Below are 67,571 nucleotides of genomic sequence, written 5' to 3'. Positions count from 1 at the left end.
CACAGAAGCCGCCCCCTCGTGCAGTCACAGTCTTCCTCCAGACAGGGGCCAGTGCCTGGATTTATTTTTCCTTTCTTGATTGTCCGTCCATCCAGGCATGCATCCAGGGCTACCCTATGACTGGACTTAATTACTCCCGCATGTCCTTAGCACCGTCTCATTCTCCCCCTCTCATTCACCGTGTGCAAATTCACCACGACTTTTACTCATGGTTGATTAACTTCCGCCTAACTTCCTAGGAAGCCCTTTACCAGCTGTGTGGCTTTAGGCAAGTTACTAAACCTCTCTGAGCTTTGTTTTCATTATCTATAATGTTGAAAATGCCTACCTTGAAGGGTGGTTTGGAATTAAACTGAATAGTAACAGCAGCAAAGGTTCATTGCGCTATTATGCCAGACACTATGATGAGCATCTAACATGCAATTATCTGATTGTCATCTCAACAGCCCTATCACCTGGGAGCACTGACTGCCGCCTCGGAGACAGGAAACGGGAGCTTCGAGGGCGCGGTGAGTGCCCGGCCCAGTCCTCGCAGCAGTCACAACTGTAGTTACTCACGTGGTGAGAGGCAGGCCCGGGAGTTCAGTGAGCGGTCAGGGGAGGCCCAGCAGAGTCCTGTGGATGGAGGGGCTGTTTCTTTGTTTTCGGCATAAACCTAGCTCTGTGCACATACACGCTCTTTGGAGAAGTTCGAACAGTGCCCACGGTTACAGAGTAAAACGTTGAAAAGCTCAGGCACCAGGGCGAAACCACCGGTGTGACTTTCTCCGTGAATACAGAGGTCAAGCTGTGCGTCTGCGCTGTTTTATCCTTCCTGGGTGTCTTAACGTGTGGTTATTCTTAAATTTTAAGCAAAGCTGTTTAAAGTTATGTTTTTAGCCCCGCCAGCGTGGCTCAGTACTTGAGCGTGGACCTATGAACCAGGAGGTCATAGTTCGATTCCTGGTCAGGGCACATGCCCAGGTTGTGGGCTCAAACCCCAGTGTGGGGCGTGCAGAGGCAGCCGATCAATGATTCTCTCTCATCATTGATGTTTCTCTCTCTCCCTCTCCCTTCCTCTCTGAAATCAATAAAAATATTTTTTAAAAAATAAAATTATATTTTTATTTAACATCAAAGATTAATCAGGCCCAAACGGTGTGACTCAGTGGTTGAGTGTCGACGCAAAAACCAAGAGATCAGGGTTCAATTCCTGGGCTGTGGGCTCGACTCCCAGTAGGGGACATGCAGCTGATTGATGATATGTCTCTCTCATTGATGTTTCTGTCTCTCTATTCCTCTCCCTTCATCTCTCTCTAAAAAAAAAAAAAAAAAAAAATCAATAAAAACATTTAAAAAACATATTACAGTAAACGATTAATCAGTATCTTTAGTCTTTCCCCTAAACCAAACATATTTCCATTTCTTCCTCCTCCTATTCCCCACCTCCCAGGGTTCCCCAGGTTTGTCAGCATCTTCGGGAACTGGAATCTTCAGTAGTTGAATGAACCAAAAAATAGACAGAGAAAGAGGAGGTGGGTGGGCAACAGGGAAAGGCTGAAGCATGGCCAAGGGCTCGAGGGCTCAAGGGCTGGGCACGGGTGGGTGGGTGGGCGGAGGCCCTGGTGCACCCCTACATTCATTCACTGGTTCTGCAAACTTTCTCTGAATTCCACCGAGCAGGACTCAGGGTGAGGGGAGGAGCAGAAGAAACCAGAATTGGGGCGGGGTGCTTGGCCACATGTGAATGACCTTCCGTGCGAGCTCCAGGCTCTTCTACCAGCTTATACGTGAGCAAGGGAATGATCTGATGGGAGCTGAGGTTTTAATTAACATGCGCATGACATAAGATTTACCATCGTAACCATTTTTAAGTGTACAGCTTAGTAATATCCGACTCATTCACGGTGTCCTGCAGCCATGCCACCACCCGAGCCCATCCTTTCCATCTTGTAAATCTGAGACTGCCCCTCCCCCCGCTTGAGCATTAGGAGAGACAGAGCCTGTGGTATGCGGCCAATTAGGAGATTGCTGCACCCACGGAGCCAGGAGCCCACGAGGATCCCCATGTGAGGAAGGTCATAAACAGGAAGCAGATGTCATCATTAAACAAAAGCTCCTCCCTGTGCGCCAGGCCCAGGGGCCAGAGGAGTCATTCCCTCTCTGGCCGGGCTGGAGCCAGCCCCGCAGCCTCCAAATGCCTCGCTGGCTGCCCGTGCACTGCGCCCATTTCCCATGTTATTGAAGCGCTCAAATCATCAGATTCTACCTCTTGCCCGGCCGGTGAGTGTCAATCTATGAAACAGGAAGTCATGGTTCCTGGTTCATAGATCCCTGGCAGGGCACGTGCTTGGGTTTCAGGCTCCATCCCAGGTAGAGGGATTGCAGGAGGCAGCTGATCAATGATTCTCTCTCATCATTGATGTTTCTGTCTCCCTCTCCCTCTCCCTTGCTCTCTCTGAAATCAATAAAAACATATTTTTAAAAATTCTACCTCTTAGCTCATCCACACTCACTCCCCTTCAATTCCTTTTGCACCCAGAGAATTATTTTAATAGTTAGATATGTTACCCTCCCCCCCTCTCAAACTTTGAATTCCCATGGCTTTTCCCATATGGACAAAACCCAACATCTTAGACAGCCTACAGGGTCCCGCAGGACCCGCTCGCACCTCCCCTCCGCCCCTCTCTGCTGCCCTCAGGCCTGACACGCTGTGCCTTCTGCCTGGAAGTGCCCGCCTGCCTCCCCCGCCCCTCACGGGACTCTCACGCCGGCTGCCCTCCTCTCCAGCACATCACCTTGTCTTCTTTGCATGAACATGTGACTGTTTTCCTCTGCCATCAGCCTGAGCTCGGGGAGGCAAGAGGGGGGGCCAAGGGAGCCCTGTTCCTGCTGCAGCCACACAGTAGGTCTGCGAGTCTTAACAGCTAAATGAGTGAATAATGCAACCCGCTCTCAGGAAAGTGTCCTGGAGTCTGCTGCACTTAGTCGCAGGTGACGAGTGGCAAGTCCAGGGACCCTGGAGAGAAGGCGGACAGGCGGCAGGCGAGGGCGTGGGTGGAGGGCTTGTATGAGCTTGCTCTGGCTGCCATAAACAACCACCTATAATTCGGATGTTGGTACTCTTGAAGCTGTCCCAGAGGCTCCTTACACTATCTTCGTATTTTCGGATTCTTTTTTCATTTTGCTTTTCTGGTTGGGTGTTTTTTGCTTCTTCATATTTCAAATCTTTGACTTGATTCTTGCGATCCTCTGGTCTGCTGTTGGGAGTCTGCATAATATCCTTTATTTCAGTCAGTGTATGCTTAATTTCTAGTTGGTCCTTTTTCATAACCTCGAGGGTCTCACTAGATTTCTTGAGGGTCTCACTAAATTTATCAGCAGTTTCTAGAAAGTTCTTGAAAAACCTTAAAAGTGTGGTTGTGAGCTCTATATACAGTCGTTTGCTCTCCTCCATTTCTGTCATTTGTGTCCTGTTTCTTTGTCTCTGCATTTTTTATGCTTTGCTGTGTCGATAGAGTGGCTTTCTGTGCTAAGTGTCCTATAGGGCCCGGTGGCTCAGCCTCCCCAATTACCTGAGGTGGACACTCTTGGTGCACCCTCTTGTGCACAGTCTTGTTGTAGTTAAGCCTTGATTGTTGTAGGTAACACTGGGAGGATTTGACCTCCAGGCCAATTGGCTGTGAGAATCAGCTGTGTCTACGGTGGGAGAACTTCTGTGCTGAACACACCCTTATGGGGCAAGACTTGCTTCAGTGAGGCTTTGGTGCTCACTGAGTCTGCCCTCTGAGTGTGTCCCTTATGGATCTGAGGAGTTGTAATTGGATGGTCCCACTCTGACCACTGGGTACACTGGCTCTTGGATCTAAGGAGGTGCTCATCTAGCCTCTGCCTGAGGCTACCCTTCAGAAGCCAGCTGTAAAACAATGCAAGTTGCCCTGGGGCCTTGGGCAGCTGCAGTTTGTTGAGTAATTTTCAGATTACAAAGAGCCGGGCCTTTCATATGCAAAAGCCTCTGTGCAAGGCTTGGGCGGGGCGGAGCCCCAGGGGATCAACAGGGCAGTCGGAGCTGCAATCACTGCATGTGCCTCTGAGAGAAAGCTGCCCTCAGTCCCGTTTCTCCTGTATGAGTCTGGGTCCCCAGAGACTCGCTCGGAACTGGAGCTCAGAGCCTAAGACTCCCTCACGATTGAAAAAGACAATCGTGACCTCAGCCGCCAGCCCTCTCCGCATGTACCTCTGCACCTTTGTATTTTACTTCCGCACCGCACCTCCTCTGAGTCTCTGTATGCTTTTCTCTTTCCTTCTAGTTGTAGAATTTCCACTCAGCCAGCCTTCCTATGGTTCTGGGTGATGTCCGTTCCATCTTTTAGTTGTATTTTTGAAGTGGTTGTGCGAGGCAGCAATCTCCGTTGTTTACCTATGCTGCCATCTTGGTTTTCTCCTCCAATCTCCCTTCTTGATGTTGGAATCATTCTCTTGCGTGTGACTCCCAGTGGGAGCAGCACAGCACCCTCCCCGGCGGCCTCAGGCAGCGACTGCATGTGGACCAGTTGCTCAGCCGCTGGCTCGGGGCTCCTCAGTCCCTCAGGCACATCTTATCTAGACTTGCTGCCCTCCCTGCAAGCGAGACCACATCTGCCTTCCTCCGTCACCAGGTGAGGAAGCAGGGCCGCTGGGTGGACGGGTCTCCACTGACAAGCCGAGAAGGTGGTGGAGCCTGCAGGGGCCTCCGTCCTCCAGCCCCAGACCAGGAAAGGGGCTGTGGCCCTGCGCAGCGGCCACCACGGTGCCACAGCCACCCTTAACGCTGCAGACACAGCAGCAGCTCCCACTGCAAACCTTAGGGCCTCTGCTATGCACAGATCACTGTCCTGCCAGGGACCTTGGTTTTTAAACAACAGTTGCTCAGCGCCCTCAGCCAGTACCCAGTGCCAGACCCCCTCGGCTCGCTCCCCTGCGGGCCTCAGTGTCTCCACCTGTGCAATGGGCCCAGCGGTGCCTCCCCCGCGGGGTTAGCTGGAAGGGTGTGCGGAAGCCCTGTCCGGGTTGGCACGTGTGGGTCCGCAGTAAAAGCAGATGGGTTCGCTCATCGCACAGTCCTGAGCCCTCCCTGACAGGGATTCCTGGCCCTGACTGCACTCCTGCAGGCCAGCAGTGACCACCAAGCCACACTGCTCTGGGCCCTCCCCCACCCACAGCCAGCCCTGCAGGGTGCCCCAGGTCATTTCTGTCACACATTTCTGCTGGCTCCAGGCTTGACATTTCAACAATAGTCCTAAATTTGGGACCAGCTGGCATGATCCCAGGAGGAGGGATGGGTTACATTGTAAGATAGGGTGAGTTCCTTCGCAGCCAAGCAGAGCGTGTGAGGAGTGGCCTGTGCTTTGGGGAGGGGCTATTTCTATAGGCAAAGGCACAGCCCCTCCTGCCTCCATGACATGAGAAATTTGAACTTCCGGGGCCTCCGGCTCTCTCGGCCTGTCCCCAGGACATCGGCACATGGCGCCCACCACCTTCACTTCCTCTCTCCTCCCACAGAAGCCACCTCCCTTCTCCTCTATGGCTCTACTCCACAGCCCTCACTCCACCTCCAGTTCCTTCTCCACTGTGGTGCTGTGTTCTCTCACCTCCTGCAGCAGAGGCAGCAGGAATGTGGAGTCTAGGGACCCTGCGGGCTCTGTTCTCCACTGGCTGGGACACTGTTGTGCAGGCCTGGGAGGGACCATGCTTACTGCACGCCTGTCATGGTCTCATCCTCACTCTCTTTCACTCCCTCCACCTGGGCTCCTGCACAGTCGCCAGGAGCCTGGTGTGCGTTGTTTTGTCCCAGCCTTCCCAAGGTCCCACTGATGTCCCAGAAACCCAGGAAATCCCTGCCTGGGGCTCCCTGAGGGCCTGGCTTCTAGATGACAAGGCAAACTAATGGTACAGGAGAAGGAGCTTGGGTGGGGAGACAGAATGGGGAGGACCCAGTTCAGTGGAGATTGAGGCAGGAATGGACTTTCTGGAGCAAAGGGAGTGGAGAGATGTGGGACGGGGATCCAGGAGACGATGCAACCTCTGCTGTCAGTGCACCGATGTGCGTTGTGTTCCTCCCCTCGGCAGGAGCGGCAGGTCAGAGCAATACTGGACAGCCGGGTAACGGGCCTCTGGAGGCCTAGGAGCACCACCCTGGTCCTAACAGGACCCGGGACTCCACGAAGGCAAAACGCCAGCCTCTAGTTCACACCGTTTATTGAGACATTTTTCCAGGATCTGGAGAGCAGGGAGCCAGCCGGGCTCGTGGGGTCCCCAGGATGCCCTGCACCTCCCTCAGGCAGGGGCACATCTGATCGTGAGGGACGTGGCCGCCAGGAAGGGGGACTGCGACGCAGACCCTGAGAGGCAGGAGTGTGGGAACCACAGAGGCTGCGGTGAGCTCCATAGCAAAGTGGGAGGGGCTGGAGGGGTGGAAACCATGGGCAGATCCGGTGGTTGACCAGATGGCCAAAAGAGGTAGTGAACAGCGGTCATTATTTTCAGATAATGGATTAGACTGTGTTTTATTGGTCAAAGGGACAGGGGGAGGATGACTTGTCCAAGCATTAGAGTTACTCTGGGACATTTCAGGGGTTTCCCAGTCTGTAATCTGAATGGGCAGGGACTGGCCAGGGTTGGGCAGGGACTGTCGCATCTCAAAGCCACGCGAAGGAAGGTTCAGGGCGTGGCTATGGGGCAGAGCGGGAGGTGCAGGAGGCTGGGCTGCCACGCAGCGGGAGAGAAGCAGTCCGGGGAGATGAAGAAAGCAACATGAGGGGGAGTGTGCCGCCCTGGCAGTGGAGGAAGCAGAGCAGCTCTGGGAGCAGGGGGGACACGGCTGGCCCCACGCCTAGGTGTGTGCTGCACATGCATGGAGCAGAAATGACTATGGTCCGGCATGAGGCTGTCCTTGGGGCAGGAAGGCTTCAGGGTCAGCTAGCTGGGGCCCCAGGGGCTCCACTTGGGCCAGGATGTCCCGGAGGGAGCGGCAAGGTGTCTTCTTGGAGCCGCCGCAGGGCTGGGCACCAGCGGAGGGGTCAGGCTGGGGAGAGCCGTTGTGACCCCCGGTCAGAGTCGAGGAGGAGGCAGGAACGCAGGGGTGACCAGCAGAGCCAGACTTGCTGCCACAGGGCTGGAGGATGATTTTGCCGCTGGATTGGGAGCCAGAGCTCTGGCTGAGCGAGCCCGTGCCTGGCGGGGAGCAGGGCCCCTGGGAGACACTGCCGCAGGGGTGGTATTGCGACCCAGAGCCGCCGGAAGCACTGTGGACCCCAGAACCCGAGAGGGAGCAGGGCCCCCTCGAGCCCGAGGAGCCCGCTGCACAGGGCTGGACGCCACCAGAGCCCACTGGCTGGAACACGACGACCGAGGAGGCTCCCGACGGGTAGATGCTGGCACTGGCGCTGTGGCTGGGAATGATGGGATTGCTGGAGAAGTATTTGCCCTCAGAGATGGGGGGCCCAGCTGCAAAGGAAGGCACCCCTGGAGAGCCTCTGACAGGGTTCTCTTTGGTGAAGTATCCAACGGGGTAGATTTTGCCCCCGCTGTAGGTCATGCCCGGGGCCAGATAGCTATTAGAGGAGCCGCCGACCACCTCATAGCTGCCGTAGGACTTGTCTACAGAGGTGATGGGGGGGCAGGGCTTGCCTGGAGAGCCACCATTGCTACAGGGGCCACCGGGGCCACCGGGGCCACCGGAGCCGTGCTGCTCCACCACCACCACCACTGGCCTTTGACCCCCTGACACGGAGTGGGAGCTGGAGATGTAGGAGCCAGAGTGGGAGACGACGGGCCCCCCACTGCAGGGAGAGTCGGGGATGTCCGAGCTACAGGGGCGTAAGTTAGAGTTGACCCTTTGGCCACCACTGCTGGACGTCCAGGAAGTTTGGGAGACAGAAGAGCTCGAGCTTCCTCCAGACTGGGAGGAGCTTATCACGAAGTGGGAAGAGCCACCATTGCTTGGTGCAGCTGGGCCAGATCCCGACTGGGAGGAGCTGGAGGCACTGTGCAGACCGGAGCCAGACCCAGAGGTGTAGCTGCTCTGGGAATAGCCTGTCCCTGGCTGAAATACCAAAGACCCCGAATGACCACCCTGGGCCGTACTGGATCCACTGGAGCCACTGCTAGAGCCACTGCTGGGGCCACCACTAGGGCCACCGCTGGAGCCACTGCTGGAACCACTGGAACCGCTGGATCCACTGGAGCCACTGCTGGAGCCACTGGAGCCACTGGAACCACCACTGGAGCCACTGGAGCCAATGGATCCGCCAGAACTACCACTGAAGCCACTGCTGGAACCACCACTGGAGCCACTGGAACCACTGGAACCACTGGAGACACTGGAGACACTGGAGCCACCACCAGAGCCACCAGAACTGGAAACAGAGCTGCTGGAGCCACCCTTCCCGAAGAGACAGGGGTCATTGGGGGAGGTGATGCGTGTAGGGTCCTTACAGGGGTCTGAGAAGGTCCCAATGCTCTTAGCCAAGGTCCCTGGGGAGGAGAATCATGGTTAGTAGGGCCTGAGAGGCTTGGCTTCCTCCCTCACCTTTCAGACCCATCCCCGTCCCCTGCCACTGTGATTTCTCCTGCGAGGAGCCCAGGGAGAGTTTGGGGCAGAAAAGAAAGGAAGAGGCTGTAATCTAAAGGAAAGGGAGCCGGCAGGATAAGGGCGGTTCTGTTGTTCTGGGAGGGGGCGGGGACAGCCATCTGCCAGAAGAGGAAAGGAGAGGCACAGTGGGAGGCCTGGGAGAAAGACTCAAGGAGGGTGGAGCAGGACCAGCAGCCTGCAGGACCAGCCCCAGAGAGACAGCAGGTGCAGACAGAGCAGAGAGGTGGAGCAGAGAGGTGGGCGTAGATTCCCAGGGACCAGCTGGGAGAAGACACCGAGGAAACAATAGAGCAATGGAGGACCAAGGGAGGAAGGACAGACAGCAAAAGAGACACTGAGAAGAGAGAAAGCCGGCGGCAGAGGGCTACCTAGAGGGCAGGGCCCGCAGGACCCTGTCTGCTCAGCGGCTCCCTCCAGCGAGGGGCTTAGGGGAGGGGGGATTCTGCTCCCAACTCAGCGCTGCCCAGGCGGGAAAGCTGGGTGGGAGCCAGGAGTGGGGGCCCCCGCTGTTGCTTCAGAACCTGCTGGTACCGCCCGACGGGACACCGCACCCTGAGCCACCCGCTCTCCTGGCCCAGCCCAGGGACACGGGATGGAGCGCTGCCTGCCCAGGTGCCCCTGCCTTGCCTCCCTTGAGATGCAGCACAACCTCTTTCCCCCAGGGCTCACCTGCCCCACCCTCCCGCATCCCTTCCAGTCCCGGCAAGGACAGCCACGCACTGCGAGCCACCAGACCGCACTGGGCTTCGGTCTGTACACTCGGAGGCCGGAGGCCAGGCCTGCCCTCCCTCGGGGTGTGACTGTGAGCAGAGTGTGGGTGTGGGTGTGGGTGTGGGTGTGCGTGTGGAAGGGGCTTGAAGACATAAAGCAAGTCACACTGTGTGTGTGGCTGCCACCACTCCCCCAGCCCCCACACCCGGCCACACCTGTGCCGGCCATTCCCTCAAGGAGAGACCCTCTGTGCCCTCCGCTCGAACCCAGCTGTCCCTGCTGTGCCCCCGAGGCACGCAGCCTGCCCCTCCCAAAGGCACGCGAGGCACCACGCCGAGTGCCCAGCCTGGGGGTCGCCTCCACTGTTACTGTCTACTGTGCTCCGGGCCAGTTTCCTCCCCTCCGAGCCTCCAGTGGCCCCAGAGGCCGAGAGTGCCCGGGGGCCCTCTGTGGGCGTCGGTGTGCCGACTGAATATCCAGCCTTCACCTTCTACACTCAAACAGCAAACAGCTTCCATAGAACCCTCCAGAGCAGTGATGGCGAACCTATGGCACGCGTGTCAGAGGTGACACGCAAACTCATTTTTTTGGTTGATTTTTCTGTGTTAATTGGCATTTAAATATATAAAGTAAATATCAAAAATATAAGTCTTTGTTTTACTATGGTTGCAAATATCAAAGAATTTCTATATGTGACACGGCACCAGAGTTAAGTTCGGGTTTTTCAAAATGCTGACACGCCGAGCTCAAAAGGTTCGCCATCACTGCTCTAGAATTCCCAAAGCACCAAACAGACTGAAGCTGGGTGTTATCAGTGCCCACATTTTTAAGTCTCAGAAACTTTCAGAGGCTCAGAAAGTTTAAGTAACTTGCCTGGGTGACAGGCCAGCAAGGAGCAGTCCCAGGCCCCAGCATCAGACTGCGGAGCCCACATCCCCTTGCTGGGCTCCCCCAGGCTCCAGGCACAGTGTCCCCCGGCCTCCAGGCACCCTGTCCCCCAGCCTCCAGGCACCCTGTCCCCCAGCCTTCAGGCACCCTGTCCCCCAGCCTCCAGGCACACTGTTCCCCAGGCTCCAGGCACCCTGTCCCCCAGGCTCCAGGCACAGTGTCCCCCAGCCTCCAGGCACCCTGCCCCCAGGCTCCAGGCACAGTGTCCCCAAGCCTCCAGGCACCCTGTCCCCCAAGCTCCAGGCACAGTGTCCCCCAGGCTCCAGGCACCCTGTCCCCCAGGCTCCAGGCACAGTGTCCCCCAGCCTCCAGGAACCCTGTCCCCCAGGCTCCAGGCACAGTGTCCCCCAGCCTCCAGGCACCCTGTCCCCCAGGCTCCAGGCACAGTGTCCCCCAGCCTTCCCTCACCTGTTGTCTGCACCCTTATCTCCCACCCCTCCCACCCAGGCCCCCCTCCCTGCCTCCTACCTGGCAGGAGGAGGCCAGCCAGCAGCAGGGCCATCGCCCCTCGCCCTCCCACACGCCCCATCCGGGGTGCCCGCGAGGAGCCCATGCTGGACTTCATGGCCTCTGAGTGTGGGCGCTGTGGACGCCTGGCCTTTATGCAGGGCTGGACATTCTCTGGGCAGGAGTCACTGTGGGGAGGGAGGGGCAGGGAGGGCAGTGCCCAGGGGGTGTTGGTGTGGCAGGAGCTGAAGCAATCAGCTGGGATCTGCCTACTCAGCCACCAGTGCACAGCGCAGGTGCCGTGGCCACTGGTTGCCCAACCTGGAACTGGGCGCTCCCTGCACAGTGGCCGCCTACTCGGTGGCTACTCTCCTTCCCGTGGTGCCTGCCCAGCCCCCAGCCCCCCACCTTGCAGACAGCCATGGGCATTTCCCCTTCCCCTCTGTGCCAGGGCCCTGCTCCACCCCTGCCCCATTGCCTGACTAACCAGGTTTTCACCTCAGCGCCTGGGGTCCCCCACTTCCTCCCGATGTAAGGGTCTGACCCCACCCTGAGCCTTGGTCACTGCCCAGGCGCCTGCCTGCCATACACTTAGCAGCAAGCAAGACTTTCAAGTCAGGAAGGGGAATCTGCCTTCTGAAGCCAGCTCCTTGGCCTCTCCCTGGGGGGCCTCTCCCCGGGGGGCCTCTCCCTGGGGGGCCTCTCCCTCAGGGCCTCTCCGTTGGGGAGCCTCGGGCTGCATGAGGGGTGCTGGGTGCAGGGCCTCAGCTTGGGGAAGGCCTGGGTGGGACCCTGTCTGGGCCCTGGTCACTCACAGGCCACACAGCCCCTCCCCGCAGCCGCGACCCTGATGCCACGGTGAGCCAGAGCCCAGTAAGGCCAATTGGGGAGGCGGTGCCCTGCTGCCCATTAGCCGCTCGCTGGTGAGCAAACAGGAAGGTGCGGGAGGGCTGCCCGGGGCCTGCAGGAGCCTCCCCGCAGCCCGCCCTCCGGCGCTGGCCCCACCCCGGCCACTTGGACACTTAATTGCTCCCGGTGCTGGTGTTGCGAGAGCCTCAGTATCGAGGGAGGCGCCTGGGAGGCCGCCCCCTGCTCTCGGCCGCGCCCTGCTCCCCTCACCCAGACAGGGCCCGCACTCAGCTCTGTGGGCCCGGCCTCCCCCGCCTCCCCCTCCAGCCCCAGCCGGGACCTGTCATGCTGGCGAGGTTCCCAGTCTCAGTCTCCGTGGCTACAGCACTGGGGGGGGGGGGGGGGGGGAGCAGTGTTCCCAACCAGAGGAACGGAATTTTTATTTTTACCTCATTTCCATTAATTAGGCTGTAAATAGCCACATGCTGCTAGTGGCTTCCATGGGGCCTGGCCAGAGGTCAGGGGCAGCCTCCCCAGGCCGGAGGTCAGGGCCAGCCTCCCCAGGCCGGAGGTCAGGGCCAGCCTCCCCAGGCCGGAGGTCAGGGGCAGCCTCCCCAGGCCGGAGGTCAGGGCCAGCCTCCCCAGGCCGGAGGTCAGGGCCAGCCTCCCCAGGCCGGAGGTCAGGGCCAGCCTCCCCAGGCCGGAGGTCAGGGCCAGCCTCCCCAGGCCGGAGGTCAGGGGCAGCCTCCCCAGGCCGGAGGTCAGGGCCAGCCTCCCCAGGCCGGAGGTCAGGGCCAGCCTCCCCAGGTGGAGGTCAGGGGCAGCCTGCCCTGGAGAGAGTTGATAAGGGGTGGGGCCCTTCACCTCCCAGCTGTGGGCCTTGCACCAAACTTTTCAGACCCGCAATGTCCCCACCTGTCAAATGGGGCATTTCGGACGGTGTCTGCATTACAGGTTCAGGGGCCGTCCATGGGAGATCTCAGAAAGACCACACGGAGCAGAGGGGCAGGCGTTCCGCCATGGAGCCACAGCGTCCTGCCTGCGTCCCCCACGGGAGCTCACCCTCAGCCTCCCTCAGCCAGGCTCTGCACCCCCGTCTCCTCTGCCCCCACCCCCACACCGCGCCCTCCTGGGACTCTCCGGCCCTGGTCTCCAGGCGGGAGGAGTAGCTGGGAGCAGGGAGCAGCCTGGGGTTTGGGGTGAGGAGGAACTGGGCCCCGCGAGGTGTTCCTTTCTAGCACAAACAGGCGTCAACGTTTGTCTTGTTTTCTTCCTCCCGGTCCTCCCGGCTTGTCAGACCTGGCCGCACCGCCCGCTGCAGGAGGCAGTCTCTGTGGGCCTCCCGCCAGGTCTCCGGCTGCCCACACACTGGTGTGCGGCCACATTCCCACTCCCACGGTCCTCCCGTCCCGGCGGCTCTGCTCCCCGCTGTCCACCCACCTCCTCCAGGAGCTGCGCTCTGCTGTCCCTGGGGCTCACCACCAGCCCCTCTCAGCTCAGGCAGCAAAGATCTGGAGCTAGGGGGGCCCAGGGCAGGGGAGGGACACTGGCTGAGTGCCACAGGGCCAGGCCCCTCCTGGCCACCCACCAGTTAGCTGACAACCACAGTTTGCTCGTTCCCCGAACCTGCTCTGATTTAAGTAGAAAGAAGGTCTCATCACTCCAGCCCCTCTTCACCCCCCCCCACCCCCTGCCTTCCCCCACCCCCACCCCCCACCCCCGCTACTGTGCTCAGCACCAGCACTGGCCACGCTGGGCCTGCTTTGGAGGTTGAAGGAGAAGCGGATTGGCCGTCCTCAAGGAGCTGCAGCCCAGCTGGTCGCGGCGTGGAGAAAGGGGGCAGGCACCGGGCTGCCTGGAGCCTGGAGGAGTGAAGAGAGGGCAGGGAGCCTGCGGGCTGAAGGCGCATTTAGAAGAAGCTGGTTTGAGAGGGGAGGAGCAGTGGGTGGCTGGGAGGGAAGGCTGCGCCCAGCCCGCAGGTGGCCTGTGACCACAGGGCAGGGGGAGGGGAGGCTCGGAGCAGGGGAGGCCTGGCCCCAAGCGCTGTGGGCCAGGCCACGGGGAGCCCTCGGGCCTGTGAGAATGCGCAGGCGCCTGGGAGGTTAAGAGTGAGAAGCCCGTGGAGGTGCTTCTCTCCTCTGCACTATGTCCAGGCCTGAACGCAGGACAGGCACGCAGCCGTGGCAGACCGACGGCTTAGGCCGGAGACGGGAGGGAAGGAGCAACAGGGACAGGAAGAGGAGGGGCCAGAAGAGGGGCTCTTTGTAACGGGGAGAAGTGGAGACCGAGGGCCGCCCCCTCCTGCTCCGCACCAGCCAGCGCCTTCCCTCTCCGGCCTCTCCCTCTCCCGCTCTCTGTCCCTCCCGCGGAGCTGCAGCCTGGCTCTCCACCTGCCCCTCTCCGACCAGAACACGGGGCGGAGCCTTCGGGCGGCGTCCTGCTGGTCTGTGCGGTGGGCTCTGTAGCCCAGGCGTGCCACGATGGCCGAGGTCACCCCGCGGCCTCTCCCTCTACCAGCTCGGTGGTTTCCCGCGGAGAGGACACGGGCGGCGTCCATGTCTTCCTGGCCTGACCCCTCTGCCCTCTCTTCACAAGTAGGCTTATCTGTCAGCCCCCACGGGTCCTCAAGGTGGGACCAAAACCATTGGCCTGGCCTGCAGGGTCCATGGCAGTGGGCAAAGCACGCGGCTGTCCACGGGACTCCCAGCACTGAGCCACAGCGGCCCTTGGTGACATGTCCAGGCCGCCCTTCCCCCACCTCCTCGGGCAGAGCCCACCGTAGGCCCAGGTGGCACTCGCCTGGCCGGTGGGCAGCAGGCTCTGACCGGCCCTGACCCAGAGCCACTCCCGCGCCCGCGGACCCTCTGCCCCGCCTCTGCTCCTGGCGACATCCCTGAGCAGCGCTTCTCCCCACTGCACTCTGGTCCCCAAGAGGCAGCGCCCTCCCCGGCGCTGGGAGGGGGCGGGCAGTGCCGTGCGCCTCCGTTCAGAGGGTCCGGGTGATGCTGTAGGGAATCCCACTCGACACAACGCGTGGCCCCAGCTGAGAGCCACGGCTCTGGTGTGGTCTCTGCTCAGCGCTACCCTCCTCCTCCTCCATGCAACCCCTCCATCACTCTGTCCTCTAGGGCTGCCCTCCTGGGATATGGCCTGCTCAGCCTCCACCGTGTGCTCCCTGTGCCCTGTCCACACCCTCTCACAGCCCCGCGGGCACCCTGCAAGGGGCCTGGGCACTGCAGCTGGGACCTGGGAGTGGGGCCTGGGGTCAGAGCGGGCGTCTTCAGGCTCTGAATCCCTAAAAAGGAGAATTCCAGAGGTGGTGCTCTGACCACACCTCCCACTCTCCCGCCCCTTCCTGCAAACCTCCGGGAGGCAGCTGAGTGGGAGCATCCCCCGGGCCCAAGACTTCATGCTCTAAGTCACACCTGATGTGGCCACCAGCTCTCTTGTCTTGTGAGGCCGTGAGTATGGAGGCTGTGATTAGCTCTCAGGGTAACAATAATATTTTTCCTCTTCCTGCCCGTGGCCTGTGCGCCAGGGAACCCACGCCCAGCATGTGCTCAGTATGCTCACCGCTTAGTCACTCTTCCCGCTGCGGCCAGTAATGCTTTTTATTGTAATTCGTCACCCAGAATTAGGGACCCACTCTTTCCCCAATGCCGAGGGCTGAGCAGGAAAGGGTGAGAAGGACGCCAGGGAGACATCTGGACAGACCCACAGGGCGGGCAGACCCATAGGGAGGGAAGAGCCACAGGGAGGACAGACCAACAGGGAGGACAGACCCGCAGGGAGGGCAGACCCGTAGGGAGGACAGACCCACATGAGGACAGACCCACAGGGAGGACAGACCCGTAGGGAGGACAGACCCACATGAGGACAGACCCACAGGGAGGACAGACCCGTAGGGAGGACAGACCCGCAGGGAGGACAGACCCACAGGGAGGACAGACCCACAGGGAGGGCAGACCCGCAGGGAGGACAGACCCACAGGGAGGACAGACCCGCAGGGAGGGCAGACCCGCAGGGAGGACAGACCCACAGGGAGGACAGACCCGCAGGGAGGACAGACCCACAGGGAGGACAGACCCACATGAGGACAGACCCACAGGGAGGACAGACCCGTAGGGAGGACAGACCCGCAGGGAGGACAGACCCACAGGGAGGACAGACCCACAGGGAGGGCAGACCCACAGGGAGGACAGACCCGTAGGGAGGACAGACCCACATGAGGACAGACCCACAGGGAGGACAGACCCGTAGGGAGGACAGACCCACAGGGAGGACAGACCCACAGGGAGGACAGACCCGTAGGGAGGACAGACCCACATGAGGACAGACCCACAGGGAGGACAGACCCGTAGGGAGGACAGACCCGCAGAGAGGACAGACCCACAGGGAGGACAGACCCACAGGGAGGGCAGACCCGCAGGGAGGACAGACCCACAGGGAGGGCAGACCCGCAGGGAGGACAGACCCACAGGGAGGACAGACCCACAGGGAGGGCATACCCGCAGGGAGGACAGACCCACAGGGAGGACAGACCCACAGGGAGGACAGACCCGTAGGGAGGACAGACCCACATGAGGACAGACCCACAGGGAGGACAGACCCGCAGGGAGGACAGACCCACAGGGAGGACAGACCCATAGGGAGGACAGACCCGCAAGGAGGACAGACCCACAGGGAGGACAGACCCGCAGGGAGGACAGACCCGCAAGGAGGACAGACCCACAGGGAGGACAGACCCACAGGGAGGGCAGACCCGCAGGGAGGACAGACCCACAGGGAGGGCAGACCCGCAGGGAGGACAGACCCACAGGGAGGACAGACCCGCAGGGAGGACAGACCCACAGGGAGGGCAGACCCGCAGGGAGGACAGACCCACAGGGAGGACAGACCCGCAGGGAGGACAGACCCACAGGGAGGACAGACCCACAGGGAGGGCAGACCCACAGGGAGGACAGACCCACAGGGAGGGAAGAGCCGCAAGGAGGGCAGCAAGGCCCTGTTCTATCATCCACCTCCCTGACCGCAGGCTGACATAGAGGCACAGCATCCGCACCGCCATCCGGGCGCCGTCAACCACAGCGGATGGAGCGCCGCGCAGTCTAACCGGGTGGAGAATTGCAGTGGGTCCGCGGCTCATCCTCCCATCCAGTCCCCCGTCTCCTCCCAGCTAAGAAACGGCAGTGGGTGCCGATCCGTGGCCTACGGATAGGTATTAAAATCGCCAGTTACCTCATCCTCTTGCACATCCATCCTTCTCTTTCCCCCTCACCCACCTGCTGTGCGACCCTGGGGAGAACTGTTTGGAGCCCAGCAGCCAGGCCCGCTGACGCGGCGTGAGCCTGTGCAGGGCAGCTTGATGGACACTTCTGGCCGGGCCAGGAGAGAGTGAGGCACACGCCGCAGACAAGCTTGCCTGCCTCAAGAAGCGCACACTGTACAAGAAGAGGGGGCATGGAAACCCACATCATATTGTGGAAATTCAAGAAAAGAGCGAGCTCCCTGAACCCTTCCTGGGCCCTCGGGGTCAGCCCCTTTCTCTCTCCTTAGGAATTGTTTCCTTCCCGTTCCCAGTGAGCTCCTTGCCCCGCCTGGAGGTCAGTGAGGGTCAGCCAGGGCTCCAGGCTTCCTTCTTCCCTTCGCGGACGGAAGGGTGCTGCAAGGGCTCCTAGACTCCTGACTGGGCGGGGCGTGGGGGGGCTCGCGGCCCAGGGCCCCTGAGCATCTAGGCCAGCGCACTGCGATGCAGCAGTGATGCCCTCGAAGTAGTAAGAGAGCAACATCCCAACTCTCCTGGCTCGGGCGCCGCCCCGCCAGCCCTCCCGGAGTCCTCCTCAACCTCAAGTGCAGAAAAGAAACTGTCACTCATTCTCCGGGCCGTTTGGGGTCCCGCTTCCTGGCATATGTCATCCGTCTGGCTCAAAAAAAACTCATATAAATTCACAGAGCGTCAGGGTTGACCCCTCCCAGGAATAGGGCATTTGAGGAGATAAATACTTATTGGGCCATCCACTTGTCAGTAGGAGGAGGTCTAATTAACATAGAGAGATAAAAATAATAACAATGGCCTGGCCGGTGGTGCTCAGTGGTTAAGTGTCGACCCATGAGCCAAAAGGTTCTGGTTCCGTTCCCAGTCAGGGCACATGCCGGTTGCGGGCTCCGTCCCCAGTGTGGGGTGTGCAGGAGGCAGCGACTGATGTTTCTCTCTCATTGATGTTTCTAACTCTCCATCCCTCTCCCTTCCCCTCTTCCTATTTTCTTTTAAATGCAAGCTTCTTGTTTAATTTTTTTTTTTAATTTCAAGGAGAAAGGGAGAGGAAGAGAGAGATACAAACATCAATGACAAGAGAGAATCACTGGTTGGCTGCCGCCTGCACGCCCACAACCCGGGCATGTGCCCTTGACTGGAGTCGAACCTGGGACCCTTCAGTCTGCAGGCCCGCCCTCTAGCCACTGAGCCAAACCAGCCAGGGCTCCTCTCTTTCTAAAATCCATAAAATAAAATATTTTTTTAAGAAGACTGAGATACTAAGTGCTGTCCTCATATAAAAACTTTATTGTAATAATAATTACAGTGCCCCAGCCACGTTGGCTGAGTGTTGTCCATACACCAAAAGGTTTCGGGTTCGATTCCCGGTCAAGGCACACACCTAGGCTGTGGGCTTGATCCCTGGTTGGGGCATGAATGGGAAGCAACCAGTGGATGTTTCACTCTCTCTCTCTCTCTCCCTTCCTCTCTAAAATCAATAAAAATATATCCTCGGGCGAGGATTAAATAAAGAGAAAAAAAGAAAAATAGTGACTGTGATCAGTAAAACAGTGCCCCCTAGGACCCCGACACGCAGCGGGTCGCAGCTTGAGAAGATCTCCCTCTCCCGGGAGGCCCTCCGGCCGCAGCTCCACCGAGCAGCCCTGCCCAATACGCCAGCACCCTGTGGAGGAGTCATCCCCTCCAGGCTCAGGGAGCCCCCCACCCGCTCTGAGCCCCACCGGGCCCTCCCAGGGAGAAGGGACCCAGGGATGTGCCCCGTTCCCTCCCCCTCCACCTCTCTCCTCTGGGCTCTCCTCTTCTCATCGGCCCCCTGCATGGCTTTCCAACACTGTCACCTCCTCCTCCGCTTCCTCCCTCCCACTTGTCTCTCTCACCTCCCTCACCTGCATCCCTGCCCTGCTGCTCCGGTCCTTTCCTCCGGATCAGAGCCTGCCTTCCCACCTGACCCCGACGCTGACCCCGACCGCGACCCCGACCTTGACCCCGACCCCGACCCTGACCCCGACCCCGACCCCGACCCTGACCCCGACCCCGACCCCAACGCTGACCCCAATCATGACCCCGACCCCGACCCTGACCCCAACACTGACCCCGACGCTGACCCCAACGCTGACCCAGACCCCAACCCCGACCCGACACTGACCCCAACCCCGACGCTGACCCCAACCCCGACGCTGACCCCAACGCTGACCCCGACCCCGACCCCGACCCTGAGCAGAGACTGGGATGTGCCCCAACTTGGCCTCACTGGGGTTAGACAGTGGGTAGCCAAGACCCAGGCTGCCCCGGAACCTGGCCTTGGACACAGGACAGAGAGTCCCCAGGCAGAAGGGGGCAACCACTCCCAGGGCTCATGCAGGTTGGACGTGGGGGGGGGGGGCGGGGGGGAGGAGGACAGTGGGATGGCTGGGCTCCCCAGCCCCCCAGGCCCCACCCCCCCAGCTCCCCTGATCCTGGGTTCCCAAGGCCCCGAGGGGGACAGGTGCGGGTGGCCTTCCTCAGGCTCTTTGCTGCTCACTCCCTGGGCCCTGGGCCTCGGGGGGGGGGGGGGCGGGGGGGGCTGCGAGGCTGGCTGGCAGGGGAGGGTCTGGTTCCGGGCTGGGAGCCTCTGGTCGGTCCTGGGAGACCCGGACCAGGGAGGCTGCCCGAGGCGCCTGGGGCAGAGATGTCCACACTCCTCTTCATGGATGTTGCACGCACGCGCAGAGCCCTCGGACAAGGGACAAGCGGTGGGGCCCTTCTCCTCAGGAGCCTCTGGGGACAGTGCGGCCGCGCTAGGACCTGGCGGCCCCAGAAATGCCGCCAGCCTGGGCGCACGGACAGCGGGCACCCAGAAAACAGAGGAAAAAGTCATGTTTCCTGCGCCCACGCCCTTCATCTCGCTTCCTGCAGTGCCCCTGAGCCTTCGCCCCTCCTGGCTGGGCACGCTTCCTGCTCCTTCCGCGCCCAGCACCTGCAACTCCCTGATCTCCCCAACCTACCTGTCCCACAACATCTCCGTCTTTTCCAGGTTATAAACCCTTCACTCTAACCATTCCTACCACTCCCTGCTGCCCAGCCTCACTATGCATTCAGCAATGATCGCAGCCATCCAGCGCCACGCGGCTAACTCCCTGCCCACTAGGCTGGGCTGTGGGACACCCAGAGAGCTGCTAAAACGGTGAGGAAGTGGGTGGGAGAGATTAGCATCGGAGTTGGGGGACTGAGCTCAGAAGAGTAGCCCTGGACAACTTGGGTGGGCGTTGTCCCATCTCTGAGGGGCGGAGAGAACTGGAGGTCCCCCTGTAGCTGGGACGCCCACCCCCCCTACCCTGCCTCAGGCACCCTGGCCTCTCCTCCCTCCGCGACTGGTCTTACACCACCCACTCCCCAGCTCCCACTCCACTGCATCAGGGCACTGGCTGTGCTGGTGTGCAGCTTGCCCATGGCAAATAATGGCTCCATAGTCTCCAGCCAGTTCCTACGATGAATCTCCATTGTTATATGCTACTAGTGACCTGGTGCACGGATTCGTGCACATTAAGAGGAAATTAATTAGAAGGTGGCTGTCGGAGCAGGACTGGGGGAGAAGGGCCAGACATGCCCTGGAGCCAACCTCCCAAGGTCCCTCCCCAGCCCGCCGCACCTGGGTGGCTCCGTGGCTTGAAAGGCATCTGCAGAGTGAGTGGGGTTCCTCCAGCAGGTGGGGTCCCTTGGCCTGGCCTGTGGGGATCAGGCTGAAACTGGCTCTCCGACATCCCCTGGGGGGTCCCGGAGTGCGAGAGGGCACTCTGTAAAGTTGCTGTGGTACAGGGTGTGGAAGGCAAACACAAGTGAGCAGTAAACCAGATTCGGGGCCGACAGTGTCCCAGCAACAACATGACCCACGGCCGAAGGTGGAATCGCGCAGCCCTGCAAGGAATCAGGCTCCCTCCTCCTGACTCAGCAGCTCCTGTGTTGAGCATCTGCCCCCTGGTGGTCAGTGTGCATCATAGCGAACTATCAGGAGGAAGGAAGGACACAGCATATTAGCCTTTTATATAGAGAGACTAGAGGCCTGGTGCACAAAAATTTGTGCACTCAGGGGGAAGAGGGGGTCCCTCAGCCCGGCCTGTGCCCTCTTGCAGTCTGGGACCCCTCGGGAGATAACGACCTGCTGGCTTAGGCCTGTTCCCGGGTGGCAGAGGGCAGGTCCAATCCCCAGGTGCAGCCTCTGGTCGGGCTCAGAGCAGGGCTGATTGGGGAGTTGGGGCACCGCCCCCTGTCATACACAGAGCAGGGTGGATTGGGAGGTTGTGATGCCACCCTCAGTCACGTTCAGGGTAGGGCCGATTGGGGGGTTGGAGCACCGCCCCCTGTCACACTCAAGGAAGGGTCGATAGGGAGGTTGCGGCACCACCCCCTGTCACGCACAGAGCAGGGCCGATCAGGGGGGTTGGGGCTCCATACCCTGTCACACACAGAGCAGGGCCGATCAGTGGGTTGAGGAGCTCCCCCCTGTCATGCACAGAGCAGGGCCCATCAGTGGGTTGAGGAGCTCCCCCGTGTCACTCACAGAGCAGGGCCGATAAGGGAGTTGGGGCACCGCCCCCTGTCACACACAGAGCAGGGCAGATCAGGGGGTTGGGGTGCCGCCACTGTCACACTCAGGGCAGGGCCTTTGGGGTGGGGGGTTGGGGTGCCGCACCCTGTCACACACAGAACCGCAGGGCGATCAGGGGGTTGAGGAGCTCCCCCCTGTCATGAACAGAGCAGGGCAGATAGGGAGGTTGTGGCCCCGCCCCCTGTCACACACAGAGCCGCAGGGCGATCAGGGGGTTTGGTCGCTGCCCCCTGTCATGCTGATCCCGGTGCTGGGAGGCCTCGCAGCTCCACTGATCCCAGTGCTGGGAGGCATATTACCCTTTTACTATATAGGATAGAAGCCTGGTGCACGGGTGGGGACTGGCTGGTTTGCCCTGAAGGGTGTCCTGGATCAGGGTGGTGGTCCCACTTGGGTGCCTGGCCAGCCTGGGTGAGGGGATGATGGCTGTTTGCAGCTGGTCACACACCCTTCAAGGTGGGGGTCCCGCTTGGGTGCCTGGCCAGCCTGGGTGAGGGGATGATGGCTGTTTGCAGCTGGTCACACACCTTTCAGGGTGGGGGTCCCCACTGGGGTGCCTGGTGAGGGGCTGAGGGCCGTTTTCAGGCTGGCGGGTGACTGAAGCTCCCTTTTTTCCTTTTTTTTTTTTTTATTCTGGGCCAGCTTTAGCTCTGAGGCTCAGCTCCAGCTATGAGACCTCCGCTGCTGAAAGCAGGTTTCTGGCCTTTGTTTACCCTTCTGTATTTGAAACAATGTTGTGGTCCTGCTGGCTGAAGCCCAGGGTTTTGTTTAGCTTCTATATTTGTTACAATGTTGCTTAGAGTGCAGCTGAGAGGCTGGCAAGGCAGGCAGGGAAGCTTGGCTTCCTCCGTCACTGAAGCAAGCAAGCCTCCCTGTTCGCATCAGCTGCCTGGCTGCCGGCCGCCATCTTGGCTGGCAGTTAATTTGCATATCGCCCTGATTAGCCAATGGGAAGGGTAGCGGTCATACGCTAATTACCATGTTTCTCTTTTATTAGATAGGATGGGTTCTGTTTCTCTGGAGAGCTGTGACTAATACAATGTATTAGAAGTCCTTGAAAGCCCAGCACTGTTTGTTGTTGTTTTTAATCCTGACCCAAGGATATTTTTCCATTGATTTTTAGAGAGAGTGGAAGAGGGAGGGAAAGACAAAATATTAATGTGAGAGAACATATCGTTTAATTGCCTCCCGCATGTGCCCCACCTAGGGCCCAGGCCCAGGAGGAGCCTACACCTGAGGTACATACGTGCCCTTGACCAGAATCAAACCTGGGACCCTTTGGTCTACAGGCCGACGATCTATCCACTGAGCCAAAGCGGCCAGGGCAAGGCACTATATTTTGTGTCAGGGGTACACAGGTGAATAAAGAGATGGGAACATGTAGTAGTTAAAACCAGACACACTGACATAGGACAGATCTGAGTTCAAATCTCAATTTTGCCATTTGTCCCCTGTGTGGCCTCACATGACAGTACCTCTCCATGGCCTGTTTCTCTTCTCCAAAATAGTGAAAATGGTGGAGTTATTGTGCAAATTAAGTGGAAGCTTAATCTGTAGGGCATTGACAATAGTGACCATACAGCACAGGCACAGGAAAAAGTAGCTGTGATGGTCTTCAGCGAACTGTACTTTGTGTCTTAGGTTGATTCACCAGAAGCAGATCCTGGGACAAATATTCAAGTAAAAGGGATTAATAAAAAGCGAGGAGTGTCCTAGCCGGTTTGGCTCAGTGGATAGAGCATCAGCCCAAGGACTGAAGGGGCCTGGGTTCGATTCCGGTCAAGGGTGTGTACCTTGGTTGCAGGCTCGATTGCCCACTTGGTGGGGTACGTGCAGGAGGCAACTAATCCATGTGTCTCTCTTACATCAATGTTTCTGTCTCTCCCTCTCCCTTCTACTCTCTCTAAAAATCAATGCAAAATATATCCTTGAGGACTAACAAAAAAATAATAATAAAATTTAAAAAGTGATGGGGTGGGGAGAAGCGGAAGGGGGTAGGGATGTTACTAGACTGGAAACTGCCCAGAGGGGGCCTGGCACAGGCCAGCTGGTGGTGTGTGAACTCCTGGCTTCCTGCAGGAAAGATGATTTTGAGAGGACGTTTATTAATGCTGGGGACAGTGAAACAAGGAAGGGCCCAGGGCAGAAGCAACAGGAGAGCCCAGGCTGGGCTGCTGGCTCACTGATAAGTGGAAGGAGAGGGGCTTGGAGACAGGCTCAGGGGTTAGCCCCGGGCAGCTGCCACCGCCCATTGCTCCCCTGGTTGCAAACCTCTTGCGGACCCTTAGAGGACCCTTAGCGTTTAGGACAGCCGTGGGCAAACTACGGCCCGCGGGCCGGATCCGGCCAGTTTGAAATGAATAAAACTAAAAAATAAAAAGACCGTACCCTTCTATGTAATGATATTTACTTTGAATTTATATTAGTTCACACAAACACTCCATCCATGCTTTTGTTCCGGCCCTCCGGTCCAGTTTAAGAACCCACTGTGGCCCTCGAGTCAAAAAGTTTGCCCACTCCTGGTTTAGGAGATGCGCGCTGGGGGTAGGGGGCGTGCTCCTGGGGAGGGCAGCCCACATCCTTCCCTGAGGGTTTAAGGCTGGGTGTTAGGGGAGGTCTTAGGGGAGGATCTCAACCAGCTTTATGCTGATTCGCCAATATGACATTTATTCCCTGAACTTCATCTGCCCTTGGGTGAGGGTGGCATAAATATCACTAATTAGATTTCTGCTATCTGTCTCCCAGAGTAGAGTGATTTAAGCTGTTTACCCTCTGATTGAGGAGAAGAATAAACCATTTACTTTTAAGTGTCCTCGGTCAGGGAAGACAGGAGTTTTTGATTTTTGATGGCTGTAAACTGCTTGCTGTTTTTAATAAACGGTTCTGCCTCAGTTTCCCTGCTCCGCTTGTCCTGTCTGTCTGGCCTGTCTCAAGGACATGGACCTGGAAGGGAAAGAGGCCAAGTGAAATCGCACGGAGAGCAGCCTGGGCGAGCACTGGGTGTAGAGAGCCCGTGTCTGTGGCCATTAGGGCGGGGGGGGGGGGGGTGGCCAGTGGAGTCTCATCTCCAGGTGCGCCCAGCACTCCCTGCGCCTGGCACAGGCCCGGCAGCCGCAGGGGGGCAGCACACTGGGGTCAGGAGGCCCCCAAACGGTGCAGGTCGCAGTGGAAGGTGCAGAACGGTCTCTGCTCCCCAGCGGCCGAGGGAGGAGGCCAGGCAAAACTGCACCCCAAGCAGTGGCTGGGAGGGCGGCAGAGGGTGGATGGAGAAATCCCACTGGCTGGGAGAGGAAGGCGGCCTGCAGCCAGGGCCAGCCCCTGAGAGCGGAGCCCTCGAGGCCAGGCACACACGCAGCCGCCCTTCCCAGGCGTGCTCCCCGGGAGAATGCCCTGACTGTTCAGCTCCCTCCCCTCGAGTCTCGTTGGAACTCAGGGCGTTGACGGCCAAGGCTATAATGTGCTATAATGTGTTTCCTCATGTAGTCATGCAGTTACATGCATCCCTGCTGTCTGTGACGGATGTAACTTTGCATGTAAGCCTTGTGCCCCCAGTTTAATGTTAAGCTTCCTGAGACTGGAAACTATACACTTTTATTCTTTATACTCTCCCAGGGCACCCAGCATTGAGGGACGTAGTAAGGGTATAAGATAATGACTGAGCGAGTGAATGAATGAATGAATGAATGAATGGTGAACCCAGACCACTTTGGGGCCCATTAAATTGTCTGTTCCAAAATTATTCTCTAAATCTAGGGCTGTTTTTAAACTGATCACTTACGGGTTTTGTGGGAGTTACCACATAAGCAAACCGGCTCCTCGGCATGAACTCTGAAGTCACCAGCCCTCGATTTCTTCTTGCCCCTCCCGTCCCCACCGGGTCAGCCTCTCAGTGGACAGGTCGTTAGGATCTCTGGACCCTGCCCTTTGAACTTTCCTGCTCAAATACTCCCTAAAAGAATTTTACTTTTTTTAATACTCACCTGAGGATATGTTTTTAAATTGATTTTAGAGAGGGAGAGAAACATAAATGTGCAAGAGAAACACTGGTTGCCTCCCTAACTCGCCCAGACCGGGGATCAAACCCGCAACCCTTTGGTGCCTGGGACGACACTCTAACCAGCTGAGCTACCAGCTTGCTGATACCCCAAAGTTTCAGGTTCGATCCCTGGTCAGGGCACATACAAGAAACAACAGGTGCATCATAAATAAGTGGGACAACAAATCAATGTTTCTCTCTCTCAAATCAATAAATAAAAATTTTTAGGAAAAGAACTTTGAAAAGCAATGTGCCCCTCACATATTCTTAAGTCAACAGCTAACATTTTCCATTAAGAGTTTAAACATTTGCAATTCCTATGCTTTCCAGGGAATTGTCTTCGAGCAGCTGGGCGGATCCGCGCCCTCTCCTGGCCTAAGCCTTTGAGCCGTCTGCAGACTCAATTCATTTCTTTTTCTTTTCTGTTCCACTTTCCCTCTAGAGTTTTATCCTAATGAAATTCTTTCGTTGTATCTTTTTCTGTATATTTTATTGTATTTTTGGAAAGTCCTTATTGTATATCTCTGTAACAAAGATACGTGTATAAATTGAAGTGTATGTCCTGTGACCATGAGACTCTAAGTGTTAAAGTTATTCTGCAGTGAGCTTATAATTACAATTATAACAAGACACAATCGATAGGAACTACAAATATCGTGATGAACAATATTGATTGGTCTTCCTGCACATGGCCCTGGGAACGTCCGTGTCTCGGCAGGGGTCTGCAAAAACCATGAGCTAGTGAAGAGAGGCTTAGCTTGGCTTCCGTTCTCCCAAACCAGGGTCCCCGGATGCGGTATGGGTCTGGACCCTTTTGTCCATTACACTTCCAGCCGCCTGTGACTGAGTCCCACGTCCTGGAGCACATGGAAAGCCAAGAGCTGAGGTTACTTCCAATGTCTGTGGGGTGTAGCTGTGAGGATGGACCTCATCATTGGCAAAGAATCAACCTCAATTCAAAGTTAAGAAAACATGCTTTTTATTTCCATTTCACAGAAGCACCATCATTGCCTCCTGACAGTTCCTAGTGTAGGCCACCAGGTGGCAGCAGAGAGCACAGAGCGGTGAGGGGACCCAGGAAAGGGGCGTTGGGAGTGGGGGGGCGGGCGCAAGTAGACGAGAGGACTGGACTGAGGTAGGGATATATGCTTATGCTGTTAGAGAAAGAGGGGGGATGTGGGCGCTAAATATGGCTCTCAGGAGGGGATAGGAAATGCTGAGAGCGCACCTTCATGACTGAGAATGCGATTGAGGGAGTGAGGGAGGAAGGGTTGGCTAATTCAGGGGAAGCAGTAGAGATGGGCTCGGGCGGCCTCTGGGAGGTCTATCTGTACTCTTCCCGGGGCAGGTCATGGTCTGGCTCCTCCTGAGGCCAGTGGTCCGTCTCAGGGGCAGGAGGCCAGGGGTTTTCTGGAGGCTGGGGTCCTGCTGGCCAGGGGTCGTCAGGCCGGGGAGGTTTAGGGGGATCAGTTCTAGGAGGCTTAGGCGGCCAGACTCCAGATTCTGGCGGGTCTCTCAAGGGACGACTGGGGCCTGGAGGTGGAGGGTCCTCAAAGAGAGGGGGTGCCCCTGGCCAGGGGTCACCGGGGATGGGGGCACCCTGAGGAAATGTTGGGGAGCCCTCCTCCTGTCCAGCCTCTCCCGGTGGGGGAGGGGGGTGGTCTCCACTGCCTGAGATGCCTATAGAGGAGGAAGGAGAAAGGTAAGAAGTGATGCCGGCCAGAGCCAGACCCAGCCAGCTGCAGGCCCGGGGGACACAGCCTGCCTGGGATGGAACACAGCCTGAGCGGACCCCACAGACCTCAGAAATAACTCCCCACACATTTACAAAATACCGAAGTGATCTTAAAATGACATGAAAACCCTGTCCCAAGCCATTAACTTTAAACTGAGAGGACCCCCTCACCCCCAAAAAGCTCCATCCAGCCCTGATTGGGTCATCGCACCGGCACGGCCCCTGTGCTGGTCTGCAGCCCCCAAATGGTCTACACGTTGGCCCCAAGTGGCACCTGTGACCTCCACCCTCCTTCACATAGACCTCAGCTCCGCACACCTGAATTCTGACCTAAATGGCCACATGGAGCTTCCTCCCAACCAGCAAGACATGCGCCCTGAGCTACACGCACCTCTCCCGTCCCTGTAACTCTGCCCCTCAAGCCAATTCCCAGAACCTCCTCATCCCTATGCATCCAGGTCACCCCTCCTTCTTAGTGGCCGCCTTCTTCCCATCTTGGCCATCCCCCTCACCCCAAACGCACCCGCCTCTATTCCCAGCGCACCTCCCGGGTACAGGCAAAGCAGCAGGATCCCCAGCAGCTTCCAGTCGAGCCTCATGGCTGTCTCCTGGCCCCCAATGTCAGGGGTGGGCTGAGCCTGGGTGCCTGGGAACCCCAACAGGCTTTATAGGGGAGGAGGCCCATCTCTGAGGAGGGCCAGCCCAGTGACACAGGAGTCCCATCAGAGCCGAACCAGTCAAACACGCTTGGAAGGCCATGCTGACGTGTAACCCGGAGGCGGGCGTCCCTCCTTTTGTCTCCCGCTGTCATCTCTAAGCACAGGGACTTCCGCCGCTTTCCTCGAAGCCACTGGAAGCCTGGGCGATTACGGGGCCGAGGGCAGGGCGGGAGGGTGGGTCCCTCTGAATGCCTGGGATGCGCCGGGAGGGCGTCAGTGGTGTCAGCCCCACCCTCCACTGTCCGAGCTCCCCCTGGGGCTCCGGCCTCCCCTGGAAGGTCCACTCCCTCGGGACCAAGCAGCTGCTGGGAGCACACGCCTGCTCCAGGGCGAGGGGCCTCGAGGAATTCCCTCCAGGAGCCGAGGGCGGGCCAGGAAGGCGAGGACTTCCTGATTCCTTCTCTCCAGCTCAGGCTGTTCCAGCAGTCACGCCAGAGGCTCTCAGCGCAGTCATCCCAGCCTCCCAGTCATCCCAGCCTCCCGTCCGCCCTCTGGACCTCCTCCTGCCCCTCCAGCCCCTCCTGACCTTGGCTCCAACTCTGCCTGCCTCCCCCCCTCACCCTTTAGGTCTAAGTCTCAGGAGTCCTGCTGGGACTTTCCCTCAGGAAGGGCTCCTCAGCCTGCAGGTGAGAAATAATGCGGCCAAAACAGAACTCACTTCCTCCCCGAGTTCCCCGCCGGGCCTCCCCCAGCAGCACAAGACACCACTGTCCCTCCGCGCTGCCCCACGAGCCCACGCCATTGCCACACTCTAATCTGCTCCCTTCATCTGGCCCACACCCTCAGCAGCCACCTCGGCTCTTAAAAACATAAGATGCATTGTGTGCTGCTTCCCTGTTTAAAAAGTACTCAAACCCAGCCCTAGCCGGTTTGACTCAGTGGATAGAGCATCGGCCTGCAGACTTAAGAGTCCCGGGTTCGATTTCCATCAAGGGCACATGCCCAGGTTGCGGGCCAATCAATGATCCTCTCTCATCATTGATGTTTCTATCTCTCTTCCTCTCTAAAATCAGTAAAAAATATTTAAGAAAAAAAAAGTACTCAAGCCCAGACGACTGGCACAGTGGTTGAGCATCAACCTATGAACCAGGAAGTCATGGTTCGATTCCCAGGTTGGGGGCTTGACCCCCAGTCTCCCATCCCTTCCTCTGAAATCAATAAAAATATATTTTTAAAAAATATAAAAGTACTCGAGGGCTTTCTGCAGACTCAGGGTGAGCCCTCCAGCCTGCCCTGCGGGGACTCCTCCAGGTCGGCACAGCCGGGCCCACCCCAGGTCCAGCCACGTCCCCCTCAGAGGCCTTTCCTGCCCCTCAGAGGCCGCCCCGACCGGCCCATCAGTGCCTGTCATATCACCGTCCTTGCTTTTCTCTCACAGCACTTGTTTGAAACGCTCGCTGTTCATCGGGCACTTGTCCATCGTCTCTCCCCGGAACCTGCCTTCCCCTCCCCTCTCTCCCCCTTCCCTCTCCCCGGGGCCCTGAGTCAGGGCCCTGCCTGCCAAGTGGGTGAAGGTTTATCCTCCTCACTCTGGTGCTGATCACCTTCCAAAGGTAAAGAGTTTGAAACTAGAGAATAAAGAAAACCTGGGGCTTCTCAAAAAGCTTCCCAGCAACCTAGGAAAGGGGCTGAGAAAGGCGCCCTCTCTGTGGGACCCTGTTTCCCGGCGGCGGCTGCACAGAGTCCCAGAGACAACACGTCTGTGCAATGGCTCTATTTAGTCATCTTTTTGAAAAAACATATATTTTTATTCATTTCAGAAAGGAAGAAAGAGGGAAAGAAAGATAGAAACATCAATGATGAGAGAAGATCATTGATCAGCTGCCTCCTGCACGCCCCCCACTAGAGATCGAGTCTGCCACCCGGGCATGTGCCCTTGACTGGAATTGAACCCGGGACCCTTCAGTCCGCAGGCAGATGCTCTATCCACTGAGCCAAACCGGCTAGGGCTATTTAGTCATCTTTATTGAGGCACAAAATCCAGACACCTTGGTGGCTGGTATCCCTGAGGGCAGGCCCCCAAACCTCACCCCATTTCACGATCCTCCTGGCCCGCTGGGCCCCCCTGAGCCCCCAGGCACTCCGAGCCCCTGGCCGCAGGAGAGTTCTGGTTGTCTCCTTGAGAAACAGCCTCCTCTTTGGAAATGGCCTCACTCAGACTCTTCAGGTCATCCAGCAGGACAGAGAGGGATTCTGGGAAAGACCAGGGGATGGAGCCAGACAAGAGAAGGCCATGAGGCCCTGTGCAGAGGAGCAGGCTGCCCCTGGGGTGGGGGGTTGGGGGAGGAGGCAGATGTGAATAAAGGGTCACAGAGAACAAGGCTCACGCCCTGGAGTATCTGGGGTAGAGGTTCCAGAAGTGCTCCCCCACCCCACACACCATCCGTCCCTTCCCACTTAGACCACTACCTTTAGTGGCTGCCCTGGGGCCAAGCACTGCTGCTGCTGGAGGTGCTGGTGCCGATGGCCCTGCCGGCCGGGGGCTGGGCCGCGCAGACCCCCCCTTATCCAGGGGGGGAAGGACTGCCAACAGTCGCTGCTGCTTGTAATGGGAGAGGAGACCCTCCTGCTGCAAGGTGGCCTGGGAAGGAGAGGGTTCAACGCCGCCTAGCAGGGCAGAGCCTCCCCCCTTCTCTCCACACCGCTACTCCCCACCAGCCCAGCCTCCGCCTCCCCTACCAGCAGGAGGTTCTTGTCCCTCTGCAGCTCCTGCAGGCGCTGGGTCAGCCGCAGCCCCTCCTCCTTCCGGGCCTCTTCCTGCAGGCGCCGGAGCTCCTGGTTCCGTTCCTTTTCCCGGGTGGCTTTGCGCTGCATCTGGCCCAGGGAGACCACTGTGGGGAAGCAGGGGCAGGTGTGGGGCTGCCCAGAGGTCACGAGGCACCATGAAAACAAGACTGGGATGATGGGCAGGAGCGTTGGGTCCTAGCTTGGTGACCACCCCTTCTGTACAGGGAGAGGGGTTGCCGCTCTAGGACCCTGTCAATCTGCTCCCCACCCGAACCTTCCCGGAGCCCTGAGGGGAAATCTGGATATGAACCGAGTATTAGATTTTGTCCAACAAAGGTACATTTTCGTCAATGTGGCAATGGCGTTGAGGCTTATGGGACACTTTCCTCTCTGTAGGAGATGCCGGTCAACAGCCATGATGCTTGTAATTCACTGACTCCCCAGAAATGTGTCTGGTGGTGTGTGCACAGAGGAGCCAGTGTGGCAGGTGAGCGAGGGCGTGAGCGAGGGCTGGGTCGAGGCGCAGAAGGACGGTGCAGGCGCTCATCACAGGACTGTCCTCCCTTGCGAGGGGTTAGACATTTTTCCTACTAAAGAGCTGGGGGTCCTCGGTGGGGAGGCGTGGAGGGGCGTCGCCTCTGTGGAGGGTGCTGGCTACCTGGGTGCTTGCCCTGAGAACTCAGCTGGCCGTTCCCTGGTAACTCCAGCACCTTCCAAGGAAGCTTCCCAGAAAGCTTCTAAAATAACCTGTGTCTACACACGTCCACGTCCTGGACGCCCACGTCCACCCGCGAGCCTCACCAGCCTTGGCGTGCTCCCTCCGGGCCTCGTTCAGTCTCCTTTCTGCTTCCAAGAGCTGTTCCCGCAGCCGGGATTCCACTTCCGCCACTTTCTCTTGCAGAGCTGGGGGGAAGGTGCACATGGGGTGTCGGGGAGCCGTGGCTCGTGGACCCCACCCAACACCCCCATCTCCCTGCTGCACACCTTGCCCGTAGACCTCCTGCTGCTGGGTCAGTTCCTGCCGCAGGCTGGCAGCCTCCTCCATGCTCTCCTGCTGGCCCTGGCGAGCCGCTTCCAGCTGCAGCCCCACACTGGCCAGGGACTCCTGGGTCCGCCGCAGTTCCTGCTCCAGCTGCTGGGCCACCTCACTCAGCTGCTGCCTCTCCGCCTCCCCTGGGAACGGGTGGGCTCAGGCTCCCTTGGTCCCCTCCATGTCCTCGGCCCCAGCCGCAGCCCCCAGCCCCCGGCGTGCCGACTCTGTCCCGGCTTTAAGACAGGGACCCCGGCCAGGCGACCAAGCGTACCTTGCTCCCGGGCCCGGCCCACCTCCTGCCGGATGATGTGGGCACTGAGCTGCACCTCTGCATCCAGGCGGTTCCGCTCTTCCCGCAGCTGCTCCAACTCAAGGCTCACCTCCTTGGTTGGTGGGGCTGGGGGGTGGCTGAGACAGAGTGGGGGAGGGGTCACCCAGCTGCCTGACTCCTTCACCCCATCCCTCCTCATTCCTATTGTTTTGGGTCCCAACAACCAACACCTGAAAGCCCCACCACCATCCTCCAATCCACTTCCAAGTGCCCCAAACTTCACCTCTCCTGGCGCAGCTGAGCAAGGACCAGTTTTCGAGCCATTAGACCTGGAGGAAGGCAGACAGCAGCAGCGTTCGGAGAGGAAAGGGAGGTGGGGAGGAAGGGGAAAAGGCTCTGACTGATGAGAAGGTAGGAGGATGGACACGGGCAACAGAGAGCTGGTGGGGCGGGGCGGGGCGGGGCAGATCTGGTCTGGCAGCTGCCTACCCACCCTGAATAGTGTGGACCTTGCGGACGGCATAGCTGACTCGGCTACTGAGGCTGGGCAGCCGGGCTGCAGCCTGCTCCACCTCGGCCATGGTGTTCTGGATCCAGGTCTGAAAGCTGGACAAGATACAAGGCCACTCACCTTCCGCCCCACCTCATCCCCAGGACTTGACCTGCTGTAGAACACCTCCCTCCAGCCTGTTCAGCGGCGGACCTGCGGGCAGCAGGGAAGGAAATCGAAGCTGGGAAAAGAAAAGCTGAAGCCAAGTTGTGCCCGGGCTCCTTGGCTGATAGAACAGGAAAACCTGGGGCCTGAGCCCAGAGTGACTGCCACATCAAAGGGCCCAGCTGCTCATGAGCTCCTGGTCCCCCAGCTTCTCCTCTGGTGCCAGCAGTAAAGCCGCCACGAGGTTCATGGGCACACCTCCTCTGGGCCCAGATGCCTCTGCAGCCAGGGGCCAGCAGACACGGCTCTGCGGGGCCAAGGCGAGTGCCACAGGCTGGCTCATCTCCAGCGGATTTAGACTTCCACCCCAGGCCCCTGGTGCCTCTGCAGGTCAGGGCCTCCCCCAGCACGTGTGCCGCACTCAGGGGGTGTGCACTTAGGTGCCTCTTCCTAAGGAACAGAGCCATGGCCTCCGTTGGTTTTCTAAGGGACCCATTCCCAAGAAGCATTAAGCGACATCAGAGATCACCGTCATCCCTCCCAGTGAAGGCCAGGGGCATCCCTTTGTTGGCTGGCTGTGCCCCCACCAGAACCAAAGTGGCTCAAAAGGCCCAGAAGCCTAAACAGGCCCAGTGGGGGGGGGAGGGAGCCGGGGGGCATGGCAGCATCCAGGGGCAGGGCTGGAACTCAGGAGCAGTCAAGTCTCCGCCAACAGAAAAACAGGCAGACACAAAGGCTGCCTGTTGTATCCCTCGGCACAGCAGAGACCACCCCCCCCCCCGTGCCCAAATTTCATGCACCGGGCCCCATCCAAGAACAGCTGTGAAGGGGGACCCTCCCAGTGCTCCGCTAGCTCAAGCTGTTACTGGACCAAATGCAGGAGGAAGCTTCTTCACCTCGAGTCACACAGGCAATGGCAGTCAGAGTGACCCTCGTGTGAATGCAGAGGCGCTGCCCAGAAAATGAACACAGGAGCTTTAACATGGCTAAGTTCTCCAGCCCTGCACGACCACCACCTGCAGTAAAGTCCCTCGAACCCTGCACCCCAGCAGCTAAGTCCCTCAGCCCACATCCTCCAGAGGCTAAGTCCCTCCAGCCCACACCCCCCAGTAGCTAAGTCCCTCCAGCCCACACCCCCCAGTAGCTAAGTCCCTCAGCCCACACCCCCCAGCAGCTAAGTCCCTCCAGCCCACACCCCCCAGTAGCTAAGTCCCTCAGCCCACATCCTCCAGTAGCTAAGTCCCTCCAGCCCACACCCCCCAGTAGCTAAGTCCCTCAGCCCACATCCTCCAGTAGCTAAGTCCCTCCAGCCCACACCCCCCAGTAGCTAAGTCCCTCAGCCCACACCCCCCAGTAGCTAAGTCCCTCCAGCCCACACCCCCCAGCAGCTAAGTCCCTCCAGCCCACACCCCCCAGTAGCTAAGTCCCTCAGCCCACATCCTCCAGAGGCTAAGTCCCTCCAGCCCACACCCCCCAGTAGCTAAGTCCCTCAGCCCACATCCTCCAGAGGCTAAGTCCCTCCAGCCCACACCCCCCAGTAGCTAAGTCCCTCCAGTCTGCACCTTCCAGTGGCCATCTTTCTAGCTGTGCTTGCCTAAGGCTCTTAAACTCCAAGGTGTCTCGGAAGCTGGAGAAGCAGAAATCCTACCCCACCCACAGCACCCCCACCTCTACCCAGACACCTGTTGATAGCTCTGGCCACACGCTTCAGCTGCTCCTCAGCCGAGGCTGTCTGCTGCTGCCCCCGGCGACAGGCTTCCTGGGCACGGCTCAGCTCCATCTGCAGGGACTGTGAAGGAGACAATACAGGAAAGGGTCCTTTCTCTGGGGCCTTGGCCCACTGACCAGGGCTCCCAGGCCTCCCTTAGCCCCTGACGGTGGCCGATTCTGACCTTGGCGCCCATCCGCTCCACCTCCACCTGCGCAGCTTTGTCCTCCAGGGAGTGCTGCAGGATGGCTTGCTCCTGGCTCTGGGCAGCCACTCTTGCCTGGAACTCTGCCACCTGGGGGAGAAGAGGCAGGCGGGCACTGGGATCGAAGGGGCAGGACAAAGGTCTCAGAATGAACTCCACCCGGGGAGACAAGAAGCTTGGCCTCCTGAGTCCAGGTCTCCACGCAAAGCCTGTGCCCTGCGCCAGGAGGAGGGCCGTTCCTCACCATCCCACCTAAGGCTGCCCCCTGGTCTGTCGTGTGGTGGGTCACCCCACTCTTCACAGCACGCAGGATTTCTTGACGTTACCTAACTGTCTGCTTTGCCTGTTGTGTCTGCTCCAGGACCTAAGCTCTGTCTTTGTTCAGGGCTGCTCCCAGCTCGTGGCAGCCACTCGGTAACGCTGGTTCACTAAATGCCACCCCTTATGTAAAGGAAACAGGGATAACCATGGGGAGGAAGAACGCCAAGTGACCTGTCCCTTCAGCTGCTGCACGCACGCTCCGTGCTCCAGTTCCTGGGCCTTTAGCTGCACCATGAGGGCAAACACCTTCTCCCGCCAGTGCTTCAGCAGGGCCTGGCTCTTCCTGGAGAACTCGGGCTCCAGGGAATCTGACGGTTGCACCTGTGGGCGGGGGAAGCGGTCGTGTGGCTCCTGGGGAGCAGAGGAGGAAGCTGCATCTTGGTTTCTCTCTGGGCTGCCCAGGTGACAGGAGCCACAGAGAGCAGAGGTGCGTGTGCAGGGAGGGGAGCTCTCAGCAGGGCCCGCCCACAGGGAGGCGAGGGTCCTACCTTCCTGGCCAGCTCCTCTTCCTGCATGGACAGGATGTACGTGAGGCTCTGCACGCGCACCTGCAGCAGCTCCGCCGTTGTGTGCAGGCCATCCCGGTCCTCCTGCAAGTGCTGCCAGGGAGCAGGGCGGAGAGCACCGGTCTGCACCCTTCCCTCCTGGGGCAGGTCCTCCCAGGTCCTGGGCCACCCACCTGCACAGATGTGCCCTGCACCCTCACCTGCATGGTCTCTAGAAGTTTCATTCGCTCTGACTCCCATGCCTGGCCGTGAATCTCAGGGGGAACTTGTTCCCCCACATATCTCCTTAGCTTCTCAACCAAGGTCACCTGAGCCTCCAAGTCTTCTTGGGTCTTGCTAGGATGAGTGTGGGAATAGGACAGCCATCAGGGGGCACCACCTGCTGGGCCCCCCTTGGCCACCCACCAACTTACCTCAGCTGCTCCCGCAGCAGCTCAGCCTCCCTCTGGGCCATGGCCAGCTCCTTGGCCTCCCCGGCCCTGCTGGTTTCCAGACCGGTCAGAGACTTCTCCAAGCCCTCGGCTTTGCTGGTCAAACTGGAAAGAGCCTCCTGGTGAGCCCGTGTCAAGGACGACAGCTGCAGAGAGAGGGGTCTCAGCAGGGGCTGGCTCACCCCCACACCTGGGCTTTCCAAATCTCCCCTGGCTCTGGCCCTGTCTCCCACTTCCTGTGACCTTAGACAACAGCCCAGCACGGCGCCCACAGGCCTCAGAGGCCTGGCAAATGGGGCCGACCCTAGAGCCTTTAGGTCCCCATCACACTCCAACTCATCAGCAGTTCCTGTCTGGTCTTCCCCCAAATCATATCTTCACTTCTCTCCACCTCCAGCCACCAGCCTGAGGTAGGCCATCCTCACCTCTGGTCTAGACGACAGCAACCATCCCCTGACCAGCCCTGAGGAAACTCCTGCGGCTGGCATTCTGAGCAAAACCCGGCTCCTTCCCTCGGCTGCAACGTCCCGGCGCCTGGGCCCCTGCCCACTGCTCTGAGCCTATTCCTATGGCTCTTCTCAGATCCACGTCACCTCGCTCCCTCCTCGGGAGGCCTCCCAGGGCCCTCCAATCCCCACCCACCACCACCCTGTGCTGCTGCCTGGCCCTGGCCTCCAGCACTTGCTGTCATCTGAGAGGACCTGGCAGTCCCACAGCCCACACAAAGGAAGCTCTGGGAGGCAGGCGGCTCGCCCTTTCCTCACTGCACCTCTCAGTGGTGCCGGGGACACTGAGGGAGTCGTGGGACCGACAAGGAAGCGGGAACACGGCTGTCCTCATCTCCAGTTGGTCTCCCTTCGCCCAATTTCCACGCCACATTTAGAGTGAACTTTTTGGACATAAATCACAAATATGATCATGTCATTTCCCTGTTTTAAACCTTTCACTGGTTGCTCATTGTTCTTTTTTGAAAAAATATTTTTTTATTGATTTCAGAGAGGAGAGAAATATCAATGATGAGAGAGACATCGATAGGCTGCCTCCTGCACACCCCCTACTGGGGGCTGAGCTCAAAATCCAGGCGTATGCCCTGACCCAGGATCGAACTGTGACTTCCTGGTTCATGGGTTGACGCCCAACCATTGAGCCATGCCACTAAGCCGGGCGCTCATTGTTCTTAAGATAAAGTTCTGGATGGGCCTGAGGCCTCACAGTCCCAGGACCACCCAGAGCCCCTCAGCTCCTGCCCTCAAACCCCTCTGGCCGCCTCCTGTCCCACGTGCTGCCCCATGTCACAGCAGCTCCCATCTCCACCGCCCAGGCCTGACAAGCCAACTTCTACTCAGAACAAAAGTCACCTCTTGCCCTGGCCGGTTTGGCTCAGTGGATAGAGTGTCAGCCTGCAGACTGAAAGGTCCCAGGTTCGAATCTGGTCAAGGGCACATGCCCGGGTTGCGGGCTCGATCCCCAGTAGGGGGCATGCAGGAGGCAGCCAATCAATGATTCTCTCTCATCATTGATGTTTCTATCTCTCTCTCCCTCTCCCTTCCTCTCTGAAATTAATAAAAATGTTTTTTTTTAAAAGTCACCTCTTATCATTATGCATCTTTCGCAAATCTAAAGGCATTTATATTTTTCTTTGCACTATCTCTGGCTGGGTTACTGTTTTCCTTGTATCAATTTCTACACACACATTATATAGTAGAGATATTTGCTTCTTTCTGTGATATGAGCTGTAAATATTGTTCCTAATTTACCAGTTGTCCTTTTTTTTAATTTTTTTATTGATTTCAGAGAGGAAGGGAGAGGGGGAAAAGAGAAACATCAATGATGAGAATCATTAACTGGCTGCCTCCTGCACACCCTCCTGGCCGAGCTTGCAACCCCGGGCATGTGCCCTTGACTGGAAGCGAACCCAGGACCCCTCAGTCTACAGGCCGACGCTCTACCCACTGAGCCAAGCCAGCTAGGGCTACCAGTTGTCCTTTAATTTTACTTTTATTGCCATTCCTAAGTTTACCAGTAGTGTTATATAGTTAACATTCCAATCTTTTCTTTAGTGGCTCAGCATCTTGATTCATATGTAAAGACCTTCCCCACTCAAGGTTACCAGGAATTCACCCAGATTTTCTTCCGGTATCATTATGGTTTCATTTCTTAACATGCTGACTTATTAAAATGACCTTTCTAACTCCCCTACCAGCGTAAGGCTCTCCCTTGTCCTTCTTCGTGGCACTTCTCCCAGTGGCAGGCAACTACTTAGGATTAAATCAAGTGTTGAATGTGTGTCCCCCTTTAGGCCGCCAGCTGCACCCAGGCGGCCAGGGACTCGCTGGTGTGTTCACCAGAGGCCCAGCTCCTGTCTCAGGGACGGAAGAGTAAGCACTGATAAATGCTCACCAACTGAACAGTCTCCTTCCCAGTTCACCTCGGGGCCTGCCCGCCGGAGCTCCCAGATTAACGGTACCCAGAGTGAGGTAGGAAGACAAACTACTTCCTACTGAGGGGAAGGAGGGCTTCAGGTGGTGGGTGGTCAGCTGAGTCCTGGGAACAAGAGCGATCTGAGTAATGCCCAACACCAAGGCCCCCCTCTTCCCAGGGCACACTTTTCAGCCCTCCACGGCTCGTGGGCGTCTTTTCCCGTAGCTGCTTTCTGCAGGGAAGCCCCTGGCCAGATCCCCACTGTGAAGGCGAGGCCCTCCCACCCCCATTCACCTGCTCCTGGTGCAGCCTCTGAACCTCCTCCAGCTCCCGCTGGCTCCCCTCCTCCAGGTTCTTCCGGACGACCTCCGCCCCAGCCAGGGCGGCACGCAGGCCCTCGGCCTCAGCTCGGCCAGCCTTCTCTGCCCGTGCCAGAGCCTCCAGCTCCATGGCCTGGGTCTCCAGCTTCATCTTTTGCTGTAGCGAGTTTTCCTGCAGGACCCGGACCTCCTCCTCAAGCCGTCGCACCTCCTGCAGCTGCCGAGAGATCAGCTCTGCCTGCTGGCGCAAGGCCTGCGACCCCTGCAGCTCCACGGACCTTGAAAGACAGGGTAGCACGGGTGAGACCTGTCTCTGGGGCTGCGAAGGTGGCCCCAGGAGAAGAGCTCCCTCTGCTCACATGTGGGAATGAACCTGGACCTTAGGGATCTCTGCATTTCTATCACCATCACCCTTCAGCAAGGCCCTACTAAGCACATCAGGTCTAGTCCCTGGGCTCATGGCCCTCTAGAGCAGTGACTATCAACTGTGTGCCACAGAATTTTTAAAACACGCAATACCTATTTAGTCAGGGGCACTGACCTCTTTCCCTCAGATTGTCAAGTAAAAAAAACGACACCAGCTAACAAAATAGCTGTGGGATGTGAATACTTGGTCTTGGACCATTAATACATAGGTCATATAGAGTTGTATCTTATTGGTCACGTTGAATAAGGTTGCATCTGATTGGTTCATTCTTGGTATCAGAAATCCTTATATAAATTACAAGTATAGGCACCTAACTTTTTATTTACTTAATTTTTAAAAAATATTCTTTCATTGATTTCAGAGAGGGAGGAGAGATAGAACAACAATAGTGAGGGAGAATCATTGATTGGCTGCCTCCTGCATGCCCCTCACTGGGGATAAAGCCTGCAACCCAGGCATGTGCCCTGACTGGGAATCGAACCATGACCTCCTGGTTCATAAGTCAACGCTCAGCCACTGAGCCATGCAAGTTGGGCAGCACCTGATTTTTTAAAAAGTTACTTTGAAGCAGAAAGGGTAAGTAATTATTATTTTTTTGTAAATCAATCAAAAGTATACCTATTTTTTGGTCAGAAAGGCAAAAAATAACATTTTTTGGTGTGTCGCAAAATTTTAGTAATGTGCCATGAGATGAAAAAGGTTGAAAATCGCTGCTCTAGAGAGAGCTATATACAGGCTGATGTCTTAACAGCAACTGTGCGTATCACTGGGCCACACATTCTGAAGAGGTTGGAAGTGCAGGGAGGGACTTCTGAATTCTGTTTTAAGGGCTCCCAGTATCAGTATGGCCAGGTGCTGGCTGGGAGGGTCTACAGCAGTGGTTCTCAACCTTCCTAATGCCGCGACCCTTTAACACAGTTCCTCATGTTGTGGTGACCCCCAACCATAAAATTATTTTCGTTGCTACTTCATAACTGTAATGTTGCTACTGTTATGAATCAATGTAAATATCTGATATGCAGGATGTATTTTCATTGTTACAAATTGAACATAATTAAAGCATAGTGGTTAATCACAAAAACAATATGTAATTATGTATGTGTTTTCCGATGGTCTTAGGCGACCCCTGTGAAAGGGTCGTTCGACCCCCAAAGGGGTCGCGACCCACAGGTTGAGAACCGCTGGTCTAGAGTCAGGTACGCTGAGTGAGGGGTTCTTGAGTGAGGGGTTCGGGAGGACAGCACGTCAATAAACTATGCAGTCCCAGCCTTTAGCGAAGTCTCCTGGTGCACATGCAGCTTAAAGCAGCGGTCGCCAACCTTTCGGACCTCACGGGCCACCAGTGGTCCGCAGCCGCTGCTGAGAGCACCTGTGACTGGCTCTTGGCACAGCTCCTCACTGAGGCGCGGGCCGCAGGACTTTTTAAGCAGGGAACGACAGCCTACAGAAACGAAGTGAACGGCCACACGACCGTAGCCGGTGCCAAGCTAGGAACAGAGAGCCCGTGTCCTGGCAGCAGCTCTGGTGCTCCCTGTCGTCATCATCTCCTTGCCCGCTGGGGGGGCCCAGGGAGACCCACCCGCAATCCCACTCTAAAGCACAATGCACAACGGCTGCCAGTTTATCAGGGAAAAGACACGCAGGAACATCGATGAGAAGCTGTACAGACAGCACGTCGACAAGTGGCATGGCCCGCTCGGACGGCACCATCCGCCAGAATGAGTCCATACTAGCACAGGACACGGTATCGTGCCTGATTATGATCAGCTGTTGGTCGATATCTCTTCCCTTGGAATTTTAAGGAAATCCTTGATATCAGGATTTCTCCTATTTGTTTGTTATGCCACCCTCAGCATCTATTTATGCACTGTAGGCACCAATACTTGCTACGGATAAATGAACAAATGATGGGACTCAGGGCTGAACTAGGGCAAGGACCTATCTCAGTGAAGGGCCACGGGCAGGCAAGCCTGAGAGCGCGGCAGTGCCCCCTACCTGCCCCTCCACCCCGGCTCCTGCCCATCGCCAGAAACGTCCTGCTCCCACACGATCCCCGGAGGCCTCTGGAAGTCTGGCCGCCGCTCTGAGACGCCTCGATGGGCCAGGGGGATGTCTGAGACCCAGGTGGGAGCCATTCTCGGCATGGCTGGAAGGGGCTGCGCTTGGAAGTGGGACGGGGGGATGAGCCCCGTGGAACCTGAGGAATCACAAGGACAAAGACGGTCAGTTTCCCGGCAGAGAGACAGCGGCAGTCCCCTGCCGGGTCCCACTGACCTGAAGGTCGAAACATCTCCACATTATTTGGAGCCTCTAGATCCTGTGTCCAGCCATCTACGTTCCCCTGGACAAGAGGAGAAACACGGGCACTGCAAGTCAGCGATCAGGCCTCCCCCAGAGGGAAAGCCCCTCCGACAAAGTCTCGGTCCTCAGACCAGAGCCAGGCCGAGCTCCTCTTCCTACTTCCAGGAAGAGGAAGGAGACGCCCTCAGAGCCTGCTGGACCCAGCCTGCCCCTGGCACAGCCATGGCCACAGCCAGGGCGAGGGCGCTACTGAGAGGCTGGCAGGGTCCGGGCGCGCCTTTACCCTCCTCCTCAAGTTCCTACGGACTCGGCCATTCCTGGTCGCGGGTGAGGAAGGTGTGCGGTGCAGGGGCTGCGAGCCCAGGCTCCAGAGTCCCCGCCAAGGCTCGGCAAGGCCCGGGGGAAGCCCATCCACACACCACGCCAGGACCCCCGGGTCCCTCCCGACCCCCGGGCGGAAAGGCCAGCTCCCCGACATCTCTCCCAAACGCTCCCTGCAGCCTCCCGTTCCTGCCCACGATCCCGTCCGCTGCCAACCTGCCGCCCCTGCTCCCTGCAGAGGCTCAAGGCCTCCCACCCTCCCACCCAAATCCACCTATTCCCCCCAATCCGGGAGCCCTGTCGCCCGCCCGCCCTGCACTCTCATCTCTTTCCTCCTGAAGGCATGGCCCGGCTCCCTCACCTCAGCCCGCTCCCGCTTCCCGCCTCCCGCTCCCGCCTCCCGCCCTCCGCGGGCCCTCCGCCCCGCCCCTCCCGGGACACCGGGCCTTCGCCCCGCTGGACCCTGAGCGCTAAGGCTGTTCTGCACCTCGTCCGTTCCTTCCCCGGCCCCTGTCCCCTCTTCCCCGACCACCCCCGGAACCCACCCGCGAGCCCCCGCTCGGCCTTTCCCTCCCCCAACCGACGCTCCCGAGGCCCTCACTCGGCGCGAGAGCCTGCACCTGGCTCCCGGCCGGCCGGCGGCCTGACCGCGCCTGCGCAGAAGGGCCCGGTGGGCGGGGGGGGTCCTAGGTGCACGCAGGCGCAGTAGTGTCTAAAGCCGGGCCGGAAGCCGGCGCCGCTGTCTCCGCGCCCTGGCGGCTCCTCCCAACTCCGGGAACCCGGGAAAACTTGTCAACCAATCAGAAAACGCGGAAGCGGGACCTGAGGGACCCGTCCGACCCTGACCAATGGAGCGGAGGTGACCCCGGGAGCTGACCAATCAGGAGCGGCACGGGGCAGGCTTGCGGGCGCCAAGTTCGGACCCGGGAATTCCGAAGGCGGGGTCTGCGCTGCCCGCGCGCGGAGGCCGCGCCCCCCGGGCCCGCGCCCTCGCTGTCAAACAGCTGCGGAGCGCCCGCCGGGCCGGAGCCCGAGGGTCCCGGACGCCGCGCCGGCCGGCACTGCCTGCAGAGACCCTTCCGAGACTGCACCACGCGGTAGATCCGGCACCGGGCTGGGGTGGGCAGAAGGCTGGGTTTGCCTCGCATCGTCTCGGGGAGCTGTTTCTGTTCCCCCACCCCACCCCCCGGAGAAGCCGGCAGATGGGGTTTAGGACCAGTGTCTTGGAGAACGTAGGGACCCGTTCTCTGCCTTTTGGGGGGTGACAGTGGAGTCACTTCCCACTGGTTTCAACCTAGCTAGTTATGAGTGAGGGGCTGGCCAGGAGAGCGAGGCACGGGCGAGCAGGAGGGCTGGCTGCTCCATTTGGATAAGCGGGTCTGACAGGACAAAGCTGTTTGCTCCAATGTCATCGCGGTGACAGGTTAGCATTGCAGAATCAGGAGCGCGCCGGTTTGCAGTTCCCCGGAAGCTGCCTAACGGTATGTTGCCTCGAACAGATTGAAGGCACCCGGGAAATTTGCGGCCTGAGGATCCGGTTCATCCAAGGTGCCATACGACGTGCTCGTTGCGCACTGCCCCGAATTTTTCCGCTTTGGAGCTGCTTGACAGCCATTTTGCATCGCGTGCCTAGAATCCTTGCATTCTGAATTTGCTCAGGGACTGTGCTCAAAGTTGAAATTGCACAAAGCACAACTCAAGCTTGCACCAGACAGAACGTGAGCCTTGGACCCCCGTGCATGGCCCAGGAGGGGGAGCGGTGATGGATCCCTGACGTGGAAGAGCTGGTGTGCAGTGGCACTGCCTATGCTGCCCTGCTTCCAGCTGCTGCGCATTGGGGGCGGCAGGGGCGGCGACCTCTACACTTTCCACCCCCCAAGCGGAACTGGCTGCACCTATCGTTTGGGCCGCAGGGCCGACCTGTGTGATGTGGCCCTGCGGCCCCAACAGGAGCCCGGCTTCATCTCCGGAGTCCATGCAGAGTTGCACGCTGAGCGCCAGGGTGATGACTGGAGGGTCAGCCTGGAGGACCACAGCAGCCAAGGTGAGCAGTCAGCAGGTCGGGGATGGAGTGATTAAGGGATTCCACAGGGTCCCTGCCTGCCTCCCTGTCGGGTTGGATGGGTGGGTGGACAAGGCAGTCCAGACCTGTCTTTCCACCAGAAGCATGCCGCCTTGACTCTTGTTGGTCTCCATTTAGCTCAAACAGGGGCTAGGAGGTGGTTCCAGAGCCTGGGCAGCATCAGAGAAATATCCATGGGGGTGTTGTGTGGCCATTGGGGGGGCCTGAGCTCGGATGACTGTTTCCCGACTTGCTGAGACACTTGTTCCTGTCTTGGGGCAGTTAAGATATGTCTCACTCTGTTTTCATGATATGGGCATGTGTCTTACTCCCTGCCGTGGAGGTGGTCACAGCCAGCCGCAGGCCTCACTTCACGTCTCTGGGTCTTAGTTCTCCTCTTGGGTGAAATGGAAGGACTTTATAAAGTCCGTTTGAGGAGCATGTGGGGGTAACTATGGTAGCACCTTCATTTAGTGCTTACTATTAAGCCAGGCACTGTTTTAAATTCATGGAATGTAGGTGGACATTAACATCCCCATTTTACAGACAAGGAAAATGAGGCACAAAGAGGTGTGCCTTGTCCAGGGTCACCGAGCTGGTAAGAGGTGGCATCAGGATTGGAACACAGAGCCTGAGCTATGCTGAGTGGAAGCTGGATGAGGGTGAGCATGTCTGACACTGGACCTCAATAGTATGTTCCCTCCCGTGTTCTGTGGGAGGCAGAAGGAACACACCTGTTCCCAGCTCATAAAGAGCTTAGGGTCTGATGCCACCTGCCGAGGGACTTAGCATGTGAGGATTTGATGTCAGGTGTCCTCTTTCTCGTGTTCCCCAGACAGTCAGGGCCATTTTCTCCACTCCTAACTGGTCATTGGCTTTTGTCATTCCCTGTGTCTGTCTGGTGCCCCATCAACAGGGACTTTGGTCAACAATGTCCGACTCCCCAGGGGTCACAGGCTGGAGCTGAGCGATGGTGACCTTCTGACCTTTGGCCCTGAAAGGCCCCCAGGAACCAGCCCCTCGGAGTTCTACTTCATGTTTCAGCAAGTCCGAGTCAAACCTCAAGATTTCGCTGCCATTACCATCCCACGGTCTAGGGTAGAAGAGGGAACCGGCGTTGGTTTCCAGCCCATGCTGCCTCCCCAGGGGGCTCCGCAGCGCCCCCTCAGCACCCTGTCCCCTGCACCTAAAGCCACACTGATCCTCAACTCCATTGGCAGCCTCAGCAAGCTCCAGCCACAGCCCCTCACCTTCTCCAGGAGGGGGGCTGGGCCACCGAGCCTACCTCCCCACACTCCCCATGGGAAAGAGGGGACCACCCCTTCTGCCCCAACCCCAAGAAATCGAAGGAAATCAGCTCACCGAGTGTTGGCAGAATTGGATGATGAGAGAGAGGCTCCTGAGAGCCCCCCAGTCCTCAGAGAGCCCAGGAAGAAACTCTGTGTAGAGAAGACTCCACTGACACCCAGTGGGTAAGTGGCTAGATCGCGGTCTTGTTTCCCTACCTTTCGATTCTTTTAGATCCTCAGGTTGGGAGGTGGCCCTCGGCTGGGGATGAGGTGGGCAGTGGGCAGACAACAGGTTGAATGGCAAGACTTGGGTTAGCTCTAGCAACCAGGTTCACCACTATTCTGGTGAGTCTATCTGGACCCACTATTTTCATCCAAGGGAAACTTCTAGGCTTCTCCTACAGGTTCTCAATGACCCAGGTTTTTGTTTTTCTTCAGAAATCGACTTGGGCATCCTCCGAAGCACCCCGTGAGCACTCCCATGACTCCTCCTGTGGTTGGGGGCGGGGAGCCCTGTGCAGCCCCTTGTTGCGGCCTGCCCCAAGAAGAAACAGTGGCCTGGGTTCAGTGTGATGGATGTGACCTCTGGTTCCACGTGGCCTGTGTTGGCTGCAGTATCCAGGCTGCCAGGGAGGCTGACTTCCGGTGCCCAGGGTGTCACATGGGCGTCCAGACCTAAGGCCCACCACCAAGGAGCCTGAGGATAGAGCTGGCCATGGGTGGACATAGTGGGACACCAGTGGGTCCTAAGAAATCCCTCTTCTCTTGCCTCCCCAGGAGGGAATGACTACAGGGCAGGGGCCCATTGCTATGGCTCCCAGGTCTGGAACAGGCCCTCTCGGCCAAGGTGACAGAAGAGATGGCTTCCTGCCAAAAATAATGCCTTCAGGAAGTTGCTAGTGAGCCGTAAATTCCGTTACAATTCATAGATCCTTACTGTCACGGACACTAGTGTCTGATCAGAGCATCATCAACTACAGAGACCACCTGTGCCTGAAGATATAAGCCCCAGACCCAAAGAAGTGAGTTCTCAACTTGGATGGTACCACCTAAGGCATTCTGGGAAAACCTAGGGCACAGCCCCGAAACTCTAATCCTACCGCTGACTATGTTTGTAGCCTGTGGCCTGGCTTTTCAGAGATTTGCTTCCGTTTCCAAATAAAGAATGAAGATATTAATTTGCTGCTAGGTAGTTATTCCTCTGTGGGTCTGGTACACCTTGCTTTCCAATTCTTGGTAGAATGGACTTGGAAAGGTTGGGAAAACGTGAATTCTTAGGGGAAGGGGAGATGAGTGGAAAAGGTAGAAAAATACAAACCTGCTCACTGAAAAAGTGCAAATATATGGGATGACGTTGGAGCCTGAAAAAAGAAACCCAGGTAATAAAGGGTTCTAGTTTAAAAGAAAACATCCGCTGCCCTTACAGTTAGGTAGCTGGGGTTTGGCAGTTTCACGCAGATGGCAGAACTTGTACCAGCTTCCCCAGTGCAGGCCGACCTCAGATATTGCGGGTTCGGTTCCAGACCACCGCAACAAAGTGAGCCGTCATCTTTTACTGGTGGAGGGTCTTACCTTCGATTTGAAAAAGCACATCTGTGAAGTGCCAATGTGTGCCTGCACTACCAGGGCAGAAAAACCAGCTAGAGCAGCTGTGCCTGGGCCTGTGTCAGCTCAGCCCACGTGTGGGGCATTGCCTTATCTTGATACATGTCCACCCTCTTTCCACTCCTACCACGGCTTACCAACCTATTTTTTCCAGAGGAAAGAGTTCCAGAGCAAGGACCCCTATGTGGTAGCAGCAGAGCCAAGACTAAAGCGCGGAGGGTCTGCTGAGTCACTCATGGACAGGACAGGCAAAATGAAGGGAAACCTCATGGACCCTGGCACCGAGAAAGCACAAGGAAGAGCTTCTAGCTGGGGTTCTATGCAGAGGAAATAAGTCCCTAAAGACCGGATTTCTTAGCATAATGCCACCGAGGACTTCCAAAGTAGCATGGGGAAAGCAAGGAGCCAGCTCCTAGTAGGGAATGGTCTATAACAGTGATGGCGAACCTATGACACGCGAACTCATTTTTTTGGTTGATTTTTCTTTGTTAAATGGCATTTAAATATATAAAATAAATATCAAAAATATAAGTGTTTTACTATGGTTGCAAAGATCAAAACATTTCTATATGTGACACGGCCCCAGAGTTAAGTTAGGGTTTTTCAAAATGCTGACACGCCGAGCTCAAAAGGTCCGCCATCGCTGGCCTATAAGTAACCACATCTGTGGGCAGAAATAAGCTCAACTCCGATTCCCTCGGACCCTGGGTCACAAGCTCCTAAGAACCGGCTGGCCTCTGAGGGCCTCTATGAAAGAAGTGGGTTCCAGGCCAGCTCCCCTGCCACTGTGACTCCTGAGCGGGTTCCACATTTCAGCTTCAGGGTCAGGGTCATCCGCATACCGCCCCCTCCCTCTCAGTAACTGGAAGAGGATAAACCAAAGACACAAGTATGCACCCACTGTGTCCCGGGTTTCTTTATTAAAATCAAAGTGACGGGATTAAAATCAAGAGCATCACTGAACTTCACCTTCCCGCCAACCAGCTCCCCAAACTCTGCCCCCCACCGTTTGTGCTCCCAATTCTATAGTGAAAGGAACTTGATCCCAAAGCCCTGGGACAATCGGGTTCTTTCCCTCGCTCCCGGCCTGGGAGGCAGGCAGCTCAGTTTGAGTGCATGGGAGAGCCCAGAGTGGCGACGGGCACAGCGGGAAAGGCCTCGCCTTCAGGGAACTGGACCGACGAGTACAGCGCAGTGAAGTGAGGGCCCGCGTAGCCTGGGCCAAAGTGGGGCCCTGGGGCCATAGGAAAGGATACTGGTCCCCCTGAGAAAGGAGGCCTGGGAGCCTCAAAATCCTCTCGTTGAGAATAGTCACTGCTCGATCGTTTGCCCTTCTGGCGCCGGTTGCAGAACCACACTCGGACCACCTGGGGGTGGGGGAGGGAGAGGGACTTGCTCATAAACTCCAGGTGGGTCATTTGGCCCAAACCCAACAGATCCAGAGAGGTCGAAGGGCAGGTACCAGAGCTCGGGCCAGGGGAGGAGGGCAGGGCGCCCTGGGGATGGCACTCACGTCCTTCGCCAGCCCGAGCTGCTGGGCGATGTGGCTGATCTGCTGCAGGGTGGGCTTCGGGCACTGCAGGAACATGTTCTCCAGGTTGCCCTTCACTCGGTTCTCGATACTCGTCCGCTTTCTCTTTCGGGCCTGCAGCAGGGTCTCTGCTTTGCATATCTAGGCAGGTGGGGAGGGGGTGACAAAGAGCTAGGAGGGCAGGCTTCAAACCCACAAGGTCTGATTCGAGAGCAAGTTGCTAAGGGGCACTGGTGGAGGTGTCACCAGAGCCGGAAGGTGAGAAAGAAGGATCCTGCCAAGGCAGGCTTAGACCAGCAGTGGCACCTGGCCCAGCAGCACTGAGCAACCACCTCCCCCGACGGAGGGCTATGCCCCAAGAAGCAGAGCTGCCAGCCAGGGTGGAAGCCCTGGACGTGGGGCACCCGCCCACCCTCACCTCCTGCAGGTTCTCGTTGTTGTCAGCTTCCTCCACCCACTTCTGCAGCAGGGGCCGCAGCTTACACATGTTCTTCAAACTGAGCTGCAGAGCCTCAAAGCGGCAGATGGTCGTTTGGCTGAACACCTTGCCTGGGGAGGTGGGTTGAAAGAGAAACAAGGTGAGGCAACGGGCAAGACCCCTCATGACCCCGAGACCCAGGTGTCACCACCTCTTCCCACGCTCACAAGGTCCCACACCAGGATCCCACTTCCCAGACGGAGCACAGGCCCAAATCTCTTCCTCCCTCTGCACCCTCGTCCTGGGCAAGGGCAGAGCCTGCCCCGGAACCCGGCCCTCGTTCCCTTGGTCGCAGGGGCCCAGGATCAGGACTGCCCCTCCCAGGGGAGGCTGGTCTCTTTGCTCTATGGGTCAGCACATGCTGAGGGGACCCACCAAAGAGAACGCCGAGGGTAAGCCCCACATCGGCCTGGGTGTACCCCAGGGTGATCCTCTTCTGCTTCAGGAGCTTGGCGAATTGCTCGAGGTCTTTCTGCAGAGCTCTCATGTTCTGCAACAGCATTTTAAAAGGCAGAGGATGTGTAAGAACACAGGCACACACCGCTGTCCACCCCCTGCCCACTCAGGCCCCAAGGACTGGTCTGTGGGAATACCTCTGCATCCAGGCCGCCCACCCAACACCTGAAACAACCCATCTACAGCCCTCATTCACCCTGAGCAGCACACATGCTAGAAAGAGCAGGTCACGGAGCCCCTGCTAGGCAGCTCTAACACTCAGAGGCTTTCTGCTGGAGGAACAGCCCTAGAGAAACCAAGGGCACCAGCCTCTAACTCTCATCTCAATGCCGCCTCCCAGCTTGTGGGGTCCCAGACCATGACCCGGCACACACACACACACACACACACACACACACACACACACACCACAGAAAGTTACAGGTGTGTAAGAGGTGTGAACAAAGTGCTCTGCATATGGCTGGTGCATTTAAAAAGCTGATTATCCCCCCTTTTTAAAATTGATGTTAGAGAGGTGTAGGTGTGGGGGGAGAGAAACACGTATGGTAGCCTCCTGCAGGCTCCAGGCTCCCGACAGCGGAGGGGGGAGGGAGGGGGAGGGAGTGGTGGTGGTGTGGAACCTGAAACCTGGGTGTGTGGTCATTGAACTCCCCAAAAAAGCCAATTATCTCTTGTTTTTATATCTTTTTTTGCAATATGGAAGCATCCTCAGTGATTAATTCAACAGATTTATTCTACACCTTCTCTCAGCCAGTGGCTACACAAAATAGACAAAAAGCCTTGGCCTCATGAGTTTCCATGCTAGTGTGGAGACAGCACATACCGTGGAAAAAGTGAAACCAGGAAGAGGATCACAGAGCACAGCGGGTGGGGCATGCGGGACAATTTAAATAAGATGGAGGTGGTGCACTGAGCAAAGGGGGAATGTCCTGAGGTGGCGGGCTAGGCGGGCAGGCACAGCCAGGCAGCAGCTAGGCGAGCCGGGTGAGCAGGCAGAGGAAAGGGGAGGGGGAGGAGCTAGGAGATCAGAGGGGTGAGCAGGGCAGACCCTGCGGACGTTGCAGTGAGATGAAATGATCTGACTCACATTGTAAGGTGTTCAGTCCGTTGACATGGTGACAAGAGACTAAGGAGGAAGTGAGGGGATAACTAGGGAGGCAACTGCAGTTTTCCAGGCACAGATGGTGGTGGCTGGGACAGGGTGGTAATAAGTATTGATTTCAGGGTGCATTTCCAAGGCAAAGATAGTGGTGTTTCCAAAGGAGTGGGCATAGGGAGACTGGGGAAATGAGGATGCCTGGTTTGGGCCTCGAGTACTGGGTGAGGTGCAGCTGCTCAGAGAGCCATCCCAGCAGATGGAAAACGCAGCAGTCAAGTCTACGAGGCCCTTGAGCCTTGCGGGTGGAGGGGAGCAAGGAAAGGTGGATGGAAGAGAGGTGGGTGGGGCAGGGGCCCGGGGAAGAGGCAGGCCTTTGTGGGGTCCTGGAGGCCTTGAGGAAGTATTTCAAGGGTAATCAATCACATTAGCTTCACGCCCGCGCCCTTCCATTGCCAACCCTGCCCAGCCACCAAGGTTTCACACCCACAGCGGTCCCTATCAGGCTCTTCCAAATCCTGCTTCCGGGGTTGAAATAAGGTAACCCCAGTTCAAATCCTAGCTTTATCATTTAGCAGTTTAAGACCCGTGAAATAGGCTAATAATACCTCCCTGGGAGAGTTTGTGGCAGTTAATGAGATAATGATGTAGAAGGAGCACACAGCCAGGCACTTAGGAAATGGACCGCAATTGGCAGCCATTATTATTCAAGGCTCAGCAGTCGCCTCCAGCCAGAGGCAGGGCTCGGAGGCCAGCTGAAACCGCTCACACCTCCTCCGCGGCCGGAGGCTTCCGACGTGATCCCTAATTGCTTACTCTGGTCCCTTCGGAGGGCTGGACCGTTCACCCCAGGAGTCCCCGCAGGACTGAACGTGCCTTCCTTTGGGGAGTGGCCAGGAGGGGCGAGTTCAAAGCTTAAGAAATTCCGCTGCACTGGGTACTTGCGCTCTTGAGGGGGTGCGGGGGTGCCCTCTGCACCAGGTGGCTCTTGGCCCGGGCAGAAGCCATGGGGGACCAGGCCTGAACTGGACGGAGGTGAGCCCACCGCACGCGGCCACACAGCCCGACCGGGAGCGTCTACAGAAACCGGCCACACCCTCCAATCTCAGGAACAATAACCCAGGGAGAAGTGAGCACGGTTTTACCCTCAGGCATTGGGGTAAGATAAGGATCAAGTTCTCCAGGGCGGCTCCAGGTGGGAGCAGGGGCTCAGACCCCAAGCTGGGTCAGACGCTGGACTAATAAGTCGAGTGACCAGACCCTGGTCAGGCCTAGGAAGTGGAAGGTACATACTTGGCAACGAAGGCCAGGCGCGAAGCAAGGCCAGCCTGGGCCAGCTTCGGACTCCCCGAGGCCACCCACCCCTGCCTCCCTTGGCTCTGCCGGAACGCTGGCCTCGGTTCCCACCCGGTCCCTGCAGCTCCCCTCGGGTTCCAGGCCAAGAAGGCTGCAGGGGCCGCTTCCGCTCCCCTCCCCGGCGCCCCTGCGGTCCAGCCACCACCCAGTCCCACTGCACCCCACTCACCTCCTCCTCGGGGCTGGGCTCCAGCTTCTCCTTGTCCAGCTTCAGGGCCCCAGGCAGGGCCGCGCAGGGCTCGGGGGAGGCCCCCTCGGAGTTGCTCTCCACCCCGGCTCCGGCCTCGCCCTCGAGCTGGGGGGCCTCCAGGCCGCCTTGGGGTGCCAGCCCCACTCCAGCCTGAGGCCCACAGTAGGCCACCCCCCCGCAGAACTCGTACGGCGAGGGGCACGGGGGAATCCCCCACACCTCCGCCCCGGGCGCCAGCCCCGGCCCGATGGCAGACCCGCCAGGAGGGCCCTGGAAGCCCAGCCAGGTCCGAGGGTCAACCCAGCCCGGCTCCGGCCCTCCTGGCCCATCGTCTCCACCACCTGGTGGGGGCGAAAAGGCAAAGTCGGAAGCCAGGTGTCCCGCCATGGGAAGGACGGCGCCCCAAGCCGGGGGCCTGGTGGAAGGAGGGCTCTCCGAGGCACTGCTCGCCACTCACCCCCTCCCCAACCCCACCCACTAGCCTTGACCTCTGGCCCCGCCCCCTGGGGGAGGGGGGAGGAGAGAGCCATGGAGGTGGGAGAAACTGAGGCGTAGTGTTTGCCTGCTGGTCGCGGGGGTGTCTGTGGAAGCGGAGTGTCTGGGAGCCCCCCTTAGGCGAGTCCCCGGCCCAGCCCCAGGTTCCTTGGCACAGCCCCCGATTAGGACGTTCTCTTCCAACTCCCTGCCCCACTGCCCGGCCCTCCCTCGGGCTCTGCACACCTCCAAGCCGTCTGGGACCCCTCACATCTTCTCCAGGGTCTTCAGGAGCCCAGGGGCTGACCCCTCTCCAAAGACCCTGGCACCGTCTGCGCACTGGGGCCCGCTCCTCCCACATTCACGGCGTGCGCACCAGTACTGCCGGGCTACCCCTCGGTCCCCCATCAGCACCCTGTGCCCGCCCCCACCCCCAGTCCAGAGACCCAGGCATTCATCCAGATTACTGGCCAAATTCCATTACCCCAAAGCTGCGGACGGCTGCTGCCCTCTGCGCAGCCTGCTAATTCCACCCCATCTCTAGGACAGACAGCAGGCAAGGCCTCCTTTCCACACCGGGGACTTCCACTCCACAGCCCCTCACCGGCCGGACTCAGGGACCGACCCCCACTGCCCCTTCCAGGGCCAGGCTCTGGACTGGCTGTGCACGGGTTCCCCAACCTTTGTCCAGACAGAGGGACCCGACACCCCTCACTGTGGGACCCAAATATCCCAGTACCTAGATGGCTGTTTTCCCTCCCCCACCACCCAGCCCCAGCCCCAGCCTCCAGCCCGAGGCTCTGGGTGGGGAAAGCCCAGAGGGAGGGGAAGAGAAAATATCTGACTTCGGGTTCAAAGAGGCTTGGGAGGGACTAGGGGGAGGGGGCAGGACAATGGCCTTGGCTGGACAATCCAGGTCCCCAGAGGGGGCAGCTCTAACCCTAAACAAGTGCTCAACCCTTGAATGGGCCTGGATGGCTCCCCTGGGGACAGCTTCCTGCCACCCCCCAGCCCCAGTCCCCTCACAGGAAAACCCCTCAGAGCGGCTAAAAGAGCTCCGGGAGCCCACCCCAAATCCCCTCCAAGACTGAGCCTCGGACAGGCCCTGCTGGGGCCCAGGTATCCCGCCCCCTTCCTCTGGAGGCCCAGGCGTCAAGCCTGACATCACCCCACCCCCTCGGGCCCTGGGAGGCTTTGTTGGGGGTGGGGGGTGCTTGGCAGACAGATGCAGAGGAGTTGGAGAGCAACTGGGGGTTGGGTGCGGGAAGCCTGCCCCAAGCGCACCCTCAGGGTCTGTTTCCTGAGTGTCCTCAGGGCTCGCTGCCGGCCCAGAGCGTGGCCCTCAGGCGCCTGTCTGAGACAGAGGTATGAAGTTTGCTCCCAAAACTTGCCCTAAATGGAAGCCCCGGGGAAGCTAGGGGGGCGCTCCCTACAGCTTGCAAAGCCGGCACCTGAGGCTGGACACTGACTTCTGCCGCCTTCGGGCATCTGCACCTCAGCCGCGTGCGGGGTGCCTGCCTTCTGAGGGGCTAGGCCGGTGGTCGCCCCTCCTGGCTGGCCCGAGGTGCCCTGAGGTGCTTGAGCCCGTCTTCCCTCTGAGCCTGTATCGCTGCTGTGCCATCTACATGTCGATTCATGCATTTCAGCTCTTTCCCAAGGCCTGTTGGAACAGCCACAGGGAAGTGGGCTGGAGCTGCACTCACTTCGAACCCACTAACTGCCCAGAAGGATGGGTTTAGGGGCCTGTGGGGGTGGAGAAACTGCTTGGAGCAGGGGGAAGTCCTCCCCAGCCATCTCCCCAACCCCCAAGACAGAGCCCTCCCAGCACCGTGGGCATGCACGCATCTGTCTGCCAAGGAGATGGCCTCCCTGGGAGGGGAAGGGAAGGCCTGGGACTCACCCGCCCTCCACACCCAGGCTCCTCAGCTCACCACCCTCCAGGCCAGGCCAGGCCAGGAGTCCTGCTGCCCCTGTCTTCCCAGCGGCTCCCCAAACACCTTCCCCATTACCCCCTCAACACCACCCTCTTGTTTGGTTTGTTTCTGGCCTGGGCAAGGGCATTCCAGAGAGAGCCAGAGGAGGGGCAGGTCCCTGGGTCCTGGGTCCCCGATGGCTTGTGGCCCGACACCTGAGTCGGGTCAGCCCTGTGCTTGCCTGGTTCTGACCCAGGACCTTAATGGCAAGTTAAGTTTGTCTGGAGCCCTAGCTGGCCTTCGCTGGGGCTTCCTCGGCCCGCCCTGCGCTGGCCTGGAGGAGACTGGAAGCGGGCTGCAAGGTCAGACCTGGCTTTCTGACCTTCCTGCTCTTAGATTTTTTCACCCAAAAATCTCAGATTCCTGAAACCAGTGTGGGCTGGGCTCACAAACTCGCCACATACACTTCACTGCAGTGCAGGGCCAAGGCCCCTCACAAGGCCGTTTGAGTGCGTGCGGCTGCAGAACGACCAGCGAGGGCCGCTGAGCCCGCTCGGTGATGCCACCCCTGCGGGGCAGGTGGGTGCTGCTTGGTTGGGAAAGCCAACTGAAGGGGCTCAGCGAGGGACCAACAGAGACCTGCTCTAGCCAGGGCGGCAAACCACTCGTCTGCCTTCTGGGTGCTGTTAAGCTGAAGGCAGAAGAAGGGAGAGAATGGAGGGCTGAGGAGAGCAGGCTCAGGCTGTGGGCCCAACAAAATTCATTTGTGAACCCCAAGAAGGAGTTCTCCTGGGAGATGAGTTTTATAAACAGCCCAGTGGCTGTCTGCTGAGAGGGGCTCCCCGAACCACGCACCAAGGCACTGGGAGCACCCAGCCTGAATGCGCAGCTTCCACTTGTGCCTCCAGGTCTTTTGTTTTGTTTTTCGTTAATTCTCACCTGAGGGTATTTTTCCCATTTATTTTTAGCAGGAGAGGAAGGGTGGGGTAGGGACACATGGATTGGTTACCTCCCGCAGTGCCCCGACCAGGGCCAGGGATGAGCCTGCAACTGAGGTATGTGCCCTTGACTGGAATCGAACCTGCAACCCTCCAGTGGGCGGGCTGCCGCTCTAACCCGCTAGGGCGGTGCCTCACTTTTACACCATCTGGGTCAGTCACTGCAGGGCTGTAGGGCGCGGCTACAGGGTTAAGCCTCAGACTGACCTGTTGGCAAAGCCACAAACAAGTGCTGCATAGAGGGCCCAGTCCTCTTAGAATAATTAGGCTTGACCTTATGAGGCTCCCTCATCCTTCCTAGGTAACTAATGGGCTGTGGGAGGTGCAGCAAGTGCTGCCAAAACAACTGAAACTCACAAGAACATTGTAACTATGGTGACCACTACCTTGTTTACCTCTGGCTCAGCTTGCCTCTGGATCTCTCTCTGTGGCCTCAGCCAGGCACAGGAGATCCACCTAGACCCAGCTTATTCTGTCTGTCTGTCATTTCACCATCCTTTTGCCGCCCTCACTCAGGCTTGCGGACCCTTGGCTGAGCTGGCTCAGCACACGTGGCGCCCAACGTGAGGCCTGAGTTCGGGGGAACTACTGTTGTCAGGTGAAAGGACGCTCCAGTGAAGCACGTGCAGAAAACAAGAAGGAAGGTAAGGAGCGAAGTTCAGTGTAAAACATGGGAAATCCAGGATCGCAGGGAAAGAATGTGTACGTACCCATGCTTAAGGCTATGCCCCAAGCACGGGGCTGTTCTGTGAGGTATGAACAGCTTTTCGATTTGTTGGGTTTTGTGAGTAAAACCTGCCATGGTTTTCTGCGGAAGGAAAGGTAAAGACAGAGGCAAATATAATGGGGGGAGGTAGGAAAACAACCTGAAGATCATTATATAATTCAAAAAAAAAAAAAAGATCATTATATCGCTGAAGGTCCAGAGGAAATGCCTGCCTCTGCTTTCAGTCTGTGGTCCCTGATTCGGGACTGCCTAGAGCCACTCCAGAAAGGGAGTGGATGAATGTGGCAGGGGAATCAGGAGAGGTGGGGCAAGGCTACCAGAGGCTTCCGACTCCACCTGTACCCGTAGGCGCCTCCGCTGCCTCCTCCAGTCCCGGGGGCTACAGCTCCTGTGGGAGAGCGCCCTCCGGACGATGCGCTTCCTCCCAAACATGAGCGAGGATTGGAGGAAGCAAGGGAACTGGCAGGTTTGGGGTGATGGGGTCTGGTGCAATTATTTGGGGAGCTCACTGTTGCTCATAGCCTCTCCTTTTACCCCCTAAACACGCAGAAACAAGAATGGTGCCTTTGTCTCTACTCCAGCAGACTCTGTATGAGGCCAGGCAGGCTGGGGAAGATACGTCAGGATTCGGTTAATATCCTGTATTTGAGCAGCCTGGTCCTCAGAATCCAGGCCAGATGCTCCGTGGCCATCAGTCTATACCTTTTAAGACTTTGAAGGAGTTGAGGACTTCTTGTCCTATGTATGGACCAACCTCCCCCTTTGTGCTGGGGTTATGAGATGCAGTATCTGAGGAAGCTATGGCTCCTGGTGACTGGAATACTGTCGCGAAGGCTTCTCTCACCTGGAGATTACTTACTATGGAAATCTAATTGGGCAGAGCTTAGTGCGGAGCAGGCTAGCAGAAACCACACTCATGGGGGACCCATGACAATTTATATGCTCATGGGCACCGGGCCTCATGGGGCTTTGCAGGCTCAGTTAGTATACCCCACATGAGCTTATCAGCAGATAAAAATCTGTGCCGCCAAAGCCTGGAGGCAACTACCAACAAAAGGGGAAAAGTCTTTCCAGCGGTTCTCAACCTTCCTAATGCCGCGACCCTTTAATACAGTTCCTCATGTTGTGGTGACCCCCAACCATAAAATTATTTTCGTTGCTACTTCATAACTATAATTTTGCTACCGTTATGAATCATAATGTAAATATCTGATATGCGGGATGTATTTCATTGTTCTGGACCCACAGGTTGAGAACCGCTGCTTAGGCATAAGCAAAATTAGGCTAGGCCCTGAGGAGCCATATCAGGATTTTTTAAAAATATATATTTTATTGATTTTTTACAGAGAGGAAGGGAGAAGGATAGAGTTAGAAACATCGATCAGCTGCCTCCTGCACACTCCCCACTGGGGATGTGCCCGCAACCAAGGTACATGCCCCTGACCGGAACCGAACCTGGGACGCTTGAGTCCGCAGGCCAATGCTCTATCCACTGAGCCAAACCGGTTAGGACCATATCAGGATTTTGTGGCTCGTTTGTTCCAAGCCGTAGGCAGGGTTGTGGCTGACCCTGAGGCTGGAATGATACCTGTGAAACAATTAGCTGTTAAAACTGCAAATAGAGTATGTCAAGAGGCTTTACATCCCCACAGGAAGAACGGTCCTGGACGTGATTCATCCCTGTTTGTGCTGACATTGGACCAGCCTACGTGCAAGGAGCAGTATTAGCTGCCACATTAAAGGAGGTGTTGTTCGCTGGTCAGCAGAAAAGGAGAGGGGCTGCTTTAACTGTGGCAAACTAGGGCATTTTGCTAAAGACTGTAATACTAGAACTAGAAGACAAAGGGCTACAGGGAGTGGAAACAAGCTGTCCGGACTATGTCCAAGATGCAGGAGAGGAAAGCATTTGGGTAAATGAATGCCACTCCAAGACTGATGCTGATGGTAATTTAATACCCCCTAGGCAGGGAAACTTCAAGCGGCAGGCCCCACCAAACAGTAGGGGGCCTTATCCTTAACCCAGTGATGGCGAACCTTCTGAGCTCGGCGTGTCAGCATTTTGAAAAACCCTAACTTAACTCTGGTGCCGTGTCACATAGAGAAATTTTTTGATATTTGCAACCATAGTAAAACAAAGACTTACATTTTTGATATTTATTTTATTTATTTAAATGCCATTTAACAAAGAAAAATCAACCAAAAAAATGAGTTCGTGTGTCACCTCTGACACGCGTGTCATAGGTTCACCATCACTGCCTTAACCCCACTGCAGCCTTTCCAGCCGGCTCGGTCCCAAAACCAACTGTTTGAAACCTCTACCGTGCCACCCCAGGAAGTGCAGGATTGGCACTTTCTCCCTGGGGTGATAGATCAGGACTCAGGCAATAGCGGGGAGCACCAATCCTACTCTTAAAATGCGACTATAAAAACAAAAAAGGGGGGAGAAGAATGTTAAATTTTTAAAATTACAATGCAGAGTTGTACAGCGGCCGAAAGGCATTGGGCCTCCTGTACAATAGCCTCTGCTGGGTTAGCTCGATGGAAGGATACACAAGCCAGCCAAGAGTTTTACCAGAATCAGTAATGATGTGGGGAAGAGGCTGTGTTTTATATCTTCCCAGAAGGAGCAGTGCAGCCAGTTTGGGTGCCAGAGCATTACGTGCGTCACCACAATGGACCCAAAGAAGCTCCTTGTCCCTTCGCTCAAAAGACTGAGAGTTGCCCCGATGACAGCTGCTGGGGTCCAGCCCCAGCAGGTCCAGGGGTTCCCAAAGGCGTAGACGGAGTCGGCGAAGAAGGAAGAACACGGAGACAGTGTTCAGTTGATCAGCAGCCTAGCCAGGATCTCTAGCCAGGATCTCCAGCCAAGTTTTAGTCTGGATCTCCAGAGAGGTTCTGCTTCGGATCTCCAGCCAGGTTCTGTGGCCATGTTCCCTCGCTAGGTTCTCCAGCCAGGTTCTGTCCAGGTTCTCCAGCCAGGTTCTGTAGCCATGTTCCCTCGCTAGGTTCTCCAGCCAGGTTCTGTCCAGGTTCTCCAGCCAGGTTCAGTCACCAGGTTCTAGTCAGGTTCTCTTGCCAATTTCTGTAGTCAGGTTCAGTCCAGGATCTTTTGCCATGTTCTCTCCAGCGAAGTTCTTCTGTCTGTAGGTTCTGTGTAGGTTCTGTCTTCTGAGTTCTGACTTCTAAGTTCTGAGTCTTGCTGTCTTGTTACATCTGTATTTATACCAGTTGATTCAATCCTATCAATCTCTATTACAAAGGTTAGGGCGTTTCTTATCTCCATTCCAGGGAGTAAAGATTATGTAGCTTAAGCATGATTGTTCATAGTTAAAGTGATTAATTACCCGCCTGGCACTTAGTTGAGGGGTTTTATTCCCTCCCTAACTTCAGGGGAAAATCCCTACCTGGGGAAACAACCTTTCTCAGAGAGGAGACCTTGGTTAAAACACATAGTGCCAAGAAGGTGAGCAAACATTTTAAGAACAGTATGCCATATATGCCAGGTCCTTTGAAACAGCAAGGATGGACCGGCTCCCAGCAGACAGCAAAGTGGAAAAAAGAAAAGGAAGGCCATTCAAGGGACCGAGGTACCAACATTGGGTCAGCTGAAGTTAACAACTGAGGCCCAACAGATGGTAGAAAAGCAAGATGTGGAAGCTACTCCCTCAATCATGTTTCTGGCTGTGCTAGCATTGGTTAGCTGCCAGTCTTCTGCAAAGTCTTGCACAGCAAAGTCCGAGGACTTTGAGTAAATCAGCAAAAGAAACTTTCATTTAGCAGAAACTCACTTACTCATTGGCATTGTTTTGTTAATAGCCAGAGCTTTATGTTTAAGTTTTAAAATGCTAACATGTCTGTAGTTTGGGTTTTGCATTGGCATTGTTTTGTTATTGTTTTAATAGCCAGAGTTTTGTTCTTGATTCTTAAGTTTTACTTTCATTATAGTAGCTTAAAAATAAAAAAGGGCGAGATGTAGGATGCGGCTATAGGGTTAAGCCTCAGACTGACCTGTTGGCAGAGCCACAAACAAGTCCCAGCTTAGGGGGCACAGTCCTCTTAGCATAATTAAGCTTGACCTTATGAGGCTCCCTCATCCTTCCTAGGTAACTAATGGGCTGTGGGAGGTGCAGCAAGTGCTGCCAAAACAATTGAAACTCACAAGAACATTGTAACTATGGTGACCACTACCTTGTTTACCTCTGGCTATAAAATAAAGGCTCAGCTTGCCTCTGTGGCCTCAGCCAGGCACAGGAAGATCCACCTAGACCAGGGGTGGGCAAACTTTTTGACTCGAGGGCCACAATGGGTTCTTAAACTGGACCGGAGGGCCAGAACAAAAGCATGGATGGAGTGTTTGTGTGAACTAATATAAATTCAAAGTAAACATCATTACATAAAAGGGTACGGTCTTTTTTTTTTTTTTTTAGTTTTATTCATTTCAAATGGGCTGGATCCGGCCCACGGGCCGTAGTTTGCCCACGGCTGACCTAGACCCAGCTTATTCTCTTTGTCATGTCTTCATCCTTTTGCCGCCCTCACTCAGGCTTTTGAACCCTTGGCTGAGCTGGCTCAGCACACAGGGCAACCCTGGTCACCTCTACCTGTAGACTGGGACCTGCCCCATCCAATCAGAACTGCATGACTTCTATCCTCATTTGCATCTATATCGACCAATCAGATTGTCCAATTTGGAAACCTCATTTACCTGAAACGGACCAAAATGGGAACTGTGGGCAGGAAAATTCTGTACAAAAGGGGACCTCCCCTTTGTCTTGATGGAACCAATATAGGTTGCTATCTGAATCTGTTTCTTGGAGGTGCAGTTCTTTTTCAAAAATAAATGACTTCATTCCTCATTACAGTCTAAAACTAAGTGGTTGACAAAGGTTTGCCCACTATGGGTGATTATCTCCTTTTATTTCAATTTATACATATTCCACAGCTCCCTGCCAGTCAGCCATCCTCTTCTCAATAACTGACCCTCTGGTCTCTCCCATAAGGTCTGCAAACTAAGTCTTCATTTCCCAAATCCAGACAGTCTTACCTCAAATAGCAAGTCAGCTAGTTTCCTTCCTGGAAAACCTGGCTCCAGTTTGGTTAAGATAAGTCTGAGGAGCTTGGGAGGCCCATTTTGATTTGGTTTTCAGTGCCTGGGAGCTTACAGGAAACATTTCAGGAGGTAAAACTTCTCATGGAAAACAGAGGGGTGTGTTGTAAAGGAGACCACCCAGGCCAAAGGCTAGAGAAGAATAGGAATGCTAACCCACGCCCTCTCCCTCCTCTCCTTTTCCATCCATTGCTCTCTACACTGGCCTCACCCTCCCAGAGAGGGACACCAGATGGTCCCTAAGGTCCCTTCAGCTCTACAATTCTGAGCATACCTGCTGTCCTGCCCTTTTCCCACTTCTTCCAGGACACTGCAGAAGCAGGAGCCCACAGTGGATCCAGGCAGGGGTTGCTTAGAATGGGGAGACTCGGACAGAATGACCGGTCCCCCCTCCCCTGCCTTTCCCTGGGCCGCTCTGGCTGCTCACGAGGTCGGCCAGCTGCTGCGCCAGACAGGAGGTCCTCTGCGCATGTCGAAGTGCATCTCCTGGACTGCGGGCTCTAAGCAGCCCCACCCTCCTGGGTCCAGTGGCTGAGATCCCGGGCACTAGGAGGCCCTGAACTAAATGAGCTGGACTATGCAGGACGGACGTCAAGGGCCACAGGTGTTGGTTCCCTCCAGGGCCTTTGTAGAGTCCCATGCACTGAGGGGCTACCAGGACAGGGAGGAGCCCTAAAGACTTCCTAGACCGGGGGAGCCTTGCTGCCTCCAGTTTTGCAAACTGCATGACCCCACACACAGGAGCTGCCGCCCAGCCCGGGCACAATTCACTGCATTCCAGTGCCCTGTGGTGTAAGCCCTGGGTCAGAACTTGAGCAGCACGTGAAGGGGCTGGCCAGGTATGTGTGACAGAAGGGAGCACCATGGCTGGAGTATCAGCAACAGAGCTGTGAACACAGGTACACAGGAAGTGCGATGGAGTTTGAGGGGCTGTCCCATCTGTCCTTCAGCCCTTCCTCCTTCCCTACTCCTGTCCCCAAGAGGGTAGCCGCAGCTCTTGGTCACAAAGGGCTGCTCCTCTTCCTTCTCATCTGCAGTTCCCCCAGCAGCTCTGGTTCCCCAGCAACTCACAGACCAAAGGTCTGGAGTATGTGACTGAAGTGCCAAAGGCCCAGAACTGCAAAGTTACAGGCCAGCCTGCAGTGGCCTTCCCCAGCCCCACTCCCGCCACTTCCGAAATGCCTGGCCGCCCCTGCTCCCGCTGGTACTCGTTCTCCACAGCACACCTTCTCTGCTACCACATGCCCAGCAGTCCTGCAGCACCTCGCCCTCCATCCCTAGCCACAGTTGTGCCCTGCTGCATTCCCAGCATGCATCACTCATGCCACAGTTATGGCACTGAGCTGACCCACCACACCGAGCCCTCCTGAAGGCAGGGCCCCACGTCCTGTGCCCAGCAGAGCACCCTGTTTAAATCCTAGATGTGAAGGTCACCACTGGCTATACTGCCCATAGCAACTGTAACTGAGCCCCTCTAGGCCTTTTCCTCTCCTGGGATGGGAGGCAAGAACAGTCCCTCCTTCACAAGTAAAGGCCAAAATGAGAGAGTGCATGCCAGTGTTAATGCAAACTGCCAATAAGAATTCAAAACTGGCGGCTGCTCTTGCAGTGTTTATGATTGGTAACAGCATAATGAACAGCTAGTGCTAGCCCCTCAGATGTTTGCTAGATGAAAAGAAAATGCAGGTTAGAAATAATCTTAGCTTGGGACCCTGACCTGGTTTCCAGGATTCCTCTAACTTTAGGGGGTTTGGGGGGAAGAAGCCTGAGTCAGAAGGTGGCCAGTTATTTCCCAGGTTCTGGATTTGAAAACGTTGAATATAACCTTTTTTTTTTTTTTTTTTACCACAGGGACTCTCTAGTCGTTTCCTGTCTGGGGGAAGGATGGGAATCATATAGTTATGTTCTACCCTTTCCAATGGCCAATATCCAGTCCTTCTGGCATCACTGGGCACATAATAGGGTCTGAAGTCAGGGATGAAGTTCGCCCGACTCTCAATGGACAGTGGGCATCTAGAGTGCCAGCTCGGGGCGGCACTGAGCCCAGTACATACTCCTTGGACAACCTGCCCTGTCCCCATCACCCTGGCCTGGCTGTTCTGCTCCACGATGCACCTTAGGGTGACGACAAGGTGCCAGGCTCTGGCCTTCAGTCTGAGGAGATTCTCCCAAGCCCCTGGGTCCTGGGCGGGGACCAGAGACCATGATGCCCAGGACTCTGCCCACCTGCCTTCCTTGCAGCAGTGTAAGAAAGGCTGGTCATTTAAGCAGCCTGGAATTCGCAAGGGGCTACCCAAGGCTGGGAAAGAGCAAAGAAGTCTTAGCACAGAGAATGGGCCGCTGGGGGGAAGGCGTGAGAAAGGGTTATGCTAGCAGCTGTCAACACTCAGGGCGGGCCCCACAGGCTTTAGGGCATCTAGCGTGGGTAAGGGGAATGGGGAGTGGACCACAGGAAGGGGACTCGCCTCCCTGCAGGATCTCCTCCCGGCTCATCGTTTTAGACCAGGGGCGGGCAAACTTTTTGACTCGAGGGCCACAATGGGTTCTTAAACTGGACCGGAGGGCCGGAACAAAAGCATGGATGGAGTGTTTGTGTGAACTAATATAAATTCAAAGTAAACATCATGACATAAAAGGGTGTGGTCTTTTATTTCAATAGTTTTATTCATTTCAAACTGGCCAGATAGGGCCCACAGGCCGTAGTTTGCCCACGGCTGTTTTAGAGTAATGACTACCAGTCTCTAAATTCCTGCACTTGGCACCAGTGCATCCAAACAGCTGTGGGCCACCTTGACCTAAGGTCCAAACCAAGCACATCCCCTAAGCCCCCCCCTCCCCCCGCCTGCCCCCTGGCCCTTGATCCTATACTCCTGGGAGGTTGTCTCACCACTCAATCTACCCGATGACTCAAGGCAGACCTGGGCTGTGATGCCACAGTAGGCAGCCTCCACGGAACAAAAAGGCTCCCAGACCAAATTAAGATCAAATCTCATGGTTTATTCAGTAAATATACAAGACACAGGAGCACAGGACAGCGCCAGGGGAGGCTAACACGTTCAGGATCAGGCTTATGCAGCAGGCACCTGTCCCATCACATGGAGGCCTCCTCAGGACGGAGTGCCTGCCTCTGACATCTCCTGGCTTTAGTACCTACTAGGTGCTTCCTCCCTTTCCACCTCAGGCCACAAAAATACATTCTTGCCGATGTCTAATGCGTTGCACAGGTTACCACTCACTCACCACGTGCAACGCACAGGAGTCCTGCCCATCCCACCGGCTTTTCTACAGCAGAACTGGCTGTTCCCAGTCAGGGAGCGCCTCACCGGTGAGTCCTCCAGCTGCGCCCTCAGCGCCTCCCGGCCACACCCTGCCATTTCCCTCCGGTCCCTCGGGTCTGGACACCCCCATCACCACAGCATGGCTTGCGTGGATCACAGCCAGCCTTTCCAGCTGGTCTCTCCCTCCAGGCTAGACCACTGACACTGTCCTCCTCAGCGCCAGTGACTCACCTGGAAACACAGCTGCTCGCATACACCCTGCTGCTCCTTCCAGGGTTCCCTTTGATTTCAGGATGACTTCCGGGCTCCTGAGCAGGCTAAGGAAGCACCCCCCCCCCCCCCCCGCAAGCTGACTTCTCCAGCTTCACGCCCCCACTCCCTGCCTTCGCCCCTCTCGGGGCAGGACTGTTTGCACACCTCGGGACCCCTGCTGCTCATGTCCCTGTCTACCTGAGACTGTCCACTCTCAAGGCAAGACTTGTTCCCCTTCTGCTCCTATGGCAGCCACTTTAGGCCTTCCCCCGCCTGAGACCACTCCCCACTGCTGCACCCGATTTCAGAGGGTGGGCTGACCCACGGCACGCTGCACTCCCTCAGTTCCTTCCTCAGTCTCCCTTGGTTATTCCCCTTGACCCGGCAGGGACACCCGCCCCTGAGGGGAGGAGGGCAGTGCCCCACCCCCAGGCCTGCCAGAGCCTAAGAATCACCTGGGCCCTTTGTTTCCCAGCCCTTTCCTCTCTAGAGCCTGACCTGGAGGTTTGGGTGGGGCCCAAGAATCTAGTTTTTTGTTATTGTTTTCAGAGACGGAAACATCAGTAATGAGAGTCACCTATAGGTGCCTCCTGCACTAATGGGGACCGAACTGAAACCCAGGCATGTGCCCTGACCGGAATCGAACCGTGACTTCCTGGTGCATAGGAGCAACCCCGGCCGGACCCAAGAATCTCTTTTTAATAAGTACCTCATGATAATTCTTCTGAGATGTACTATAAAATGAGGAAATAATGCCAATCATAGAGGATTAGGGGACTCCCCCCTCCCCCCAAGCACCTAGTATTTTAAAACATTTGTTTTTAATCCTCACTGGACGGTATTTTTTTTCCATTGATTTCTAGAGTGGGAGGGAGGAGGGGGAGAAACATCTATGTGAGAGACATCGACTGGTTGCCTCCTTCAGGTGCCCCTACCAGGGCTGGGGAACCTGCAACCCAGGTCCATGCCCTTGCCCGGTTATTGAACCCTTGACCCTTCAGTCCTCGAGCTGATGCTTCAACCACTGAGCCAAAGCAGCAGGGCAGTTTTAATCAAACAGCTGCTGTTATCATTGGTCTTTTCCAGAAATGTCTTCCTCTGGCCTCACTACTCCTTTCCCCAAACAAGCTCCTGGAATAAACTGTCCTCCCCTTCCTTAGCACCCCCCTCCTGCCCCCCCACCCCCCGCCACACACACACACTTTTTTTTTTTTAAAGAATTCATTTTTTAAAAATATTTTATTGATTTCAGAGAGGAAAGGAGAGGGAGAGATAGAAACATCAATGAGAAAGAATCATTGATCGGCTGCCTCCGGCATGACCCCCACCAGGGATCCAGCCAGCAACCCCATGTGCCCCGACTGGGAACAGAACCGTGACCTCCTGGTCCATAGGCCACACCATTTTAATGAACAAGATATTTTACGTGACTGATTTCTGATAAAAAAGTAACATCAACGCTCTCAGAACAGCAGTAGGACGGGAGCGATAGGCCCTTGTCAGCTTGGGAAACGCGCTCCGGCACTTCCCAGACCGCAGGAACCTGCCCGCATTCCAAACAGGAGACTGTGCGCCCCTCCCTCAGTCGGTCTCATCGCAGCCTGCTCAGGCCGCACCTCAGCAGGACCGGACCGCGGGGTCTCCTCCGGTCACTCGGCGCGGAAGCGGCTTCTCCGGCCTCTCCTGGGGCGCAGGGCCGAGCAGGCCCCCCTCGGCGCCGCCCGAGGAACCCACTCCCCTCTGGCCGCTCCCAGCTGCTCATCTCCCAACACGGGTGGGACCGCTTGCCTGCCCCGCCCAGAGCCTGCCCCGGGCGCCCCCTGCTGCCTTCCAAACCACCACGTCCTGGCCTGGCTCGTGCGGGAAATGGGGACCTGCCTAGGATTTGGAACCAGGAGAACGAAACCAAGAGGCATCCTGCCCGGCCGGTGTGGCCCAGTGGTTGGGTCCGGGGCCGGTTGTGGGGTGGGGAGGGCACAGGAAGCAGCCGATCAATGATTCTCTCCCTCACCTTCCCTCTCTGAAATCACTTAAAAAACAACATATTTTTAAAAAGTGACACCCCTCACTCACCAACACACCAACAGTGTGAGCTTGGGGGCATCATGTGCCCTCCAAGCCTCCCCTCATCTGAAACCTGGGAGGAAGGTCCAGCTGGAGGGACACGGCGGACACGCGGCCGCTTCACGTTGGAAGGCCCAGGAGGCCCGGCCGGAAGCCGCTCCGCAGCCGGCGCCGCCGCCGGGGCTCCCTCGGGCTCCCGCAACCCAGGCCCCTCTGCGGCGGCTGGGCGTTTTGCGGCCCCGCTCCGCCCGCACCTCCGGGTCGGCCTTTCCCGCACACCGAGCCGGGAGCACTCATCCGTGCGCGGCTGGAGGTCAGCCGGACCGCACTGCTGTCTGTCCGGGCCCCGCGGCAGGATCCGGCGTCGGGAGCGGCCGGCGGTCTGCTCGGAGGGCGGCCAGCATCACAGCAAACGCGAGCCCCCCGCGCGGCCCTCCTCAGCCGCGCCGCCCTCCCTGCTGACCTCCGGGACTGGTCACCGGGGCTCGAAGGGCCGCGGTTCGGGGAGGGATCCACACCGTCCGGCCCTCCCCACACCCGGCGCCCGCGACCCGCAGCATCAGCCCCGGCGGCGGGGCCGGAGCATCCGGCCCGTTTCCCTGGAGGTAAGCCTCTCGCTGCGGGGCTGGAGGCGTGCTCCGCTCACCCGCCTCCCGCGCTCACCACCAGCGGCCCCCGAGCCCCAAGCTGGTGAGGAGCGGGCGCCCCAAGCACAGCACAGCCGAGCTCCGCGCCTGCGCAGTCGGGACCCGCCCTGCGCCGTCCAGAGGCTCCCATTGGGAGCGGCGGCTTGAGAGGCGGGACTTCCCCCTTCCCTAGGATCTCATTGGACACCGTCTAGTCCGACGGGAATTCAGGCGCAGCCTCACAGTGAAGCGTTGTATCTAAAAGTCGTTTTTAAGTCATTTCCGAGCCTCTGACGGACCCCAACTTCCATTTTCAGTCACAGAATAATTTGGGGGTGCCTCAGAAGTTGTTTCTGTTTTGTTTTTTAAAAATGGTGGTAAAATAGCCCGCTGGCGTGGCTCGTGGTTGAGCGCCCATCTGTGAACCTGGCGGTGGCTGGGATTCCTGGTCAGGGCACAGGCCTGAGCTGCAGGCTCCATCCCTAGTGCGGGGCGTGCAGGGGCAG

At 57.4% G+C, this 67,571-nt stretch overlaps 5 protein-coding genes across 12 annotated transcripts; 1 reads left to right on the top strand and 4 right to left on the bottom strand.

Annotated features, from left to right (window-relative positions):
• Positions 1-6,199: 6,199 nt before the first annotated feature.
• Positions 6,200-10,896, bottom strand: CDSN (corneodesmosin). The gene is made up of 2 exons (XM_059702116.1): positions 10,739-10,896; positions 6,200-8,493 (listed from the first exon to the last, which is right to left on the bottom strand). The coding sequence occupies exons 1-2, from the start codon at positions 10,833-10,835 to the stop codon at positions 6,887-6,889; spliced, it is 1,704 nt and encodes a 567-aa protein (XP_059558099.1). The 5' UTR covers positions 10,836-10,896; the 3' UTR covers positions 6,200-6,886.
• A 15,528-nt stretch (positions 10,897-26,424) lies between these two features.
• Positions 26,425-28,046, bottom strand: PSORS1C2 (psoriasis susceptibility 1 candidate 2). The gene is made up of 2 exons (XM_059699698.1): positions 27,742-28,046; positions 26,425-27,142 (listed from the first exon to the last, which is right to left on the bottom strand). The coding sequence occupies exons 1-2, from the start codon at positions 27,794-27,796 to the stop codon at positions 26,787-26,789; spliced, it is 411 nt and encodes a 136-aa protein (XP_059555681.1). The 5' UTR covers positions 27,797-28,046; the 3' UTR covers positions 26,425-26,786.
• A 1,814-nt stretch (positions 28,047-29,860) lies between these two features.
• Positions 29,861-42,258, bottom strand: CCHCR1 (coiled-coil alpha-helical rod protein 1). Of its 7 annotated transcripts, none has more exons than XM_059702107.1 (18): positions 42,184-42,258; positions 41,216-41,282; positions 40,937-41,138; positions 38,489-38,792; positions 35,756-35,919; positions 35,543-35,678; positions 35,325-35,435; positions 35,008-35,187; positions 34,495-34,605; positions 34,285-34,391; positions 32,441-32,553; positions 32,231-32,276; positions 31,948-32,084; positions 31,628-31,816; positions 31,445-31,546; positions 30,596-30,747; positions 30,326-30,497; positions 29,861-30,109 (listed from the first exon to the last, which is right to left on the bottom strand). In XM_059702107.1, exons 2-18 carry the CDS (start codon positions 41,229-41,231, stop codon positions 29,943-29,945), a joined length of 2,409 nt encoding a protein of 802 aa, XP_059558090.1. In that variant the 5' UTR covers positions 41,232-41,282; positions 42,184-42,258; the 3' UTR covers positions 29,861-29,942. The 7 variants fall into 7 exon arrangements, with proteins under 7 accessions (XP_059558090.1, XP_059558089.1, XP_059558092.1 ...); XM_059702106.1 differs by having other exon boundaries at positions 42,165-42,246; XM_059702109.1 differs by having other exon boundaries at positions 30,326-30,458; positions 42,165-42,246.
• A 146-nt stretch (positions 42,259-42,404) lies between these two features.
• Positions 42,405-46,092, top strand: TCF19 (transcription factor 19). The gene is made up of 4 exons (XM_059702115.1): positions 42,405-42,660; positions 43,063-43,607; positions 44,542-45,097; positions 45,353-46,092. Exons 2-4 carry the CDS (start codon positions 43,370-43,372, stop codon positions 45,591-45,593), a joined length of 1,035 nt encoding a protein of 344 aa, XP_059558098.1. The 5' UTR covers positions 42,405-42,660; positions 43,063-43,369; the 3' UTR covers positions 45,594-46,092.
• Positions 46,093-47,426: 1,334 nt separating this feature from the next.
• POU5F1 (POU class 5 homeobox 1) lies at positions 47,427-52,013 on the bottom strand. 2 transcript variants are annotated; one of them, XM_059702113.1, is made up of 5 exons: positions 51,597-52,013; positions 48,904-49,018; positions 48,469-48,599; positions 48,033-48,191; positions 47,427-47,886 (listed from the first exon to the last, which is right to left on the bottom strand). In XM_059702113.1, the coding sequence occupies exons 1-5, from the start codon at positions 52,011-52,013 to the stop codon at positions 47,623-47,625; spliced, it is 1,086 nt and encodes a 361-aa protein (XP_059558096.1). In that variant the 3' UTR covers positions 47,427-47,622. The 2 variants fall into 2 exon arrangements, with proteins under 2 accessions (XP_059558096.1, XP_059558097.1); XM_059702114.1 differs by having other exon boundaries at positions 51,606-52,013.
• Positions 52,014-67,571: the final 15,558 nt, after the last annotated feature.

This window comes from Myotis daubentonii, chromosome 6, assembly GCF_963259705.1.
Source record: "Myotis daubentonii chromosome 6, mMyoDau2.1, whole genome shotgun sequence".
NCBI lineage: Eukaryota > Metazoa > Chordata > Mammalia > Chiroptera > Vespertilionidae > Myotis > Myotis daubentonii.
This window is presented reverse-complemented; position numbering and strand designations above follow the sequence as displayed.

Coding starts and splice junctions, on each gene's coding strand:
- CDSN (XM_059702116.1), bottom strand. CDS start 10,835: ATGAAGTCCAGCATGGGCTCCTCGCGGGCACCCCGGATGGGGCGTGTG. Junction 8,494..10,738: donor GGCTGGCCTCCTCCTGCCAG/GTAGGAGGCAGG, acceptor TCTCCTCCCCAG/GGACCTTGGCTAAGAGCATT.
- PSORS1C2 (XM_059699698.1), bottom strand. CDS start 27,796: ATGAGGCTCGACTGGAAGCTGCTGGGGATCCTGCTGCTTTGCCTGTAC. Junction 27,143..27,741: donor GCTTTGCCTGTACCCGGGAG/GTGCGCTGGGAA, acceptor CCTCCTCTATAG/GCATCTCAGGCAGTGGAGAC.
- CCHCR1 (XM_059702107.1), bottom strand. Junction 35,436..35,542: donor AACTTCTAGAGACCATGCAG/GTGAGGGTGCAG, acceptor GCTCCCTGGCAG/CACTTGCAGGAGGACCGGGA. Junction 30,110..30,325: donor CCCCAGGGCAGCCACTAAAG/GTAGTGGTCTAA, acceptor GGTCTTTCCCAG/AATCCCTCTCTGTCCTGCTG.
- TCF19 (XM_059702115.1), top strand. CDS start 43,370: ATGCTGCCCTGCTTCCAGCTGCTGCGCATTGGGGGCGGCAGGGGCGGC. Junction 43,608..44,541: donor GGAGGACCACAGCAGCCAAG/GTGAGCAGTCAG, acceptor CCCCATCAACAG/GGACTTTGGTCAACAATGTC. Junction 45,098..45,352: donor ACTCCACTGACACCCAGTGG/GTAAGTGGCTAG, acceptor GTTTTTCTTCAG/AAATCGACTTGGGCATCCTC.
- POU5F1 (XM_059702113.1), bottom strand. CDS start 52,013: ATGGCGGGACACCTGGCTTCCGACTTTGCCTTTTCGCCCCCACCAGGT. Junction 49,019..51,596: donor CCGAGGAGGAGGTGAGTGGG/GTGCAGTGGGAC, acceptor ATGCTGTTGCAG/AACATGAGAGCTCTGCAGAA. Junction 48,192..48,468: donor ACAACGAGAACCTGCAGGAG/GTGAGGGTGGGC, acceptor CCACCTGCCTAG/ATATGCAAAGCAGAGACCCT.